This window comes from Hylobates moloch, unplaced genomic scaffold, assembly GCF_009828535.3.
Source record: "Hylobates moloch isolate HMO894 unplaced genomic scaffold, HMol_V3 SCAFFOLD_10, whole genome shotgun sequence".
In the NCBI taxonomy this organism is placed as follows: domain Eukaryota; kingdom Metazoa; phylum Chordata; class Mammalia; order Primates; family Hylobatidae; genus Hylobates; species Hylobates moloch.
In genome coordinates this window covers 101,794,173-101,861,996 of record NW_026652285.1, presented here as the reverse complement: position 1 = coordinate 101,861,996, position 67,824 = coordinate 101,794,173, and the positions used below count along the sequence as shown (strand labels likewise).

Sequence of the window (67,824 nt, the reverse complement as noted above, 5' to 3'; positions counted from 1 at the left end):
AAAATGAAAAGGTAACTTTTTTTATTGCAAAAGTATTATGTTATGGTTGAGATTTTAGAAAGCATCATTAGAATTAAGAGAATAAAAATCACCTGTAACCCATTCCTAAAAGGCCTTAACACACACAGGAGGCATTCAAGACTTTTTCCTTTTTTTTTTTTTTGAGAAGGAGTTTTGCTCTTGTTGCCCGGCTGGAGTGCAATGGTGTAATCTCGGCTCACCACAACCTCTGCCTCCCAGGTTCAAGCGATTCTCCTGCCTCAGCTTCCCGAGTAGCTGAGATTACGGGCATACATCACCATGCCCAGCTAATTTTTGTATTTTTTAGTAGAGATGGGGTTTCTCCTTGCTGGTCAGGTTGGTCTTGAACTCCTGACCTCAGGTGATCCCCCTACCTCGTCTTCCCAAAGTGCTGGGATTACAGACGTGAGCCACCTCTCCCGGCCACTATGGGCTTTCATTAAGTCTCCTAAACTCTTCAGGCTTCAGTTTCCCCGTTTTCTTTTTCCTTTTCTTTTCTTTCTATCTTTTTTTTTGAACAGGGTCTCACTCTGTCTCTGTCATCCAGGCTGGAGTGCAATGGCACAATCTCAGCTCGCTGCAACATCTGCCTCCCGGGTTCAGGTGATTCTCCTGCCCCAGCCTCTCGAGTAGCTGAGATTACAGGCATACACCACCACGCCCAGCTAATTTTTGTACTTTTTAGTAGAGACGGCATTTCTCCATGTTGGTCAGGCTGGTCTGGAACTCCTGACCTCAGGTGATCCGCCCACCTCGGCCTCCCAAAGTGCTGGGATTATAGGCGTGAGCCCCCGCGCCCAGCCGCACAGTTATTTTCTTAAGAATAAATACCTAGAATGGCCGGGCACGGTGGCTCACTCCTATAATCCCAGCACTTTGGGAGGCCGAGGCGGGCAGATCACGAGGTCAGGAGATCAAGACCATCCTGGCTAACACGGTGAAACCCCGTCTCTACTAAAAATACAAAAAAATTAGCCGGGCGTGGTGGCGGGCACCTGTAGTCCCAGCTACTTGGGATGCTGAGCCAGGAGAATGGCGTGAACCTGGGAGGCGGAGTTTGCAGTGAATCGGGATCACGCCACTGCACTCCAGCCTGGGCAACAGAGCGAGACTCCGTCACAAAAAAAAAAAAAAAAAAAAAAGAATAAATACCTAGAATAGGCTGTGGTGGGCAAATAATGACCTTCCAAAGGTGTTTATATCATAATCCCTGGGACCTGTGAATGTGTTAAAGGGGAATTAAGGTAACAGATGGAATTAAGCCTGCCTATCGGCTGACTTTAACACTGGGAGATTGTTCTGGATTATCTGGCTGGGCCCCATGTAGTAATCACAAGTGGAAAAGGGAGGCAGCAGAGTTGGTGTCAGAGTGATGTGATGTGAGAAAGTCTCTATTGGCTGTTGCTGGCTTTGAAGATGGAGGAAGGCAATCAGAAGCCAAGGAATGCAGGTAGCCTCCAGGAGCTGGAAAAAGCAGGAAACAGGATCCTGAAGGAAATGCGGCCCCACCAGCACCTGGATTGTAGCTGGGGACTTCTGACTCCAAGAAAGCTAAGATAATCAATGTGTTTTATTTATTTATTTATTTATTTATTTATTTATTTATTTATTTATTTATCTTTGAGACTGAGCGAGCATTCTGTTGCCCAGGCTGGAGTGCAGTGGCACCATCTCAGCTCACTGTAACCTCCACCTCCTGGGTTCAAGCGATTCTTGTGCCTCAGCCTCCTCAGTAGCTGGGATTACAGGTGTATGCCACCATGCCTGGCTAATTTTTGTATTTTTAGTAGAGACGGGGTTTCACCATGTTGACCAGGCTGGTCTCGAACTCCTGACTTCAAGTGATCCACCCGCCTCAGCCTTCCAAAGTGCTGGGATTACAGGCTTACAAGCTTGAGCTACCACGCCTGGCCCAATTTGTGTTTTTAAAATCATAGGTCTGTGATAAGTTGATTTGTTTTGTTTTGAGACAAAGTCTCATTCCATTGCTCAGGCTGGAGTGCAGTGGTGCGATCATAGCTCACTGCAGCCTTGACTTCCCGGGCTCAGGCCATCCTCCCACCTCAGCCTCCGGAGTAGCTGGGACTAAGTTGCAGGCCACCACACTCGACTAATTTTTTGTAGGGATGGGATTTCACCACATTAACCAGGCTGATCTCAAGCTCCTGGTCTCAAGTAATGCACCCACCTCGGCCTCCCAAAGTGCTGAGATTACAGGTGTGAGCCACCTCACCAGCCTGTGATAAGTTGTAACAACAAATAGAAAACTAACATACTGGACTGGGTGCGGTGGCTCACGCCTGTAATCCCAGAACTTTGTGAGGCTGAGGCGGGTGGATTCCCTGAGCTCAGGAATTCGAGACCAGCCTGGGCAACATGGTGAACCCCTGTCTCTACTAAAAATACAAAAAATTAGCCGGGCATGGCGGCATGTACCTGTAGTCCCAGCTACTCGGGAGGCTGAGGCAGGAGAATTGCTTGAACCTGGGAGGCAGAGGTTGCAGTGGGCCAAGATTGTGCCACTGCACTCCAGCTTGGTGACAGAGCAAGACTCTGTCTCAAAACAACAATGACAACAAAAAACTAACACACTGAGTCAAAGATTCTGCACAGATTGAAGACTTTTGATAATATTACCACTTTGTCTTCAGAAAGGTTGTATCAACTTCTACTCCTGGCAGCTTCTCCGTATCCTTGCTAGCACAAAGTACTATAATTTACTTTAAATTTCAAAAGATATTTCTCCGTTTCAATCTGCATATCTGGAGTTATTGCTAAAGGTGAGTGTTTGAAATTGAATGGCCACTTGCGTTTCTTACTTGTGAAATGTCTGTTTATATTCACTACCCATTTTATTTTATTTTGTTGAGATGGAGTCTCACTCTGTTACCCAGGCTGGAGGGCAGAAGGGAAATCTCAGCTCACTGAAACCTCCACCTCCCAGGTTCAAGCGACTATTGTGCCTCAGCCTCCTGAGTAGCTGGGATTACAGGCACACACCACCACCACGCCTGGCTATTTTTTTATTTTTATTTTTAATAGAGACAGGGTTTCGCCATGTTGGCCAGGCTGGTCTTGAACTCCTGACCTCAAGTGATCCATCTGCCTTGGCCTCCCAAAGTACTGGGATTACAGGTGTGAGACACCGCCCCCGGCCTCACTACTGATTTTCCACTGGAACAGTTCTCTATTTCTTACTGAGTTATATTAGTGTCATTCTTTTTTTTTTTTTTTTTTTTTTTTGAGACGGAGTCTTGCTCTGTCGCCCAGGCTGGAGTGCAGTGGCGCCATCTGGGCTCGCTGCAAGCTCTGCCTCCTGGGTTCACGCCATTCTCCTGCCTCAGCCTCCCAAGTAGCTGGGACTACAGGCGCCCACCACCAAGCCCAGCTAATTTTTTGTATGTTTAGTAGAGATGGGGTTTCACTGTGTTAGCCAGGATGGTCTTGATCTCCTGATCTCGTGATCCACCCACCTCGGCCTCCCAAAGTACTGGGATTACAGGCGTGAGCCACCATGCCCAGCCTAGTGTCATTTTTAAACCATCACAACCTCTGCAAGACACTTGATTGTCAATGACTCAAGATCTAGGTCCGTTTCACAGGTGGGGAAACAGAGACCAAGGACAAGATGGAATCCTGCAGCCCTTCTGGTTCAGGTGATCAGCCCCTGCGGCCACAGACCCAAGAGCCTGTTCTGAAGAGGGCAATTGAGCAGGGAGGGGACACAAAGGCACACGGGCAAAGTCGCGCTTGCTGCTGTATGTCTGGGGAATCGTAAACACCGCAGGCTGATGTGGCTCAGATGTGACTAGGCGTGACTGTGACAGATCACAGCGTTCTGTAAATATTGTGTCAGGCTGAGATTACGGCAGGGCTCCCTGCTCATCCCAGACCCCAGTCTACCCCCTGGGAAGTGGAGGCTGAGCTCAGGGGGGTAGAATATCTGGCTATCTCTCTTGCCCCGCTACCCAACCTTTCCTAGCCTTGGTTTCCTTCCTGAGGATCTCCTGACTGGGATACCCTGCTGAAGTAGGTGACTGGCGCTCAGCTCTTGGTGAGGGTCGAAATCGTACACCCCTTTGAAAAAGGTTCTGACCTACTTGCAAATTCAAAGATAAAGATGTGCTCCACAATAGCAGTCCCACTTAAGCAGTCTTACTGTACGCCAGGCAATGTATTAATACTAAACCATATTGTCTCAAAGCCTCCTTATGACTCTCATGCAAGGAAGGGAAACTGTGGCTCAGAGAGCTTAAGCTCTGTGTCCCGGTAAGTTTGTCAGCCTCTCAGCCATCACGCCAAGTTGTTCCATGAGAATTAAGGGCCAGGAAGTTAATCTTTTTTTCTTGAAGAATTATAGTCTCTCCTTTAAAAAAGGAAAAAAAAAAACAACCAAATAATGAGACCTGGGCAACCTGCTGTATTCCCCTTTTTGCCTTGGCTACCAGGAAACCCAGAGCTAGTGTTACGACGTAATCACAGTAGCTCTATCTGTCCAGGTGGCAAGTCAGTGTATTAGCCCCCCTTTTCTTCTCCTCCCACATGGTTCTTTGTTTTCCTGTTTTGTTTTAAATCTTTTACAGGTGCTGGCCCCGCATTCGACACTCTCCAGCTGCCGGACATTGATTGGGTCACTTCACCTCTCTGGGTTTCAGTTTCCACCCCGTGAAGCCATAGGTAATACTAGCACCTACCTGCTAGGGTTCTGAGAATCAGTTGAAATTATTCAAGTAAATAAAAAGCCATATGTTGAAAATATTCAGTGAACATCACCTATGGATGGGAAGAAAGGCTTCGAGAAAGCCAACATCGAGAGAGAATCTGTCCTAAGTGGGAAGATCTTGCTGGGTTCAAGGCCGGTCCCACTGTGGGCTTGCCGTGTGACTTCAGGCGACTCGCTTCCCTCTCTGAGCCTCAGCTTCCTCACTGTAGCCTGCTTGCTGTGCCCTCTTGACGGTGTAGCTGAGAGTCCAGAGACTTTGTGTGTTCTTTTCACCATGAAGTCCCCAAAGCCTTACACAGGAGAAGCCGCTACAGGAGGCGGGGGCAGCTGGCACATAGCAGGACTCCCTACATGGCGAGATCAAGAGCAAGCATCTGGTTAAATGCTGGTGGTCAGGATCTCCACTGCCCACCTGGCAGGAAATGCCGGGCACTAGGGTGGTGGACTGTGCTTTGGCCAATGCTGTGGGGGCTGTTAGGTGGGTTGGAATCCTGAGGACCCAGCAGAGCAAGGACAGGCCCAGATCTGGGTGTGGAAACAAATGACAAGCTACTTTTGGGCGCCTACTTGGCGCAGGGCTCCAGGAGAGCAGCACTGTAAGCCAGGCAACCCCCTTGCTACCCCTCAGGGGCTGCAGGCTTCACAGGGAGCCCAGTGGGAAACAATCCTGAATGATTAACACCACCGTGATTTATTGAGCACCTACTATACGCTGAGGCATCCCGGGTGTGCACCAGGCTGTGAACCCCAGTGGGCCTCTTGAGGAGATGCTACGGTCCAGCTGCAGCAGCCTGGTTACTGCAGACCGAACTCGGACGGGCTTGACCACTCTTCCAACAAAGACGTCTTCCAAACTGTGGGCTTTGGGTTTCTGGGACAGACACAGCTCCCAGGATGACCCTTGCTGGAGAACTCCCTCCGGTTACAGATGGGGAAACTGAGGCTCGGAGGAGAAAGGACAAATCGCAAATCTGGGACCCAACCCCCACTACTGCTCTCCAAATTATCTCCTGGAAAACTTTCCCCACTCTCGCCTGTCGTTCCTTCCCTGGGAGTCATGGGAAGGATGCCTGAAGCGAGGGGCACAGGGTGAGGCCTGGGGGAGCCCTGAGCCTTCCCAAAGCCTTCCAGAGCCCTCAGGCCCTGCCTTCCTCCCTCCCCCGGCCCTGCAACATCTTGCTGCGATTACCCTGCGGTGCAGTGGAGCTGTGCAAGGCCGTCCGCTGCACGCAGCGTGGGGGGGGCGTGTGACCATGGGGAGCACAGCGGCTGAGGACCAGGCGGGGCTGAGGATTGGGACCAGGCTCTCAGCTCACGGGCTTAATTGGGGATATAATAGTTATTATTATTTATAACTTACTCTTGAACCCACGCCAGGAGGGTGTGTTCACAGCCTGCACGATCCAGGCAGGCGTTAAATAATTAAACCAAGGGCCTAATCGGCGGCGAAACTCCCCGTGGGCTCCCACTTCCTTAGTCCGCTGATTGCTGATATTTTGGGGGTGAAATATGACCATGTTTACGATCAAAGAGATCAGGGTTCCAAAGGAAAGAAACGGAAAAAAGGAGGAGGGGGTGCGGACTCTTCCAGTTTTCTTTTCCTCTGACTTAGTGGTCTGGTAAAGTTTCTTTAGACATGCAAAGATTTACACACCTTTCTGCAGGGAGCCTTAAATTACTCCCCGATCCCTCACACATTTCCCTGAGCAGCGCAGGAACAGTAAGTCATTGAGAAAGGAACAGGCCTCCCCATAATCACTCCGGCAGCCTTTGAGAAAGAGAATGTCTAATGACTTTTTTTGAAGTCGAGGTCAAGGTTTTTTAAATAAAACAATCTGTATTAATGCAATTTCCTTTTTAGCTGTAGCATTGGATTTTTTTTTTTTTTTTTGGAAATAGGAGGCAGGGCGGGGAAGGACATCATTTTTCTCTCACCAGACAATGCGTCCCTAATGAGATACATTTATTTAAAAATCTGTATATCATCGCCCTGTCAGGGCCTCCAAGCGGGACCCTGAGCCTCCCCGTTGGTTTGTTTCAGATTAGCGGGATGTGTGAACGGCCCTGCAGTCTGGCTTGCTCTCCCAGCCACTGGTCTTCCCTCTCCCCCTCCCTCCCGGGGAGTTCGGTGCAGGTAGCTATATTTTATGCCCCACCATACCCTGCCCCATCAAATCACCCAGATCTCAGTACAGCAAGTTTGGCCTCGGATCCTGGCCTCGGGTCCTCCACTCTCCCACCCACACCCCACCTGCCTCCTGCTGCTCAGCCCTGAATCCTCAGATTCCTGGAGGCCTCCCTCCTTTGCCCCAGGAGGAAATAGCGCTCAGTGGTGATGCCAGTGACTCTGCCCCACACAGATCTGAATTCGAGTCCCAGCCCTGCCTCTCACCAACCCACTCACTGAGCCAGCCCCCAGTTTCCTCAAACCTTCGTGTCTTGACAACAAGAGTGGGGTCCACTAAACAGCAGCGGCCACCATCCGGGACGGGGTTGGGGCACTGGGGATAAAGCTGTGATCAGATGGCCCAGAAATGCAGGGAAGTCACTGAGCCAATATTGATAGAGAATGTAGGAGCAAGAAGATCAGGGACCATAAGGGAGGATGAGAGAGGGGTATCAGGGAGGCCTTCCCTGAGGAAGAGGCATTCAGCCCAGTGTTTTTGTTTGTTTGCTTGCTTGTTTGTTTGTTTTTTGAGACAGAGTCTCACTCTGTCACCCAGACTAAAATGCAGTGGCACAATCTTGGCTCACTGCAACCTCCACCTCTCAGGTTCAAGTGATTCTTGTGCTTCAGCCTCTTGAGTAGCTGGGATTACAGACATGCGCCATCATGCCCAACTAATTTTTGTATTTTTAGTAGAGACGGGGTTTCACCATGTTGGCCAGGTTCGTCTCGAACTCCCGACATCAGGCTATCCATCCACCTTGGCCTCCCAAAGTGCTGGAATTACAGGTGTGAGCCACTGCATTCGGCCTGTTTTTTCTTTTCTTTTCTTTTTTTTTGAGACAGGGTCTCACTCAGTTACCCAGACTGGAGTGCAGTGGAGCAATCACAGCTCACTGCAACCTCAATCCCCCGGACTCAAGCGATCCTCCCACCTCAGCCTCGCTAGTGGCTGGGACTACAGACACACACCACCACACCTGGCTAATTTTTTTATTTTTTATTTTTAGTAGAGATGAGGTCTTGCTGTGTTGCTCAGGCTGGTCTCCAACTCCTAAGCTCAAACAATTCTCCCATCTCGGCCTCCCAAAGTGCTGGGATTACAGGCGTGAGCCACCGTGCCCAGCCAAGCCCACTCTTGCAGGTGGAGCCGCATTCAGTAGCTGTAGGAAGGCCAGGTCTAGATGTGGCCAGGCAGGAGACCCAGCATGTGCAAAGGATCCTCAGAGCACCTGGCCTTACCTGCTCCCAGGGGCTGCAACTCACGGTGGCATTTTTGGTATCGCTGTGACTCACTTTCCCCTGCATGCCCAAGAGCTCAAGTTTTATATATATACACAATATATAAATTTTAATTTTCCATAAAAATTATATATATAAATTTTATATAAAAATATATAAGTATATATATTTACATATATATATATTTTTTGAGACAGAATCTAACTCTGTCACCCAGGCTGGAGTACAGTGGCATGATCTTGGCTCACTGCAACCTCCGCCTCCTGGGCTCAAGTGATTCTCCTGCCTCAGCCTCCTGAATAGCTGGGACTACAGGTGCACACCACCATGACCCGCTAATTTTTGTTGTTGTAGTAGAGACAGGGTTTCACCATGTTGGCCAGGCTGGTCTCGAACTCCTGACCTCAGGTGATCTGCCTGCCTCAGCCTCCCAAAGTGCTGGGATTACAGGCATGAGCCACTGCGCCCGGCCTCAAGTTATTTTTTAAACTCTGCACGCACCAAGGTTACGGGACATCCATAGGTGCCTGGCCATCTCTAGACCTGGCCCTCCTACACCTACTGAATGCGGCTCCACCTGCAAGAGTGGATTCAGCAGGTCATGATGGCTCACGCCTGTAATCCCAGTACTTTGGGAGGCCGAAGTGGGAGGATTGCTTGAGCTTAGGAGTTGGAGACCAGCCTGAGCAACACAGAAAGACCTCATCTCTACTAAAAATGTACAAGCTCCTTCCTCTGCTCACCGTGGGCTGGACACGGGACCAGGTGGAGTGGCCTCTGCCCTTGGGGCCACAGCCGAGAGAGGAAGACCGAAGTCAGCCGTTCCACTCACGCAGTGGAGGAGAATGCAGGTGCCACGGCAGAAGCAGGATTGGACATCAGTCATCCCGGCAGGATGGGAGCAGGGAAGGGGCCCCTGGCTGTCCGGGGACGAGGGCTCCTCTTGGGGGAAGTCTCTGCAGGGGCTGAAGCCAGCTTTGAAGCAGGTAGCAAGGGGCTGGGGTTGGGTTTTCGGAGCCGGTGTTGGGGCTTAGAGGGGAGAGTTGCTTGCCTAGGTCAGAGGCCATGTTCTCCACCTGCAGGCCTGGCTGAAAGGCCTTTGGGAGCCTCGTGTGGGCCTGGGCGCTCTGGAACCTGGGAGGAAACAGTAAGCTTGGAGACCAGGGACAGATGGCTCATGTCATATGCTGGAAACTGGCTGAAAGAGGGGACCAGGCCAGTGTCAGATAGCTCGGCCTTGGGGGTCAAGGGGAGAAAACCATCTGCCATTCCCAGGCCATGAACACCCACCCTGGCCCAGCCCGGTGCTGGGGCTTGGGGCCGGGAGGGTTCCTCCTCCAGAGGGGCAGAGAGAGAGGCCCCATTGCCTCTGCCCCCACCTCCTCTCTCAGTTCACTCCTGCCCAGGTGGAGGGCCCACTTCAACCACCGCTGACTGCCCAGGCAAGGCCACCTTGCCCTGGCTCCCGCTAGCACTCGGCACCTAGCACGCCCCACGCTTGCGGGGAGCTTCGGGCCCAACAACCACGCTGCTGCCTCCCTAGAGCCTAGCCCAGTGCCTGGCACCAGCAAGCACGAACTCCACAGCTGCCAAATGACATCATCGCAACCCAAGTGACCCATGCAGCATGTCTAGACAGTACCCAGACAGACTGAGGACCAGATCCCGGCACTGCCACTCCTATACCTTGTCATCTTGGGCTAGTCACATCCCCTGTCATCTGCAAACAGGGATAATGACAGTATCTATGACCTAGGTGTGTCGGGAGGGTTCACCCCACGAGGCATGTATCAAGCAACGTAGGGGCTTGATCAATGCTGGCCACCCAAGGGATTCTTGGCCTGGTATGTTGGTTTCTGCAATTCTCTGGGACTTGACTTCCTTTGTCTGTCTGTAAAATGGGTCTTTAACCCTTGTCATCGCTTACACCTTCATAACCACATCCCAAAGCCCAGCCTGGCCCACCTCCCCCTCCTTGCTGCCTCTGCCTCTCTCGGTCCTTCTTGTCAGTTTTTCTGCCTCTCTCTGTGTCCATCACGATTTCACTGTCTTCATTTTTTGGTTTCTGTCTGCCTCGTCTCTCTCCCTCTCGATCTGCCTGGAATTCTGTCCCAGAGGAGCCAGTACTCCAAGGCTCGACTACATTCCCTTTCCCAGCAGTGAGATGGGAAGAGGGAGAGAGCGAGAGAGAAGGGGGAAAAAAAATCAAAGCCCACATATTGGTTCCAGATGTGGCCCTCTCTCTCAGCCCTCTCCAGCAATTTAATTAAATTCCCCCAGACAGCCAGGAGGGTTTCTTAATGATCAAATTTCCCCAGCTCTCCTCCTCGAACAGCCCTCGTTCGGGCCCACTCCGTCTCCCTGACGGATGGCCGACCGGATTCTTCCTGCCGTCGGCTCTGCCAACAGGGCCAGTGGGGGTGGAGTGGGGGGCTTCCCAGGGAGCACAAAGGACTCTGGCCCCCTGCCTCTGCCACTTCCAAAGGGGTCTGAGAGCTCCTGAACCCACCCTGGGTCAGGCTGCAGTGGCTGGAGGGGCCCCAGCCGCCCCCGCCCCAGAGCTCTGACCTTGGGGCTGGCCTGCCAGCGACTGACGCCAAGTGGGTGCCAGCAGGGGTGAGATGGGGGAATCTTTGGGATCAGGACTCTGGGTCCACTTACCAGCCAGAGCTGGGGCAGGCTCAGACCTACTGGGCACCCTCCCTGGCCTCCCCTGGGCAGAATGAGCAAGGTTTAGAGAAGGCGAGCCCGAGCCAGGATCTACTCGCCGGGCCTGGGAGAAGTGGGGGCAGGCCGACCCGCGTTTAGAAGGTGAGAATCTGCCCCCGGGACAGGCCGAGGTGAAGAAGCCTTTCTCGGAAGGTTCCTCCACGAGAAGAATCACCATGGGCAGAATCCCTGCCTGCTAGGCCCTCAGTACGACCCTTGACTTCTGGGGCGGAAAGAAATTTAGGGGAACCCTGAGCCCACCCCTTCGTGTGCAGATGGGCAGTGAGGCTGAGTGAGGCCCAGGCCAAAGTCCAGGCCCCAGACTCCCTCCAGACACAGGACGAGACCCCCGGGGTGCTCAGCACCTTCCCATCCTGCTCTGGGCTGCTGACTTACGTCACCTGGGGGAGGCGGGGGCCAGGCAGGGCTTTCCATGTGGGCGCGGGGAACAGCAGAGAAAGAGGGGTCCTGCGGCATCCCGTCCCAGGCTCTGGGCTGCCCACCTGGGGGCTTCACTGGGGCCCGGCCCCACCCTTACCTGGCTGTCACAGGCTCCACCCTTGGACCAAGCACCAGGAACCACCGGGCAGTGTCTGTGCCAGGAGTAAGGGGCTCTGGCCGGCAGGGCGGGCTTCCTGGTGGGGGCAGGTAGGGAGGGGAAAGCAAGCTTGGCCATCAGAAGCACAGAGGTCTCTGGGGCTTGTCGCCCTAGGGGTTGGGGCCCCCGAAATGCTCCTTGGTGCTTCTTAGGACAGTAAACAGAGTAAGGGAGGGGACAGAAAAGCCCTTCGCCGGCCCGGCCACTGTCCTGTCACACGGCCCCTGCTCCTGCCTCTGCTACCTCAGTTTCTCCCCTGAGCCGACAGACACGCCTCTGGGAGCCCAGGAATCCAGGCCCTGCCCCTCCAGCCTGAGGACTGTGGCAGGAACAGGCAGACTGGGCCTCCTGCAGGGACACTCTTGGGTCATGAGGGTCGGGGGTCAGGGTGGGGTCAGGGTGTGGGGGGAGGAAAGGAAAGGAGTGGGGAACCAGGCAGGACAAGAAGGGCAGAAGGGAGGGAAGTGGAGGGCGGCACTTCCATGACCAAACTTCAGAAATATGCCCGGCCCTCATCTGTCCCAGTGCCCTGGGGACCTGCCCCGGGGGCTGAAGTTGGAGGCTCTGAAATGGTCCGTGTGGTGATGTCTATGTTTCTAAATATCTCACTTTATGGAAACGCTGCCAATCGAAAAAAAAAGAGAAGAAATAAAAGGCGGGAGTTCCCTAATTCTCCCCCTCCAGGGCCTTCTAAGGGACAGGACTGGCGGCCGACAGCCCCTCCTGGGGAGACAGCAGGCACTGTGGAGGGCGAAGGTGCTGGGATGGGGCCAGACCACTCCTCCCCGGAGCTGCCCAGCCTGGCACGTACGTGTGTGTGTGTGTGTGAGAGGGGTGTGTGTGGTGTGTGTGTGTGAGGGGTGTATGTGTGTGGTTTGTGAGTGGTGTGTGTGAGTAGTGTGTGTTACAGTGGTGTGTGAGTGTCTGTGGGGTACGTTGGTGTGTGTATGGGTGAGTGGTGTGTAAGTGGTATGTGTGAGTGGTGCGTATGAGTGAGTGGTGTGTGTGCTAGTGTGTGTGAGTGATGTGTATGTGTGAGTGATGTGTGTGTGAGTGGTGTGTGTGTAAGTGGTGTGTGTGAGTGATGTGTATGTGTGGTGTGTGTGGTGCGTGTGGTGGTGTGTGTGGTGGTGTGTGTGGTGGTGTGTGTGTGTAGTGTATTGTGGTTTGTGTGTAGTGTGTGTGTGTGTGTCGTGTGTGTGAGTGTATTTGAGTGGTGTGTGTGAGTGCCGTGTGTGTGTATGTCATGCGTGTGAGCGTGTGTGAGTGTATTTGAGTGGTGTGTGTGTGTGCTGTGTGTGTGAGTGGTGTGTGGTGTGTGTGAGCATGTGTGAGTGTATTTGAGTGGTGCGTGTGAGTGATGTGTGTGAGTGGTGTGTGTGGTGCGTGTGAGCATGTGTATTTGAGTGGTGTGTGTGCAAGTGTGAGTGGTATGTGTGTGAGTGGTGTGTGTGGTGCGTGTGAGCGTGTGTGAGTGTATTTGAGTGGTGTGTGTGCAAGTGTGAATATGCCCTTTGCGGGGCTCCAGTAGGGGTTGGAAGCCAGGCCCTGGGTGTGAAGCCCCCTCCCTGGGCCCCTCACTCGCTGACCTTGGCTTGGTCAGCCATCTCTCCTAGACTATGACACCGGAGTCCTGGGGTCACTTCCTGGGGTGTCACGATGAGCTGATGAGACTTGTTGAGCTTCTTACTGAACGCATGGGACTGGGACACACTCGAGCAGAGGCCACAGTTGCTGCCGATTGGCCATTCCTACAGCCAGCCTGGGCGGGCGGGCCAGTGGACTCATGGCCACTCGGGGGGAAAGTGAGCGAAGCGCTAGTCCAGGCTGAGGGGACCTCCAGGGTGAGTGGCCTGCGTGCTGAGGAGGAGGCTGTCACTCCATGGGCTGGGAGAGGGAGAAGGCTTTATGGACAGGCCTGGACCCCCCGCTGGTGTTCAGGGCCTGCCTTCAACCCCAGGAGGGGTATCAGAGCCTGATTCTCTGCCCTGGGCTTACATAATGTTTTATTAATAAGTCTCAGGTAAGACACACTCATTGGAGAAAAAAGAGGAAATATATCCACATACAAAGAAGAGTAAAAATTCCCAGATCCCAACACCCAAAACAACCACCATTAACATCTCAGCATGGGGCCTTCAAGAATGATTCCTGCACACACGCACACACCCTTTTTCCTAAATGGGACCATATGGTACCTGCTATTCTGTAATGGGCTCTGTTGGATTGTTATAGAGAAGGACCCCACGCGTTACCAGCTACCATCATTGTTGGACCGCAGGAGAGGCTGAGCGTCTATCCCTGTTTTTTGACCATTTTTCATCCTTTGTGACTTGCCTGTGCATGTCCTTTGCCCATGTTTCTATTGGTGTTTTTGCCTTCTTGTTGTTGATTTTTAGCAGCTCTTTATATATTAAGGTCATCCCCCTCTGTACATTGGCTTGTCAGAGTGACTCCCAAACTCCCCGAGGAGTAGGAGGCAGGGACAGGGCTGAGCTCTGGGTCCTTGTCCCCAGGACCCCATCCTGCTGAAGATCTCTGGAGGTGGGTGGCAGGAAGGGGCTGGGCTGGCCAGGCAGTGAGTGGCAGTGACAAGGAAAAGAGAGAGAAGTGGAGAGCTGGAACCAGGGGCTCTGAGTGACAGAGCCCTAATGGGAGGCAGATGGAGGAAACAAGTCTGCCCTTGCTGACAGGAGGGAGGTCAGGGGGCACAAAGCCCTCTAAAGTTAGGAGCCTGGGCGGCGGCGGGCAGGCAGCAGGGCCGGCCCCACAGGATGGTGCCTTAGGGCTGTGAGAGGGCGGGGTCAGCTCCCCCTCCTGAATGTCTAGACTTGTGAGCCCAGAGCTGGAGGAGCTGAGGACACTCAAGTCTCGGAGGCCAGAAGCGTGGAAAGATTGCACCAACCAGGGCTGGAGGCCCAACCTCACAGTGCAGCCTGGGACAAGCGCCCAAACCTCTCTGAGCCCGTTTCTTTGTAAAATGGGGTAATAATATCACCTACTTAACAAGATTTAGGGAGATCAGTGCACCAAACATTCAGCATATCTAGTGCCTGCCATGTACAAGGGTCTCCGTAAATACAAGTAGACTCGTGTTATTGTTACTATAATGGCCCCCCTCACTCCTTCTCTGTCGGCGGAGCCCACCAGCCACGTCAAGGAGTTCGTCATTGGCTCCAAGACTGTCAGAGCTGTGAGGGCCCTCAGGTTATAGGTGAGGAAACTGAGGCCCAGAGACCAGAAGGGCCATGCCTAGGGTCACTCGTGACAGTGGGTTTACGTGTGCTCCCCAAAAAGATATGTTCCAGTCCTAGTCCTGGTGCCTGGAACGTGACCTTGTTCAGAAAAAGGGGTTTTGCAGATGTAATCAAATTAAGATGTGGCCATAATGGATTTGGGTGTGCCCTATAAATCCAGTGACCCATGCCCATTTAGAAAGGAGGGGGAAGGCTGGGCACGGTGGCTCACGCCTATAATCCCAGCACTTTGGGAGATGGAGGCGGGCAGATTACAAGGTCAAGAGATCAAGACCATCCTGGCCAACATGGTGAAACCCTGTTTCTACTAAAAATACAAAAAAAAAGTTAGCTGGGCATGGTGGCACACGCCTGTAGTTCCAGCTACTCGAGGGGCTAAGGCAGGAGAATTACTTGAACTCATGAGGCAGAGATTGCAGTGAGCCAAGATCGCACCACTGCACTCCAGCCTGGCGACGGAGCGAGACTCTGTCTCAAAAAACAAAACAAAACAAAACAAAACAAAACAAAACAAAACAAAACAAAACAAAAAGAAAAAGAAGGGAGCGAGGGATTTGGACAGTGGCACAGACACCAGGAAGAAGGCTCTGTGGAGACAGAGGAAGGTGGAGACTGGGGTGCTGCTGTCCCAAGCCGAGGTACCCCTGTGGTCACCAGGTGTGGGAGAGGCAAGAAAGGGACCTTCTCTGGAGTCTTTGGAGGGAGTGTGGCCCTGCCCACACCTTGAATTTGACCTTTCAGAACTGTAAAGGAGTGAATTTCTGTTGTTTTAAGCCATCAGGTTTGTAGCACCTTGTTATAGCGGCCCTAGGGCAAAAGCAGGGCTCAGACGAAGTCAGCCCACCCAGCTCCACTGGGACCCCACGGGACTGCACCTCCCCCAGTTACTCACCATGTGCCCCTGGGTAAGTCAGGCCTCCATCTCCTGAGGGCTGAGGGCCATCACATAGGTGAGGAGACCAAGGCCTGACTCAACACGGGCATGGTGTCATGTGATCAAACGTGTGGTGTGATCAAACGAGAGAGGGGCTGTGAAGACCTGGGTCGTCTGAGAGCGGCTGTACCGTTCAGGGCTTTGTGATCCATTGAGAGGGTGGGGGACCCTTCAAGAAGGGGCAGACGCTTCCAAACCCTCAGAGTCATGCCCAGGCAGGTGCACCCAGGGCAAGCGCCCCATCCAGATGCAAATCGCTGTCTGGTGAGAATTTGGGCCCTTCTGATTTTTACAAGGCAAGTTGGAAAATCTCCATTTCCCTGTGAGCAAAATGTCCCGATTTCCCTCGGGAAGATACTTCTTTCCCTCAGCAAGAATCAAGGCAGACATGTGCCGGGAGCTGTGGACCCTCGTGGTCTGCAGTCGCTTCTGGGAGGCCCAAGATAGTGTTGCCATAAAGGGTCTTGAACCCAGCTGCCCACCCCCACCCCTCCTTCCTGCTCCTTTAGGTACTGGAAGAGGAAGCAAACTGAGGCATTCTGAATGCCTGGCATTGGGGGCGGTTTTCCGAGAGCCTGTCATTGGATCTGACAACAGCTTTAACAACCAGAGCCAGCAGTTACCAGCTGCTGCTGCCGCACCCTCAACCTTGCCGGTCGAGGCTCGTTGCTGGACCAGGACATGCTTTGGGTTTTCTTGTACAGTTTGTTTTGCTCATGATAGAGGGCCTTACTCTGCCCATTTAAAAATGTTTCATCTGGCTGGGCGTGGTGGGCTCACGTCTGTAAGCCCAGTACTTTGGGAGGCTGAGGCGGGTGGATCACCTGAGGTCAGGAGTTCGAGAACAGCCTGGCCAACATGGTGAAACCCCGTGTCTACTAAAAATACAAAAATTAGCCTGGCGTGATGGCGCATGCCTGTAATCCCAGCTACCTGGTAGGATTGAACCCAGGGGTTGGAGGTTGCAGTGAGCTGAGATCCTGCCATTGTGCTCCAGCTTGGGCAACAGAGTGAGACTCCATCTGAAAAATAATAATAATAATAAATAAATAAATATAAAAATGTTTACTCCTAAGACCCATCGGATTGTCTTGAAATGCGCCTTTAAATGTTTTTTTCCTGGGCTGGGCAACTCTCGCTGTCTGGCAGGTTCCAGGGAGAGGGGCCCAACTTGGTGGAGCAAGGCCCGGGAGGCCAACGCTGCGACGTGGACTGCTGGGGCAGGAAATCCCTCTTCGTCGTCAGCTTCCCAGAACCAAGAAGGCATCAAGGCTCCCCCGCAGACTCCAGATGAAAGAGGAGGCTCAAATGCGTGGGCCAAGGGGAGGTGCCTCGACTCCAGAAAAGTGGTTTTTCCAAGGCAAGCTGGAAATGTCCATTTTCGTGTGAGCAGAATTTCCCGATTGCACGCAGGGAGAAATTTCTTTCCTACAGCGAGAACCAAGGCAGAAACGTGCTGGCAGCCGTGGACTCTGCAGCCTGGAGCTGCTTCTAGGAAGCCCAAGCTGGTGTTGCCCTAAAGGGTCTTAAACCCGGCTGCCCACTCCGCCCCTCCTTCCTGAACCAGAGGGTTTTGGTTCCTTCCCACTGAATTCCACTTCCACCAACAATTACAGTGCGCTGGCTCCAGCATCTCAGGTGAGTGTGATTATACTTTTTTTTTTGAGACAGAGTTTCCTTCTTATTGCCCAGGCTGGAGTGCAGTGGTGCGATCTCCACTCACTGCAACCTCCACCTCCCGAGTTCAAGCGATTCTCCTGCCTCAGCCTCCCGAGTAGCTGGGATTACAGGCGCCCGCCACCACACCCGGCTAATTTTTGTATTTTTAGTAGAGACAGGGTTTCATCATATTGGCCAGGCCGGTCTGCAGCTTCAAACTCCTGACCTCAGGTGACTCACCTGCCTTGGCCTCCCAAAGTGCTGGGGATTCTACCCATTTTACAGATGAGGAAATCCAAGTTCAGAGACAGGCAGTAGCACACTCCTGTGTTCCCAGCTTCTCGGGAGGCTGAGGTGGGAGGATCGCCTGAGCCCAGGGGTTCAAAGCTGCAGTGAGTCGTGATCAATACACTCCAGCCTGGGAGACAGAGTGAGACCCTGTCTCTAAAAAATACACAAGAGGCCGGGCGTGGTGGCTCACGCTTGTAATCCCAGCACTTTGGGAGGCCGAGGCGGGCGGATCACGAGGTCAGGAGATCAAGACCATGGTGAAACCCCGTCTCTACTAAAAATACAAAAAATTAGCCGGGCGTGGTGGCGGGCGCCTGTAGTCCCAGTTACTTGGAGAGGCTGAGGCAGGAGAATGGCGTGAACCCGGGAGGCGGAGCTTGCAGTGAGCCGAGATCGCGCCACTGCACTCCAGCCTGGGTGACAGAGCGAGACTCCCCGTCTCAAAAAAAAAAAACAAAACAAAACACAAGACTCGGGCCGGGCACGGTGGCTCATGCATGTAATCCCAGCACTTTGGGAGGCTGAGGTGGGAGGATCACGAGGTCAGGAGTTCGAGACTAGCCTGGCCAAAATGGTGAAACCCCGTCTCTACTAAAAATACAAAAATTAGCTGGGCGTGGTGGCCAGCGCCTGTAGTCCCAGCTACTCGGGAGGCTGAGAGAGGAGAATCGCTTGAACCCGGGAGGCGGAAGTTGCAGTGAGCCGAGATCGTGCCACTGCACTCCAGCCTGGGCGACAGAGCGAGACTACGTCTCAAACAAACAAACAAACAAACAAACAAAAAACAAGATTCATTGAGTCCATCAAGGCAGAGGTGGAGAGGGCTGGCAGCCGTCCTGGCCAGGTGCTCCCTGGGACAGAGAATAAGAAACTGAGGACGGGACGTGCGAGTACCCTGGTCCTCATCATTCCAGTCAGCGGGCCGGGTGGTGACAGAGGTGGCCCGGCCCCTCTTCAGGGAAGGCGAGGGCCAGGCCGAGCCGGAAGGGGCAGTGTCTGATGAGCTTAGCTCTCAGGGGCGCCCAGCGCCAGTGGGGCAGCGGCAGGGCCGGGGAGCAAGACCGGCGGAACTCGGACGGCGCCCAGCGGTCGCGGGCGGGATCGCAGGGCGAAGCCGAGTCGGGCCGGGCCCTGGCAGGAAGGGGCGGGCCCGCTTTAGTCTCGGATCTGGCTTGGTTCGATCCCCGACTCCCCCACTCCGCTGGGGCCGCCCACTGGACATCGCCCGAGTCGGCCGGGCGGTCGTGCCCCGGGACGCGCCGAGGTCCTCCGAGCCCGCAGGGGGCGCTGTCGCCATGTGGACCACCCTGAGTCGGCGCGGGCAGGAAGTACGAGGGCCACTTCCGGCGGGGGCGCGGCTTGGGCTGAGCAGCGGACCCGGCCGGGCGCAGGGGCTGGACTGGTGGAGCAGGTGGGGTCTGCGGCCGCCGGAGCGTTCCGGTCGGCGTCTGGGCATCTCGGCCTCGGCAGAAAGCGCGACCGCCCTGCTGCGCGGGGCCCGCGGCGATGCCGTTCCTGCACGGCTTCCGGAGGATCATCTTCGAGTACCAGCCGCTGGTGGATGCGATTCTGGGCTCCCTGGGGATCCAGGACCCCGAGCGGCAGGAGTCTCTGGACCGGTAACTCACCCCCTCCCGTGAGCTGGCCGAGGCCGCTCCGACCCCGCAGCGTCCCACTTTATCACCACAAGCCGGGCGGGGTGGATGCGTCCCCCTTGACAGAGGAAGGGACGGGCGGAAGCCGGGGTTGCGTGGCTCGGAGTGCGCGCTGCCCCGCGCCGACCCCACTCCGGCCCCTTGCATGGCGGAGACGAAGGGCGGGAAGGGCCCGAGGGCGGAGGCCCGCGGGGTGTCGCAGGGCCTGCGCCTCAGCCCCACCCTGTCGCCTGCCTGTTCTGTGCCAGCCCCCGGCATGGCAGGGGAGCAGTGTGGAAACCGTGAGGCCTCAGATGTTACCCCAGAGCAGTGTGAAGCTGGGCTTTTGTAGCAGAGTTTGCGTTTTTATAGACAAGAGCTGGTCTGTCGTGGACTTGCAGGAAAGGTGTCGGGAGCGAATCCGCATTCACTGCCCATGGTACTAGGCACCTGGGGTCCATCAGTGGCTCAGCAAAATCCCCGCCTTCTTGGCGCGTGTGCTCCAGAGGAGAGACTGACAAGTAATTGTACGGCGGCACGCGAGGTGGAAGGGAGGGGAGAGCAGTGGGAAGGGGCTCAGGTGTTGAGGGGGTTGTCAGTTGGAATTTCCAACACGTGGTAATGATGAGTCTCTCCATCCAGGGAGTCTGGTGGAAACGTAGGCTTTCTTCATCAATATCAGCTAAAGGTCTCAGTGTGAGGGGAGAGAGGAGGCTGTGTTGCTGTCCTGGCTGCAGGGGTTGCTGGGGCTGGGGTCCTGCAGGTTTGAGGATGGAAGGGCTTTCTGAGGAAGAAGCATCAAAGTCGGGCCTGGGCTCTTGGCCTCCAGGCTGGTGGTCCCTTCAGTCCCAGCAGCCCAGGTGTGTGAGGTTTTGTACCCAAGTCTGCGACCAGACTCTGGGCAACGCGGGAGCAGAGTGCAGACAGACCCAGCCCATTCTCCGCAAATCCGAGTCTGCTCCCGCCTTAAGAGATGCAGCGTGGCCCTCTCTCTACTTCAGAGCTTCTCCCAAGCCCCTGTGACCCAGAGAGCCAGGGCCCTGCTTGCTGATGATTATAGCAGGACACTAAAGCCCACGAACCCACAGGCTGCACGGTCACCCGGTCCCACAGCTGTGCCTACCCTCAGCCTCTCTCCTGTCCCAGGCCCAGTTATGTCGCCAGTGAGGAGAGCCGAATCCTCGTTCTCACTGAGCTGCTGGAGAGGAAAGCCCACTCTCCCTTTTACCAGGAAGGCGTGAGCAACGCCCTGCTCAAGATGGCTGAGCTGGGGCTGACGCGGGCGGCCGACGTTCTCTTGCGGCATGGGGCCAATCTCAACTTTGAAGGTCAGCGAGAGCCCCGCGGGTGGGCAGGTGGCTTAAACGTGGCCCGGCGCTGGGTGGGCGCCCATGTCCCCAGCCTTGGCTTCTACCATCCTCTGAGGAGTGACTTCCCCCCCTTTATTTCCTGGGTGGCTGCAACTAAGGAAACTCCCATTGGGTGGCCTCCTACCCCCTGCGGGTTTTCACATGGCTCTTCCCACCTCTGTTCCAAGAGCGAGTGTTGCAGCTTCTACCATGTGATTGATTAGCAAACTTTTCCCAGCTCCCAGATTAATCCCCACTTCCATTAATGCAAAAATGCGGCTGCTGGCACTGTGCCCAGAGCTAAGGGAAGGTAATTTTCTGCCACTTACTCTGAGCCAATTTGTGTTTCTTTTCTCATGCTGTAGGGAGAGGGGAAAACACGCTGCATTAGGCATAAATCACCACAGGACACCCTGGCTCCTGGCTCCTGGCTCCTGAGTGCCAGGGATGGAGATGGAGCCGTGCTCCTTTCTCTGTTTTTCACCCCGGGGAGGGCAGGGTTAGTCAGGAGACAGGCAGGGCTGCCTTGTGAACCTAATAGGGGCCTGAGACAGCCAGGCACATCTCCTTTCCCCATCCAAAGACGGGCTTGGAGGCTGCTGGGCTCCTGGAGGGTCAAGGAGCTGAGACGGGAGGGCAGGTTCTGAAGCCAGTGACTTGGAGACCAGCTTGGAGAACCTGGCTGCTACCACCAGGCCTACAAAGAGGAGCAGCCAGAGCTGCTACATAGTGCGGCCTCCCAGCCATTCTGAGAGTGTGCTGCGTTTTATGGTCCCTGCTTATAGAAGAGGAAACTAAAGCCCCCAACAGCTTCAGTAGCGTGCCCACTAGAACACCCTGAGGGCCCTCTAGTATCTGGTGAGGACAGCTCTGTCCTAACCCTTGATGGTGACAGGAGGCTGGGCCTGTGCTTCTGGACACTTCAGGTGGGAGTTGGGGGCTGGGCTCTGGGTCCGGGGGCCCCATAAGAATGAGGATAGGTAGGACCCACATGAGCGGTGTCTGTGCCTTCAGACCCAGTCACCTACTACACGGCCTTGCACATCGCTGTCCTGCGGAACCAGCCGGACATGGTGGAGCTGCTGGTGCATCATGGGGCCGACATTAATCGGAGGGACCGGGTAAGTGCCAGGTCCAGCTTGCTTTGAAGTGGGGTTGAGCAGCGGCCTGAGCAGCTTCCCAAGCCAACCTGGCTGTGCTTGCTTGGCTCAGATCCACGAGAGTAGCCCCTTGGACCTGGCCAGCGAGGAGCCCGAGCGCCTGCCCTGCCTGCAGCGCCTCCTGGACCTTGGAGCTGACGTTAATGCTGCTGACAAGCATGGTGGGTGCCTCCTGCAGGAAAGCAGGACAGCCGGGCCCCCAGGCACCTTGTGGGGGACACCCAGGGTGCCCCAGGACAACAGCTAGGTGGGCAGGCTGGATGTTGGCCCTGGCTGGTGACACAGCATGGCTGGGCACACAGGGATTCTGCTGACTTGCTGAGCTCAGAGGCTTTAGAGAGGCAGTGCAGTCATTGTCCCCGTGCTGGCCCTCAAGGGCCTTCTGTAGGAAGAAATAGGGCATGTGTGCACTTAGCTTCCAAGAAACAATGGCTTCCCATTGGGAGACGCCCAGCCGACATCTCAGGTAGCATCTCGGGGTCCAGAAAAATCCTACTTTTCCTGGCCTTTCCGCTGCCAGTTCTCTGGGTAGAAAAGGAATGGCCTGGCCGGGCGCGGTGGCTCACGCTTGTAATCCCAGCACTTTGGGAGGCCGAGGCGGGCGGATCACGAGGTCAGGAGATCGAGACCACGGTGAAACCCCGTCTCTGTAGTCCCAGCTACTCGGAGAGGCTGAGGCAGGAGAATGGCGTGAACCCGGGAGGCGGAGCTTGCAGTGAGCCGAGATTGCGCCACTGCACTCCAGCCTGGGTGACAGAGCAAGACTCCGTCTCAAAAAAAAAAAGAAAAGGAATGGCCAGAAGCCCGTCACCCTCAGCCCTCACCTGAGCTGAGAGTTGTCTCTGAAAGTTCATCTTCTGATCCTTTTTGAGTGTCTGGATTTCTGCCACCTCCTCTGGGTTGCTCTGACCTGGGCTTCCTGGCCTCCTGCTCCTCCTCGCTCTCCCTCCCTCCCTAGGAAAAACTGCTCTGCTCCATGCTCTGGCCAGCAGCGACGGGGTGCAGATCCACAATACTGAGAACATCCGGCTCTTACTGGAAGGAGGTGAGGCTGGCGTGCTCCTAGGCCTCGTCCTCTCACCCGCCCCTTCAATGTGTGCTGTTGCTTTGCCAGGGTTGAAGGCCTTCTCCCAGCATCTCTTGTTCTATGGCTCTTCTAGGGGCAGACGTCAAGGCCACCACCAAAGATGGGGACACAGTGTTCACCTGCATCATCTTCCTGCTTGGTGAGACCGTGGGAGGGGACAAAGAGGAAGCCCAGATGATCAACCGCTTCTGCTTCCAAGTCACACGGCTGCTGCTGGCACACGGGGCCGACCCCAGCGAGTGCCCGGCCCACGAGTCCCTCACCCACATCTGCCTCAAGAGCTTTAAACTGCACTTCCCTCTCCTGCGCTTCCTGCTGGAGTCCGGAGCCGCCTACAACTGCTCCCTGCACGGTGCATCCTGCTGGTCTGGCTTTCACATCATCTTTGAGAGGCTCTGTTCCCACCCAGGCTGCACGGAAGACGAGAGCCATGCGGACCTCCTGCGCAAAGCCGAGACTGTCCTGGATCTCATGGTGACCAACTCTCAGAAACTCCAGCTGCCCGAAAACTTCGATATCCACCCTGTGGGCAGCCTGGCGGAAAAGATCCAGGCCCTCCACTTCTCCTTGAGGCAACTGGAGAGCTATCCCCCGCCCCTCAAGCACCTGTGCCGTGTGGCCATCCGGCGCTACCTTCAGCCGTGGCCTGTGGATGTGAAGGTCAAAGCCCTGCCTCTGCCTGACAGGCTGAAGTGGTACCTCCTTAGTGAGCACAGTGGCTCCATGGAAGATGATATCTGACAGGTCTCAGGCTACAGGAATGGGGGACATGGGCAGCTCAGGTCAGCCTGTTGGTAGAGCCTGGGGCAGCCTTAGAGGAGGGTCTTTTTGATCTGGGAGATGAGACGGGATCCTTCATGAGAAAAGGCAGCCAGGTAGAGCCTGAGGCTGTGATCACCCCAGTGGTGAAGGGTGCGGCTCTGGTTCTTCCAGAGAGACTGCCCCCTTCCCTCCAGCGGCACTCCAAGTCCCCCCCATGCTGGAAAGAGGAACAGGGCTTGGATTGATGTTTATACCCTCTGAATTGGAGGGCAGTGCCAGGGCATTTGCAGAAGCTGGGAAGGACCAAGCCTCAGCATCCCCAGGGCTGCGGGGCTCTTGTTGGCTGCACGTGGCAGTGCAGCTGGAGAAGCAGCCTGGGGCATGTCCTATGCGGTGCCACCAAGGCCCCACCCCTGCCCCTTTTCCTTCCAGGTTCTGTTACAGAAGTGTTTCTGGTGAGCTCTGCGGGAGAAGACACTAAGGGCCCCACAGGCTTGTTTCATGGTGTTGAAAGCCAAGCTGGCCTCTGCCTGCTCCTGTAGCTCTGGGGCCAGGTCAGCCGTGGCCCCACCTACCAGAAATGTGCTCTGCTGGCAGCTGTGTTTTTGCCAAATCCAGGGCCTCAGCGACCATGACTTCTGCTAAAAAGCAATCCTGAGCGCGTGGCTGGGGACATACCTCTCTGAAGTGTCTCCTGTTGTGAGGGGCTCACTTTGGAGCCACCGATGAGCCGACTGTGCCACCCACCTGCGAGCCTCAGTCCCTTCCAAGCTGCATTGGTCATTGGGAATTGTGTAAACACCTCTGGGGATAAGCTGAGGTTACTAAATGATTTATTTATATTATAAGATTAAACTTTCTTGGCCTTAACAAGGTCCTTGTATAAAATTTCCGCCCCACCCCTCCACAGTTCAGGATAGAGGCTCCCACAGCAGCCGGTAAGGAAGGGGGTGGGGCAGGTGTGAGGAGATGCTGTGTTTAGGGGGTTGTTTCCAAGTCCCTGCAAAGAAGCACCACTCTAGACTGGCAAGGACCTCCACAGTGTGGAGGTCCCATTTTATTATTATTTTCTTTCGAGACACTCTGTCACCCAGGCTGGAGTGCAATGGTGCAATCTCGGCTCACTGCGACCTCTGCCTCCCAGGTTCAAGCAGTTCTCCTGCCTCGGCCTCCTGAGTAGCTGGCATTATAGGTGCCCACCATCACACCTGGCTGATTTTTGTATTTTAGTAGAGACGGAGTTTCGCCATGTTGGTCAGGCTGGTCTCAAACTCCTGACCTCAAGTGATTCGCCTGCCTCGGACTTTCAAAGTGCTGGGATTACAGGCATGAGCCACTGTGCCCGGCCCCCATTTTATTTTATTTTGAGACAGAGTCTTGCTCTGTCACCTAGGCTGGAGTGCAGTGGCGCAATCTCAGCTCACTGCAAGCTCCACCTCCTGGGCTCACCCCATTCTCCTGCCTCAGCCTCCCGGGTAGCTGGGACTACAGGCGCCCGCCATCACGCCCGGCTAATTTTTTTTTTTTTTTTTTTTGTATTTTAAGTAGAGACGGGTTTTCACATGTTAGCCAGGATGGTCTCGATCTCCTGACCTCGTGATCTGCCCGCCTTGGCCTCCCAAAGTGCTGGGATTACAGGCGTGAGCCACTGCGCCCGGCCCCATTTTATTTTTTACTTTAAATGCCTGCCAAGGAGCAGCCTCAAGCCCAGAGAAGAGTGAGGCTACGGGGCATTTCCCTTGCTGCAGGCTGTTGTAACACTTTAAGGGCCCCAGGTCTCCATTGCCAAGCAGGACTTGGCACGTGAGCACCCCCAACACAGCACCATCAGGTGGCACCCATGGGCTCCACCAGCCCAGCTCTGTCCCTCCCCTAGGTAAAGACCACACTGAAGTCTTCAAGTCCCCAACAACCAAGTTGGAGGTGGTTTCCTTCCTCTTCAGGCAGCCAGGCCCATGGCTGGAAGGCCGGGCTGGAGGCCCAGGGAATCGGCTACTGATGTGACCACCCTATTCCCACATGGGGAGCATCCGGAGCCCTGGAGCCCCTTCCACCCAATCCCATCTCGAAGGAGAGCAGGGCCTGGGCTCCTGCCTCACCGCTGGTTCAACAGCACCCTCCCCACCGGGTCCCACCTTGCCTTTGAAGAAGAGCCCGCATAATGAGTGGACGGCAGACAGCTATATTTAGTGGTGCCTCGACACTCACGAACTGCCAGTGTGGCACCTAGATCTTGCCCAGCTGCCGGCTCCCCCCACCAGGACTGTGGTTCCTCAGTTTCTCCTGCCAGCCCCAGCTCATCTCAGGGCAAAGCTATAGACATGGTATATCTCATCGGGGAGGTTCTCCTGCCTCTCCTCGGCCAGGAGGCTGAGGCCTGCGCTGCAGATGATCCTGTGGACCACGTCAAGGTCCCGGCACACGCTGCTGTCCACGTCGTCCAGAATCACGCCCTCCTGGGCCATGTTGTCTTTGATGACGATGATACCGTTGGGGCGGAGGCTGCCCTTGCAGCGCCGCAGGAACTCGGCCAGGTGCTGATCGGTGAGGTGGCCTGGGGAGGGCAGAGGCAAGGTTACCAGGGCACGATGCAAGCGGATGTCGCCACTGGATGGGATGTATTTCTCAGCCCCGCTGAGCCCCTCATTTGTGCCCAGCATTTTGTGTGCACACATGGCCTCACCGGCTCTCAGCAGTCCCGAGAGATTCACTAAACCCCAATTCATAGAATAGGAAACTGGCTCAGAGGTCATCTACCTAAAGACACACATTAAGCCAGAATTGAACTTGACGGGGTGACTTCCAAGTCCTGCCTGATATCTACACATCATGATGCCCCACCCTGCCAGGCTTGGATCAGAGGAGTGAACCTGGGCTAAGAGTTTGGCATTGCAGGAGCTCCCGGACAGACTGCCTTCCCTACACTAGAAGTCCCCACAAAGGCTTCTGAGACCACACAAATACAAGGCCAGACCTAGAGTGTCCACAGCAGGCCTGTGCTGCCCGCCTCAGGAGGTGGCTGACTGCTGCTAGTGGCCTGCCGCCAGGTCAGCAGCCCAGGGCACAGCGCTCGAGTTGTGCTGTTAGGCTAAGAGGGTGCAGGGCTAGACACAAAGCTTAACTTTTCATCTTATTAAAAATAAAACCCTTGTAAAACTCTCACTTTGAATGCGGTAAGTTATTGGCCATTAAAATTTTTTCAACAAAAAACTGCACCCAAATGGATGGTAGCAGGTATTCAACTGAAACAAAACCTAGAAGGAAGAAATCTGCCTTTTAGGCCGACCCTGTCCCTCGGTCCTGGGAAGTACGGGGTGGGGGTGGGCCTGGGGGGACTGGGGAATCCTCACTGGTCCACTTGCTGCAGGAGTGCAAAGCCCTGGTCCCGACACCTTATGGGGAACCCGAGTGGCAGGAGACGTACAGGGGGGCAGGGAAGGGCAGCGGGACCCTCACCTATCACCCACTGGATCCAGATCACGTCGTAAGAGTCCGGCTCCGGGGTGAAGTCCTGGAGCCCACAACAGAAGTAGTTCCTCACCCTCTTGCCCTCCTCCCCCAGGTAGGTCTTGGCTTGAACCAGGAAGTCCTCTGTTATGTCGACCATATCCACCTCTCTGAACAGCGGCAGGAGCAGCCGCTTGGTGATCCTTCCAATGCCAGCTCCACAGTCCAGGGCATAGGACGTTCCTGTCTTGTTCGGGCCTTCCTGAAAAGCAGAGGCATATAACCTATCAGAGGGACCCTGTCGCCACACGTGGGGCCCTTCCTCACGAGCCCTAGGACTTAGACTCAAGTCAGGATTCCAGGACTCCGCACAAGCTGAGCACTGGTAGGGAGGTCTGTGCTGGCTGCCAGCTTGTACGGAGTCGAGGGGATAAGCGTGGGAGGAAACACTGCTGGGCCACACAGTCCTTCATCTTTGAAAGTTTTTGTAGAGACAGGATCTCATTCTGTTCAGGTTGGAATGCAGTGGTGGGATCACGGCTCACTGTAGCCTCGAACTCCTGGGCTCAAGCCATCCTCCATCTTCCCACCTCGGCCTCCCAAGTAGCTGGGACTACAGGCATACGCCACCATGCCCAACTCTTTTTTTTTTTTTTTGTATTTTTTGTAGAGACGGGGCCTCGTCTGTTGCCCAGGCTGGTCTCAAACTCCTGGGCTCAGGCAATCCTCCCACCTTGGCATCCCAAGGGGCTGGGATTACAGGAGTGAGCCACTGCCCCTGCCCTGGGCCACACATTTCTAAATGAAAGCTAATTTCCACTTAAAGGTGATAACTGGAACAGGTGTACTAATCTCTCCTGAGTCTCCAGGTAAACAACGGCAGAGAAGAACGGGGAGAATGGAAGCGGGGCAACGGGTGAACAAGGGTGCGGAGAGGGAATGCGGAGGGAGGGGAGGCACTGGATGGAGCAGGTGGCCAACAGCAGCCTCCAGTGCCAGCCATGAGACAAGAAGGTGGGGGGTTCCAGGGCTGGCGGTGGAGCAGAGGGTGGAAACCATGGCACGTAACTAGGAGTCTACATCCAGAATAGCCAACACCCTTAGCCCAAACATCCGTAGACATGGCAGGAGAGCAAGGGTTTCATCCCTGGCAAAACCCAACAGTTGAAGAGAAGTTTGCCCAATTCGGGCACCTCAATTCTGCCTAACAGCCAGCTCCTGTCTGGTACCCTTGAGGCTAAGTCCACAATCTAGAAGCTACCCCACTGTGCCCACCCAGCCCAGCTCCTCAAGGCTTTGGGGTAGGTACCAAGAGATAGCCAACGACCCTGCAGTGTTACATGTGTAAAAGGTGGCACCCCACATGGACTCGGCAGTGCCACCAGAGCCACAACCTCTCCTGGAGAGCACGCCAGACCTGCCTACCCTCAAAAACCTCTGCAGAAACTTCCGGGAGCTGTTGATGTCGATGCTGGAGATGTGGCCATACCCCCCAAGCATGCCGTCCACCGTGGGTGGGATTTGTTTCCAGTAGGTCTTGGCCTTGGAATAGAATTGCTTCTCGTCTTCTATCACCTCGCTTGTCATGCTGTCACCAACCACGGCTCTGCTCAAGCACCACGATCAGCAACCGCGACTCTCCTGGGTAAGGAAGGGGGTGTGAGTCAGCGGGCCAGGGACCCGGCAGGAAGGCCCCCAGGGCAGAGGGCCGGCCTCACACCAGGCTTCACACAGGAGTCACACATCCTGCTAAGTGCAGAGAGAAGTCCAGGGTCCCCAAATCTGCTTCTACCCCTTGGATAACAGCATCTTCTGTCTTCTGCACTCAGAGCACCCGCCCCAAGTCCTGGCTTCAAGTTCTTTTACATTTTCATTTTTTCTGGAGTGCAGTGGTGTGATCATAGCTCAATGCAGCCTCCAACTCCAGAGCTCAAGAGACCCTCCCACCTCACCCTCCGGAGCAGCTAGGACTACCGTTGTGTGCCACCATGCCTGGCTGATTATTTTTTGTAGAGATGGCGTCTCACTACGTTACAAAGGTTGGTCTTGAACTCCTGACCTCAAGAGATTCTCCCACCTTGGCCTCCCAAAGTGCTGGGATTACGGGTGTGAGCCAATGTGCCTGGCCTGGCTTCAAGTTCTTGACATGCTCTATATGACACCTGACTCAGTGGCTTCTGGGCACAGAAAACCCTGATCAATAAAAAACGACCACAAAGCAGAGAGCACCAGCAGTCCCTTGAGGGCCAGGGAAGTTTCCACGCCTCCCTTTCTCTGGCTCAGAGCACAGCAACAACTCACGGTGGGGTCCAGTCCTCCGTTAACGAGGAGTGGGGACTCTGTGCCAGGCACTGGGCTGTGAACCAGGCAGACAGCCAGGCAGAAAACAATTCTACAGACACAACCACACCTGCAGGGAGGGCTGCAGAGGAGAAGCGCCAGTGCCAGCAGAGCACGGAGGGAGGAAGTGGACTCGGGTGCGGGGACGAGGGAAGGCATCCCTGAGGAGGGGACGCGTAAGTTGAAACCGATGGATGGGCAAGAATAAGCGCAGTAGGTGGAGGGTGATGGCACTGCTCCTGGAGGGAAGGACAGACAGTCCTCGCGGCTGCCAGTTCCTGGTCTCACAGTCAACTCTAGCAGTTTCGACTGCATCCTACAGAGCAATGAGTGAACCACCCTGAGGCCCAACAGAGAGTGGCCCGGGAAGATTGGCGCTTCTGAAGACTGCTGGCGGCGGTGGAGACGGCAGGGGGATGAGGAGACAGTTGCCATGGTAGAAGGAGAGGGAACTAGAAAGCCTCAGCTGGGTCCTGGCAGCAGAGCCCAGGCCCACCTCGCCCTTCAGGACAGGGATGACAGTTCGGCGGCTCCACGCTCCACGGGCGGCCAGCCTGCCATAAGCTTCCCATAGGCACAGTGCACCAAGGCACACCACACTTAGGGCTGTTCTAGCTACTGTGAGGCTTGCCAAGACCTCAGAGAGCTCTAGTCCAGGAGGACAAACAAAGAACAAAGGGAAAGAAAATACACAGCAGAAAAATAAGGATTCTCACAGAACCATAAAGTGCTGAGGAAACTCAAAGGGCAGAGGAATCCTCTCCCAACAGCAGACAGGGGCAGCGGCCTGGAGGAGGCAGCCCAAGCTGGGCAGCCAAGGACAGGGAGTGCTGGAGGGGGTGGGGCACAGACAGAGGGAGCAGCCGTGGGACAGCGTGGGCCATCAGAGGGCGGAGAGTGGAGCGGGGGAAGACAGTGTGGAAGGTAAGCTGGGAAAGGCAGACGGGGCCTGGATGAGGGCGGCCTCGAGTGCATGCTGGGCACCAACTCTCGGCTGATGTGTTTCCCACACTGCCAAGGCCTAACCTAATGGAGGCAGAGTGAGAATGGCAGTGGCCGTGCTGGTTGTCACAGGACAAACAGCAACAGTAGGAGGTAGGAATCCCAGCAGCAGCAGCTGCTACATCCTGATAAACCCATGGTAAAGGGAAAATACCCTCAGTGGAACAAGCGCAGCTGACTGGAGCTGCAGCTCACTGCCTCGCAGGTGCTGCCTCCACACGAGGAGAGCAGGGGCTTCTAGCAAATGCCTGTCGCCAAAGTTGACAAATTGTAGGTCCAAGACTGTCTGCCTGACCCCTGGAGCTACAGGGTCAACACGGAAGAGTCCACATATGGAACTCGGGTACAGTCCTCAAACACAACTCAAAGCTTAAAACCCTAAGACCCAGGAACATTCTAGGGCTTCAAGAGAAGTGGTCAGGGGGAAATGGGAAAACGCCCTGAGAAGGAGCACGAGGCCTTCGGGAAGCAACTATGAGGAAAGAGAAGGGAAACTCAACACAAGACAAGCTGGAGAATTTTCTTTTCTTCTTTTTTTTTGAGAAAGGGTCTCACTGTCACCAGACTAGAGTATAGCTCAGGTGATCCTCCCATCTCAGCCTCCAGGGTAGCTGGGACCGCAGGCACACACCGCCACACCCGGCTAACTTTTGTATTTTCTGTAGAGATGGAGTTTTGCCATGTTGCCCAGGCTGGTCTCAAACACCTGGCTGCAAGCGATCCACCTGCCTCGGCCTCCCAAGGTGTTGGGACTACAGGCAGAAACCACTGCACCCAGCCAAGATTTTTCATTGGTCAAATTTGTTATTGGCCCCAGAACTATATTCTGCACTACTATATTCTGAACCTGTCCTGAAAGAGAAGGAACTTTCCAGAAGCAGCAGGCCCACCCCGGCCAGCCAGCTCAAGAATACTTCTAACGGATGCAACGGGGTTCTTCTTAGATCCATGATTGGGTCTTTTCACCCTTAGCAGAACCCTTTGGCTGTGCCTAGAGAGAAGCCTGCTTAAACCTCTCTTCAGATTCTTGTTTTTTTGAGATGGGGTCTTACTATGTGGCCCAGGCTGGCCTCAAACTCCTGGGCGCAAGACATCCTCCCTGCTCAGCCTCCCAAGTAGCTGAGATTACAGGCGTACGCCACTGCACCTGGCTTCCCTCTTCAGATTCTTGAATCCGCTCGCAGACTGACCCCTCACTTTACTGTTCACGCACAAGGGTTTGGGCCACAATGAAGAAAGGCAGCAATCACTTCACCAGTCAGGGAGCCCTTTGGGGTAACAGGCTGGGGAGGACCTTAGTTCTAAATATTGCACATAACACCCTCCCCGCAAGCTGACCACAAAGCTCCCACACTGGTGTCCCAGCACTGGGAATAACAGCGCTGGAAGGAGAAAGAAGCCCACGGCTCAGAAACCCCATCTCTATCAAAAATATACGCATTCTAGTAGCTAATAGGGAGACTGAGGTGGGAGGATCACTTGAGCCTGGGAGGTCAAGGCTGCAGTGAGCCATGATCCTACCTCTGCATTCCAGCCTGGGCAACAGAGTGAGACATTGTGTCAAAAAAAGAAGAAGAAGAAGAATGAATTCTTCTTCCCACCAGACCTGCCAATCCTCAAGACTGCTAGATGTGCCAGGGTGGCTGACAGGAAAAAGGGCCACCAATCTGAATGTCGCCATGTAGCTGGGTTTGGTGGCTGCTATGGTCTGATGGAGTAAGGACCAGGTCAGGTGGGCTGTCTGCCCCTCTGCCAGCAGGCACCAGAGCAACCATGTCACAGCCCTCCATCAGTCACTCAGAGAGGATGGCATTCAAAACTACTCTATAACCTATAACCTATAACCTGAGCACTTTGGGAGGCTGAGGTGGGAAGACTGCTTGAGCCCAGGAGTTTGAATCCAGCCTGGACAACAGAGCGAAACCCTGTCTCAAAAAACAAAAAACACTTGGTGGCTGGGAAAATTAAAGACAAAGTTTAAAAAACGAACTACTACTCTTCCACACCATGCTGGCACAACTCCCATTCAGACTGGAGCACGGCGAGAGCAAGCCTGTCTCCCTCTCACCGCCCAACTTGGGAAACTGAAGGTTTTGTATTCAGTTCTATCTCTCGCCTGGCCGGAGAGCTCCTGAGAGCAGTGGCAACATTTGAGATTTATCACCATGCTTCTCTTGCATCCCATGAAACACAAATATTCAACAGAAAGTTCACCTCTGGTCAAATGAACAGAATAAATCTGGGGGCAAACACGTACCAGGCTGGACTCCATCCGTCTCCTCTCCCAGCATGCAGCTTCCTGGGGGTAGAGACATTACCTTGTATACCACTAGCCCAGTGCCTGATACCAGGTGGGCGTTGACTAATTGGTTGCCAAATAATGCAAGAATGGGCTTTGTGCAGCTATAGCCATTTTCCACTCCTAAGAAAATCCTAGACAAAAGTCCAACCATTCAGAACTGGTAAATACTGAAGGCCTGAAGGCTGCTACCGACAATATAATTCTGTGCTTTACCAAAAGCCTTGTAACATGATTCCTTTAAATGTCAGGGTCCCCTGAATAATCTAATTTACAAGAATTCCACTTACACGCAAATTCTGGGAACAAGCCAGGGGAGGCACATCCTGGCCGGGAAATAGCAAGCCTGACTTTGACTTTTGCCCTAACAGCTGATTCATTAATAAACGGGATTCCTGGGGTCCTGGCTACATTCTGCCTCCCAGTGTCCAGATTGGAGTGGGGCAGGAGGAGAGGTCCCTAAGAGCCCGAGGGAACAGCAAGGTCGGTCGGCCAACAGCAGGAGGTCCTGCTACACTCTGCTCCAGAGCACAGATGCCATATGTGGCTGCAGGGCCTGGGCGGGGGGTGGCGGCCAGGAGCACACTGGCTTTGTGTGCACTCTAGGCTAGCTCAGAGAGGAAGAGAAACCCCTCATGCCTGGTAAATGCCTGCTCAGCCAGTAAATGTGATCCTACATCCTTCACGGTCACCTGGCTGCTGCCTCCTCCTCCCCGCCAAGGTGTTCAGACCCAGGCTACTGCATCTCTTCTCCCACAACCCACGGAAGAAAATAGTGCTGAAACTGTCAGCGGCAGACTTTTGCAGTCATCTCATCCTCCTCACGTAAGTCTCTACGGAAAAGCCTGCCTAAAAGTTACCTCCACCCTCTAGCAGCCTAGTGGACAGAGTCCATCCTCCCTGGATCTTTGTGGACAGCAGCAGGCCACATGCAAATGGCAGAGTGCTCTAAGAAAAAGAAGGAAGTGAGAAAGGGAGGGAAGAAGACAAAACAGGGGATACATTTAAAAACTAACAAAGGCTCTGATGGAGTCAGATGAACCAGATCTGAATCTTGGCTCTGCACACCTGCTGTGTAAGCACAGATTAAGACATTAAACCTCACCATTCCTCAGTTCATCTATAAAATGGAACAGTAATAACGACTTTACAGAAAGGCTGTGATTAAAAGTGCATATGAAAAGCTTAAAGTGCTTGGCACAGTGCCAGGCACATACTCTCTCTTGAGCTTAGAAATCTCTGTCAAATGAGATTCTTGTCAACTCTGCCCCCTATGAGGATCAAATGGGAAAACTGCCTTAGAATGCCATAGAAGCTGTACTGTTGGACACACCTAGGGGACTGTTACTGGTATGCTGGGTGGCCAATCCAGCAGACTCAAACAGCTCTGCAAATCAGCCAGAGTGGGGAGTGAGCTTCCTCTGCCTATAAGCACAGAACCCCCACCGAGATCTTTTAGATGCTATCCTTGTGATCCTAGGGCTTCCGGCCTCCACCAAAACACTCCATGCGTACTTCCAACCCCCGCACAGTCCTCAGTTTACATAGAGAAAAACCAGCACACTAAAGGAAGTGATGTGTCTTTAAACATACAAACACGAAGCCGAGAACAGAATTAAGGAGGGAATCCAGGCTCCTTATACCAGCCCTGGTTCCTCCCAACTCATCCCATCTCACTGGGCAATAATTCTACACACCACAACCACCGGTTACACTGTCCCTCCTCGCTGTCAGGGTCTCTGACACCAGCTGTGGCAATCACTTATAGTACAGAGGAGAAACCAAAGTCCAGAGGGAGAGATCACACAGTTGGTGGGCAGCAAAGCCTGGGCTTTTCGATATGGCAGCCTCCCTGCAGACAGGCTGACCTTGGCCGCAAGGGCTCTCGGGCTGTCTTTTTGGAGCTGCACCTGTGTCGGGCTGGCGCTCGCGCGGGACCCAAGGTTAAATACGACAGCAACTTCTGTGCAACGGGCACTTAACTGTGCCAAGCTCTGAACTGGGCATTTTACCAATTCCTCCCATCCATCCTCCGAGTGGGCGCTCTCCATATCCCTGTTTCTCAGAAGGAAACAGGCTCAGAGAAAGAGATTTGCTGCGGTCTGGGGACCGGGGTGGGGGAGTGCCCTGGCTGGGCTTTGAGTGCCTTGACTTTCCTCCTGTACCCCGACCCATGGACTGCTCCGTAGTCCCTGCCCAGGTCCGGCCAGTGGACCTCTTGGGGACGCGCACGTGGGGCCTGTGCCGGCCCGCGCGCACGCGCCGGCTCACGTGACGAGCCGGGGAACCTCAGGGTGCCGAAGCAGTTAGGGGTCGCGGCCTCCCCTCTCCCGGCGGCTGCCTACCCTTCGCACCGCCTCGCGCTACTCACTCCGGGTGGGGGCTCCCGAGACCGAGAGAAGAAGATGGGGAAGAGGAAGGGAGGGCGGCGGCGGCGGCGGCGGAGACTCCACAAGCCAACCGCAGCTCCGCCAGACCACGACCAGACGCGACAGCTCGCTGCGCGCGCTGCCTTTGTCCGCTAACATCACTTCCGGGCGTTTAGGGGCGTGGCCATGACTGGCCCCACCCCCCTAGTTCAGTTCGCCCCCCCCCCCCGCGGGCTCCGGATTTAACTTGACTTCTTTCCAAAAGTAATTTAACTTATTTTATTTATTTTGTTTTTGAGACAGAATCCTGCTCTGTCAAGCAGGCTGGAGTGCAGTGGCGCGATCTCGGCTCACCGCAACCTCCGCCTCCCAGGTTCCAGCGATTCTCCTGCGTCAGCCTCCAGAGTACCTGGGACTACAGGCGTGAGCTACCACACCCAGCTAATTTTTGTATTTTTAGTAGAGACGGGTTTTCACCATGTTGGCCAGGCTGGTCTCGAACTCCTGATTTCAAGTGATCCGCCCGCCTCTGCCTTCCGAAGTGTTGGGATTATAGGCGTGAGCCACCACGTCCGGCCTAATTTGACTTCTTTAAAAAAAAATTAGAGACGGGGTCTCACCCTGTTGCTCAGGCTGATCTTGAGCTCCTGGCCTCCAGTGAGGCTTCCACCTCGGCCTTCCAGACTGCTGGGATTACATGCGTGAGCCACCGCGCCCAACACAGGTTACAGCTCAAAACTTGACTAAATTGACTTTTGGGAATCTAGAAGGACCTCCCGAACTGAAAAGAGCCGCAGCGTCGCCCTCTCCCCGTCCCCAGCACGTACAACAGTTCGTTTGGAGGCTGCAGGCTGGACTTCTAAAAACGAGTGTTGTGCGGGCTTTGAGTAAAAAGGGAAAAAGAAGCCATTGGTCCTCAAATCCACCCATCTCCATTAGCATCTTAAAATAATACCGACCCCCAAAAACAAATAAAATAAAAAGAAATACTCTTTGGCAGTGCCATGGGATTCCCACTGAAATGAGCAAAACAAGCCCATGACGTTTCCATTCCAAAAGCGTGGCCCTTCCCTAGGCTCCTCCTGTGCAAAGAAATTCTGGAGCTATCTCCGAGGCAGCAGTGATGGAAACGCGAGCTTGCAGGTGGGTAGAGCCTGTTAACATCTCCGAGCTTCAGTCTCCTGCCAGAAGAAGAAGTTGAGCAACGTAATAATTACTGAACTTCTGATGCTGTGAGAGGGTTAAACTTGTGGAACATTGCACGTCAGACCTTCAGCTCAGCACCTGCAGTGGGTTCTCAGGAAATAGAAGCTGTTATAATGATAATATTCACCTTAAGTTCATTTTTCCTATACTATTAATAATATCCTTGTGTTGGCAGGGCGCGGTGGTGCACGACTGTAATCCCAGCATTTTGGGAGGCCAAGGCAGGTGGATCACCTGAGGTCAGGAATTTGAGACCAGCCTGGCCAACATGGCAAAACTCTGTCTCTACTAAAAATACAAAATTAGCCAGGCATGGTGGTGCATGCCTGTAGTCCCAGCTACTCGGAGGCTGAGGCAGGAGAACAGCCTGAACCTGGGAGGCAGAGGTTGCAGTGAGCCTAGATCGCGCCATTGCTTTCCAGCCTGGGTGACAAGAGCGAAACTCTGTCTCAAAAATAAATAAATAAAATAATAATAATACTATCCTGGTGTTCCTTCCTCTGGGCGATGCACACAGAAGGTGCTTAAAGTGTGTTTGCTCTAAATGTGCTGAAAGCTACAGGAGAAAGGGGATGCTAAAAAGCCCCTTCTGCATTGAGTCTGCAGGATGTGTGTATGTGCATATTATTTGGCATCCCCTCTAGACTATTCTAGGTCACAACTGCTACCCCTGGTCTGAGCCCCTCTCCCAGGCTTCATTTTGTGTGTCTCTAAGCAAAGGGATTGGTCCTGGGCAATTTCAATCGGTGGGGGTGTCCGGAATCCTCCGCCAGGGGGCAGCTCTGATCCAAGCTCTGCATGCCTAAAAATCCAGCCGTCTTATTTCCTGTCAACAGAAGAGCAAGCCTCTTCCCCACACCCACGCTCCAAGGCCTTCCCAGGACTGGCCAGCTCCCTGACCTCAAAGCCTCTGGCATCTCTGAATTCCCAATCCTAGCGCATAGTAGTTGCTTGATAAATGTTTGCAGAGTGCAAGGGCTGGAGGGCTCCTTAGAAACCATCTAGTTAGGCCAGGCGCAGTGGCTCACGCCTGTAATCTCAGCACTTTGGGAGGCCGAGGCAGGCGGATCACGAGGTCAGGAGATGGAGACCATCCTGGCTAACATGGTGAAACCCTGTCTCTACTAAAAATACAAAAAAATTAGCCGGGCGTGGTGGCGGGCACCTGTAATCCCAGCTACTCGGGAGGCTGAGGCAGGAGAATGGGGTGAACCCGGGATGCAGAGCTTGCAGTGAGCCGAGATCGCGACTCCGTCTCCAAAAAAAAGAAAAAAAAAAGAAAAAAAGAAACCGTCTAGTTAATCTGGTGTTTCTCAGCCATTAAAAAAAGTCACATACCCTTTAAATAAATACAAAAATATCTCCCTCCCCCACTCAATATTGTAGCTCTCCAGGAAAGTATGTCCCTCCATCCCTGGTGAGAAGCATTGACAGAAAATAGAATATATCTTTGGCGACGTGTCCTCTAGTGAGTCACTCTGTTATCTGAATTACAAAGTCGTTTCTTCATTTTCAAATTATGAAACTATGCCACACCAGTGAAATACTCATGTAAATGACCTTTGTCTCCCACCCCAGCTTCACGATACTATGAGCTTCCCCTCGGCCCTCTCCCAGCCAACATTCAGTGACAAGGCCCAGGGAGTCCTAAGAAAGAAGATACTTCTCCAGGATCACACAGCAAAACAGCGGGCCATGGACTTGAAAGTGGGTCTGTTTTTTGCTTTTTTTTTTTTTTTTGAGAGACGGAGTCTCGCTGTCTCCCAGGCTGGAGTGCAGTGGCGCGATCTTGGCTCACTGCAAGCTCTGCCTCGGGGGTTCACGCCATTCTCCTGCCTCAGCCTCCTGAGTAGCTGGGACTACAGGCCCCGCCACCACGCCCAGCTAATTTTTTGTATTTTTGGTAGAGACGGGGTTTCATCGTGTTAGCCAGAATGGTCTTGATCTCCTGGCCTCATGATCCTCCCGCCTTGGCCTCCCAAAGTGCTGGGATTACAGGCGTGAGCCACCGCACCCGGCCTGGGTCTGTTAATTTCTTTCTTTCCTTCCTTCCTTCCTTCCTTCCTTCCTTCCTTCCTTCCTTCCTTCCTTCCTTCCTTCCTTCCCTCCCTCCCTCCTTCCCTCCCTCCTTCCTTCCTTCCTTTCTTGATGGAATCTCGCCCTCTAACCCAGGCTGGAGTGCAGTGTTGCGGTCTCGGCTCACTGCAAGCTCCGCCTCCCGGGTTCACACCATTCTCCTGCCTCAGCCTCCCACGTAGCTGGGACTACAGGCGCCCACCACCACGACCAGCTAATTTTTTGTATTTTTAGTAGAGACGAGGTTTCACCGTGTTAGCCAGGATGGTCTCAATCTCCTGACCTCGTGATCTGCCCGCCTCGACCTCCCAAAGTGCTGGGATTACGGACGTGAGCCACCGTGCCTCTCAGGGTCTGTTCATTTCTAGGTCCATTGTATTCTGACTGCCTGGTCTTGGGGTGGAAGTTCTACTTCCAGAGCCACCCAGCCTGAGCCTCCCAGATCTGGAAGGGGTAGGCCTGGCTGCCCTGGTCAGAGTCCCAGTGCCCCAGGTAGCTGCGGCCAGGGCATCCAGGGCACAATAGCCCCACCCTTAGTCCCCAGGCCTCAGTGCCCACTGCTACTCAGATGCCCGGGGTGAGGGGCGGATCACAATGACCCTGAAGGGGCCCAGAGGCAGCCGGGAGGGGCTGGGAGACGGACCAGGCAGGGAAGATGGGCTCTACAGCCTGCCTGTAGAGAGCTTTAAACTCACAGGACCTTCTCAGGCCCCACCCAGAAGCCCACCGGGGTGAGTGTGACACTGCCCAAGAGCCAGCTCAGAGCTGACAACAATCTGGGAGTGGGGTGTGGTTGGGAGGAAGCAGACTTAGAAACCCCTCAGTGTCAGAGCTGGGAGTAAGACTGGGGCTCTGCCTCCCAAGGGGGGAGTTTGTTAAAAGTCTGTGTCTTGGCCAGAAGTGGGGACTCATGCCTGTGATCCCAGCACTTTGGGAGGCCAAGGCAGGTGGATCACTTGAGCCCAAGAATTCAAGACCAGCCTGCACAACATAAATACAAAAAAATTCTACCCCATTTCTACAAAATATACAAAAATTAGCCAACTGTGGTGGTGTGTGCCTGTAGTCCCAGCTACTCAGGAGGCTGAGGCAGGAGGATCACTTGAGCCCAAGAATTTGAGGCTGCAGTGAGCTATGATGGTGCCATTGCACTCCAGCCTGGGCGACAGCGGGACCCCGTCTTAGGAAGATCCCATCTCTTTAACAACAACAACAAAAAACTGTCTTGGCTCCAGCAGAGACGTACTGAATCAGAATGGGGGCTGGGGGTAAGTCATCCGTATTTTCAACAGGCTCCCCACCCAGGGGTCTCTGAGGCAGCACGAGGGCTGGGAGGCTGCTGGTCAGGTCTCTCTTCCCTCAAGCTGGTTCCAGGTTTCCTAATTCCCAGTAGAGCGCTAATGACGGTAACAGCTTAAACGATTTGAACACTGCAAGGCAGGCTAAGTGCTTTCTCTACCAGCGGTGATGCCATTTCACGGCTGCAAAGAGGCAGGTGCTGCTATTATCCCCATTCTGCAGACCAGAGCCCCCAGGGAAGGCAGAGGGAAGTTAATTGGCTTGGCCAAGGTTACAAAGCTAGTAAGTGGTGGAGCTGGGACTAAATCCTAAATAATAATAACTTTTAAATACTAAGAATGGCAGCTAGTCTATGGGTAAGTTTGGCCAGCGTGACTGGCACTGTTCCGAGCTTGCTGTTCTAAGACTGGCATGTACTTGCTCATTTAAACGTCACAGCAACCGCCAAAGTTGGCTACTCTTGCTGTCACCGTTTTTCAGGTGAGGAAACAGAGGCTCTGGGAGCTCTTTCCTGAAGCCACTCGCTGTCCGCCGGGCCGGTGGCGTTCACCCCGCACCGCGCTGCCCCGCCCGGGGCACTATGGCCTGGGGCTGGACTATGCCTTCCCCACCTCACCCGGCGCCCCCCACCCACGCGCGCTGAGGGTGCGGTGAGCTGAGTGCGGGGCCAAGCATGTTCCGGCGTCGACCTCGCCCAGGGGCCCAGGAGATGGCGCACAAGAGGCTCCCTGGCGACGGCGACTTCCGACGCAGCAGCGACCCGCGGCTGCCCAAGCTGACCCCGCCCGCGCTCCGAGCGGCCCTGGGCGCGCGAGGCTCCGAAAGCTCGAGGATCCCGGAGGGCGGCGCCGCGTGGTGGCCGGAAGGGGACGCCGAGCCCGGGGTGGGCGTCGGACTCCTCCCGCCGCGCCTGCCCGCCCTGCTCACCGAGACCTGGCGGGCCGTGCGGAAGCGGGGGCTGCTCCGGTCCCTGCTGCTGCCTCTCCTGCTGTCGGCCGGCGCGTCCCGGGAATCGGCGCCCAGGCAGCCCGGGCCTGGAGAGCGCGAACGCCCCCGGAGGGGCGTGGCCAGGGAGGACCCCGACTTCTTGGGCGCCTTCCTAGGAGAGCTCCTCCCCAGCAGGTTCCGTGAGTTCCTGCACCAGCTCCAGAAGTGCGCCGAGGAGCCGGAGCCACTGAGTGAGGCCCCGCGGGGCCCGGGGGGCGGGCCCGAGTCATTGCCGGTGGGGGGTGGTCCCCTGTGTCCCGGCACCCACCACCCCCACCACCCAGGCTAGAAGGATGCTAATGTTAGCTGAGTATCTCAGAGCCCTCGCAACCCATCCTTGAGGGCTGGTCTGCCATCACCCCGAGGCCATATGACTAGGAAGGACCGTTCCCCCGCCAAGGCTCACAACTGTTTCCTCCTGGCTCCAGCATCCCCAGCACCGCAACATCAAAGGGGTGTGTTAGAGCACTGCCCAGGGTCTCCGCGGTGTCCCCACTGTTCTTTCCTCCCAGACGTGTGGTAAGCGTCAGTCCGCTTCTTGGTGGGGACGGGGTTGCCATCGATGTTTCCAGGGCGGGACAGCCTGGCCACTCATGCCAGATGTGGCCTGTTTGTCTTTAAGGGGCCAGTCATCGCAACTCCAGGATAGTCTTACGAAGATTTCGCTCCAGCAGACACCTACTCTGGGGCCCCTGAAGGGTGATCACTCACAATTCACCACTGTCAGAAAGGCCAACCAGTGAGTGATGGGCGGGATAAGGGTAGGGTAGTGGAGGAAAGGGGTATTTCTTTCCTCCTTTCTTTCCTCTTTCGCCCATGAATGTATTCATTTATCCACCTATCTACCCATTCATCCATCCTTACATGCGTCTGTCCATGAATCAGATCTTCTAAGAACCCATTCAAGATTCGTTCGCCAGTTCATCAATGAATCAACGCATCCATTAATGAGGTCTTCTACCAACACATAATTCATCCACGAATCCATTCATATATTCATTTTCCCATTCACCCATCCATCCTTGCATCCATCTTATCCATGAACCAGGTCTTCTACAACCTGTTCATGAATCTCCATCTATCCATCCATCCTTCTGTCCACCCATTCATCTATCATGAACCCATGACTCCATCCATCCGTACATTCACTCACCCACCCACCCATGAATCAGGTGTCCAGTGGATCCATTCATCTACCTGGCCAACCAGCTAGCCAGTCATCCATCTAAAACTCCCACACTCGGCCGGGCGCGGTGGCTCACGCTTGTAATCCCAGCACTTTGGGAGGCCGAGGTGGGCGGATCACGAGGTCAGGAGATCGAGACCACAGTGAAACCCCGTCTCTACTAAAAATACAAAAAATTAGCCGGGCGTGGTGGCGGGCGCCTGTAGTCCCAGCTACTCGGAGAGGCTGAGGCAGGAGAATGGCGTGAACCCGGGATGCGGAGCTTGCAGTGAGCCGAGATCGCGCCACTGCACTCCAGCCTGGGCGACAGAGCGAGACTCTGTCTCAAAAAAAAAATAAAAATAAAAAATAAAACTCCCACACTTCGGCAGGGCACGGTGGCTCACGCCTGTAATCCCAGCACTTTGGGAGGCCGAGGCGGGCGGATCACGAGGTTAGGAGATCGAGACCATCCTGGCTAACACGGTGAAACCCCGTCTCTACTAAAAATATACAAAAAAACAAAAAATTAGCCAGGCGTGGTGGCGGGCACCTGTAGTCCCAGCTACTCAGGAGGCTGAGGCGAGAGAATGGCGTGAACCCGGGAGGCGGAGCTTGCAGTGAGCAGAGATTGTGCCATTGCACTCCAGCCTGGGCAACAGAGTGAGACTCCGTCTCAAATAAAAATAAAATAAAATAATAAAAAATAAAACTCCCACACTTCTGTCCATCCCTCCATTGATCCAATGATCAAACATCTACAAATCCTTCCACCCACTTGTAAACCCAGGACACTGTCCATCGCTAATCCAGTCATAAAGCCATCCACAAACCTACATACCCATCTACGTTAATCATCCAGCCACGCATCTGTCCCTCTACCCATACATTCATAGTTCAGTTCTATTCAGACCCTTTCATTAACTCACCCATCAGTCCATCCACCCATCAACCCACCCACCCAGTCTTCCATCTTTTTACCCATCCCACCATCATTTGTCCATTTCTTACTCTAACTTTTATTAGGTTTTACTATATGTTGAATATTGGGAGAAAAATAAGGGATGGAGGTAAGAGAAGAGCCCAGGCGATGGAACCTACCTGGGCCTAGACACCATAGTTTTAACACAGGGGGAAAAGAAGACAGAAACAGTTCCTCCAGGTTAAAATTCCTCCAGGCTTAAGCAGGGTTGAAGGGTGAACAGCACTGCCCATGAGTTTAAAGATCAGGGAGAGTAAATACATCACAAACATATCATTCTTCCTCATCTCATACCCGCAGCAGACATAACTAATGGATCATATTTCCCCACTGAGCCTCAGAACCCTTCGTCACACAGTACTCCAGGCAGATACCCCTGATGGATCAGAGTAGGAACTAGAAATGGAACACATGGCTAAGCATGGTGGCTCATGCCTATAATTCCAGTGCTTTGGGAGGCTGAGGCAGGAGGATCGCTTGAGCCCAGGAGTTTGAGACCAGCCTTGGTAACATGGTGAAACCCTGTCTCTACAAAAATTACAAAAAAATAGCTGGGCGTGGTGGTGCATGCCTGTGGTTCCAGCTACTCCGGAGGCTGAGGCGGAAGGATTGCTTGAGCCTGGGAGGTTGAGGCTGCAGTGAGCCAAGATCGTGCCACTGCACTCCAGCCTGGGTGACAGAGCAAGACCCTGTCTCAAAAAAAAAAGTGAAACACATTTACCAACCTCAGAACTTTCAACCAATCAGGCCAAATATACACATGACTTCTCACAAGACATAATAAATAAAAGTATGGAATTCATTCTCTCAAATGTGAGCAAAAGCAAAGACAAACACCGACTTTCACATTCAAGAGCAAATACTTGAGCACCTTACTGTGTGTGAGATTCCCTGGTAGGCCCCCTGCAGGGGACACTGGGGTGCCTCAGAACAGGCTCCTGTGGCCCTCGAGTGGAGATGCTGAGATTTCAGGCAGGCGGGCAGAGCTGGGTTATGCCTTTGCCTGGCCCTGCAGCCAGCAGACAGCAGGGGTTCCTGAGCAGACAACTGTTGGATGACTAGGTCCCAAGGCATGTACCCAGGCACTGTCCTGACATCTCTCAACTGCTTGGCTCTTTGGGGGCTGATGAAAAGCATTCCCTCCGCATCTACACAGACATACAGATGTGGTCAGATGAACAGATGCAGACATATAAATATGTGCATACTAGCGGTCAGCCATGACCTTCCTCAATAACAGAGCTATAGGTGGGTCAAGCAGGCCTTCCCGCAGCCTTGCCCTTGAGGCTGATTTTTTTTTTTTTTTTTGAGACGGAGTCTCACTCTGTCACTAGGCTGGAGTGCAGTGGTGCGATCTTGGCTCACCGCAATCTCTACCTCCTGGGTTCAAGTGATTCTCAGCCTCTTGAGTAGCTGGAACTACAGGCGCATGCCACCGTGCCCAGCTAATTTTTTTGTATTTTTGGTAGAGACAGGGTTTCACCATGTTGGCCAGGATGGTCTGGATCTCTTGACTTTGTGATCTGCCTGCCTTGGCCTCCCAAAGTGCTGGGATTACAGGCGTGAGCCACCACACCCGGTTGAGGCTGAAATTAATAACAATAAATGGAACAATGTTATCTATGAAATATACACATAACAGATACCCTTGATTAAGGCCAAACCCTGTGCCAGGCCATGTCCTAGATGCCTCATGTAAATCATTTGATACTCACCAAACCCAGGAGGATGGTATTATTGTGCCTATAATTTAAAGGGAAAAAAAAAACTGCCAAATGGAGACTTGGCGACAGTCTGCCAAAGGTCATGTGGCTGGGATGGGGCATGATTGAGATAGAGAGTTACAATAAGAACAGCTCAGGCGGGCGGGCGGTGGCTCACGCCTGTAATCCCAGCACTTAGGAAGGCCAAGGGGGAGTGGATCACTTGAGGTCAGGCATTTGAGACCAGCCTGGCCAATAAGGTGAAACCCTGTTTCTACTAAAAATACAAAAATTAGCCGGACGTGGTGGCGGGCGCCTGTATTCCCAGCTACTCAGGAGGCTGAGGCAGGAGAATGGCGTGAACCTGGGAGGCGGAGCTTGCAGTGAGCCCAGATGGCGCCACTGCACTCCAGCCTGGGCGACAGAGCAAGAATCTGTCTCAAAAGCAAAACAAAAACAAAAACAAAAACAGCTCCCAGTTAGTGATGTTTGCTCTGGGTCCTGCAGACCCTGGGCTGGATGCTTCTACAGCCCATTTCCTTTCTTCACAACCCTGCAGAGTGGGCACAATGATTCCCATTTTACAGCTAAGAAAACTGAGGCTCAAAAGGGTCAGGACTGAAACCCAGGACTGCATGACTCCTGGGCTGGCATTCTTATTCTCTCTGCCAAATTGCTTTACGTGCGAGGGTGCCAGCTCTGGAACCAGGATGCAGGTCTTTCCTCCATGCCTTACAGCTGCATGACCTTGGAATAGTCTCTGTGCCTCTGTTTCCTCAACTATAAAATGAGAATGATAACAGCGTTTCGTGGGGGCTGTGTGCATTTGGTGGGATGGTGTATGTGCGTGCTGGAGCCTGCCTGGCGGGTAGGAAGTGCTCCGTTAAGGCTGGCTGCTGTGATTGGCGTTATCCATTCTTACAGACCAGTGTAGGGCACTCGTCCAGGATCTCACAGCGAGTCTGGGGCTGGTGGGTGTGTGCTGGGGTACAGCGGGGGGCTTCGAGCACAGGCCTCTCTCCCCTCTCTCAGCAGGCCCCACGATGCACAGGTCCCCAAGCTCAAGGCTGCCCTGACCCACAACCCCTTGGCGGAAGGCTCTAGGCCCTGCAGGCGGCGTTGCCCTTTCCGGGTGCGATTCGCTGACGAGACCCTGCAGGACACAACGCTCCGCTACTGGGAGCGCAGACGCTCAGGTAAGCAGACAGGATGGGGAGCCTCGAGACTTCGGAAAGTTCTAGCCAGGAGGGCAGAGAGGCTGTAGCTCTGGGCCCCCAGAGTGAGGGACTGGCTTGCAAAGGCCAAGAGATCAGTGATCCTGCAGAGGATGTGCCTGAACTAGCCTCCCTGGAGGATGTCAGGTTGACCTTCGAAGACCAAGTAGAGGGTCCAGAATCCAGTGGAGGTGTTCCAACGCGGGCGGCACCTTGGACTGCTGGCTGCCAAGGGGTTCCCATACGCCGTATCTGCCCACCTTGAAACCCGTCGCCAGAGCCTCCGGAGCCCACACTTGCTCCCCTCCCCAGTCCCCACAGCCTACAGTGGCTGGAGGAGGTCCAGATGCCATTGGATGCATCTTCCTTCGACATCCATGAAGGCAGACCTTGAAGCCTGCCTGAGGAGGTGCCCAGAAAAGCCGGGAAGAGGAAACTTTATCTCTCCTGGAGACAGTTGGCACTGCCTGGTCCAGCAAGGAAGCTAAGAGCCACCAGACCCTGGATGTAATGGTGTCCGTTTTGCAGTTCCCAGTGAGTTTTCTGAAGTGTGTTTTGAGAAGCAGGCGAGAAGTCCCTGTTCTTACTCTGGTATAACCTTGACCAAGCTCCACCTTTTTCTGTGTGCCCAGCCTCTTCTCAGGATCCAGCAGCCCCCAGGGCCCCCAACAGTCAACGTCCTCTACCTGTTTATTGAGCACCTACTATGTGCAGTTTCAGGAAATGTCTGCCTCAAGGTCGAGCTGTAGGCGATGCCCTGCAAACCTAGGACCTTCGCTGATTTGGGAGGGATCTGATGCAATCCCCTTAGCATCACAGGAAGCTGGAGTTAGAAGCTGTGATTTTTGCCCAACTTCTGTATGTTTGGTGGGGAAACCAAGGCCCCAGAAGCAGAATGGGCTTGTGTGGGTGACACAGAGCCACAAATAGAAGCCAGAGTGCCCCCGGGCCCCTCCTGGGATTCCAAGGCCAGGACAAGCCCAGGAGAAACAATTTCACGTGAATAGCAGTTGGTGCATACAGGAGATGATTCTGTGTCACCCACTGGCCATAAGGAGCTATCATGGTGTCCAGGCCAGCAGGGTGCCAAGGAGACGTGGGGGCCAGCCTGCTGCTTCCCAGCCCTTTCCACCCTGGGGCAGCCATTGGGGAATTCAGGGTCCTTGGACCACCTCGTATGGCTGCTGTTGGACAGGAAGAGCCCCCAGCCCTGAGCCAGCCCTCCCTGAAGCCCTCAGCACTCTCAGTGTGGTTTCTGGGATTTCTATGATGGGGTAAGCGGTCTCCCCACTGCGAGAAAGGGGGCACGCTTCCGGCTGCAGCGTGAGTGGGGGTGCGCAGGGGCACAGCTTGGGTATAACAGAAACAGTCACGCCAGGTGGTTTTAAAACCCAAGCCTTCTCTGGAGGCAGCCAGAAGGCGCTGGGGAGCCTGGGGTTGCCATGGAGACAGGGCTCTGACCAGCCCTGCCTGCCAGAGGGAGGAAAAGAGGGTGGGGGCACCAGTGCCCTCCTCCCGGGCAGAGATCTCACCCTGCCCTCTCTCCTGCAGTCCAACAGAGCGTCATTGTGAACCGGAAGGCCGCCTTGCCAGGGGCGTCAGAGCGGATGTTTGGGAGTGTGGGAAAACGGCTGGAGAGTTTGCCCAAAGCCCTATACCCTGGGGCCAAGGAGGAGACCCTGACCAGCTCCTCGTCCTGGGACTGCACTGGCCTGTGAGGCTCCGGGGAAGGGGATGAGACTCTCGGACATTGCCAGGGCTCCCCACCCCCTTTGCCTACAGACCTCGCCACCCAGCAGCAGGCGGGTTGCCAGTGTGGGTCCTCAAGGGCCCTGCCAGCCATGGGTGGGCCGGGGTCTCAGAGTCCAGGAAGCTCATGGGGTCCTGTCTCCCCAGGTCCAGCCAGAAGCCACAGGGCTACCTTTCTGAGGACACCTCCGTGAACGGCAGCCTGCCCTTCTGTTCATGGAAGAAGGCCGCTGCTCAGAGGCCGCGAAGCGGCCTCCGAGCCTTCTTGGACCCCCACGGCCACCTGGAGCAGGTGGGCAAATGGTCTTGCTCTCAGAGCCAGAAGCTGGTGAGCCCCTGCTGGCAGCTGGCCCCGGGAGCAGCCCTGTTTGGTGGGGTGGCTGGGGCTGGAAGTGGAACCTCCCGGCGAGCCAAGTCACCGTGGGCGCTTGCAGTGGCCACGCCCTGTGTTCCTGCATCTCCCTCAAAGGGCAGCAGTCAAGGGGTGGCTCTAAGCCAGGTGCCTGGGTTCCGATCACAGTTCCTTTCTGCATCTCCCCTCCCCTCCCCTCCCCTCTCTTCTCTTTGCTTTTTTGAGACAGAGTGTTGCTCTGTCGCCCAGGCTGGAGTGCAGCGGTGCGATCTTGGCTCACTGCAACCTCTGCAATGGGGACACCCGCCACCACACCCAGCTAATTTTTGTATTTTTAGTAGAGATGGTGTTTCACGATGCTGGCCAGGCTGGTCTTGAACTCCTGACCTCAGGTGATCTGCCCACCTCGGCCTCCCAAACTGCTGGGATTACAGGCATGAGCCACTGTGCTCAACCTTGCATTTGTTTCCTCATCTTTTAAAATGGGGCTGACAGCACTACCTGCCCAACAGGGCTTCAGCATAGAATCCCGCTGGCAGCCCAGTCCCCTGCCCCGAGGTCCTGGTAGCAGCCAGCTGGTCCTCTGTCTCACTCTAGGAGTCCCTCCCGCCCAACCGGGTGCTGCAGTCGGTCCTGAAGCAAGGCCGCCCTAAGGGGTACCAGCTCCTCCTGGCCTCCGCAACACTGCAGCCAGATCAGAGGTGAACACTCGCGAGACCAAGGCCAGGGGCACACAGGGGCCAGGCAATGAGGAGCGTCCTTCCTTGCCCCACAAATAAAGGCACATCCCAGGTGGCTGGGACCTGCCAGTAGGTCTCACACCACAAGCCTTTCTGGGCACCTGATTGCTGGTCTCGAAGGAAGGGGATGGAGGCACAGCCAGGATGAGGCTGAGGCGTGGGGACAGGGCATCCCTGGGGTTCAGGACTTGTACCAAGTGAACCCCTCTTCTGGAAGGTGGGAGACCCTGCCACATACCTCAAACCTGGGAACATGCTGGGCACGATGGTCCCCGCCGGTAATCCCAGCACTTTGGAAGGCCGAGGTGGGAGGATGGCTTGAGCCCAGGAGTTTGAGACCAGCCTGAGCAACATAGACTCTGTCTCTTAAAAAAAAAAAAAAAAAATAGCTGAGCGTGGTGGTCCACGCCTCTAGCCTCAGGTACTTGGGAGGCTGAGGCAGGCAGATCGCTTGAGCCCAGGAGATTGAGGCTGCAGTGAGCTGTGATCCCGCCACTGCACTCCAGCCTGGGTGAGACTGTGAGAACTTGTCTCAAAAAAAACAAACTTGTCTCAAAAAAAACAAACAACAACAACAACAACAATGAAACCCAAAAAACTTGGGACCAAGCCTCTGTTGACCTAGATCAGCCCACACCCGAAGCAGGCACCTGCTGGAAACTCAGCCTAGGGGTGGAGAAGCCCCACCCCAAGCCTCTGTCCTCCCGCTCCAAGCCTCCATCTGACATCCACTATGGAGTGAGGGCGTCCAGACTCCAGCCGAAGGAAGAGAGCCCTGTGTTAGTCTCATGCGTTTCCCCAGCAGGGTTGGCACCCTCTGGTCCCAGAAGGCAAAGCACCTGTGTGGGACGGGTTGGGGCCCACTGTTTCTCTCCTAGTCTGGGGATGAGGGGGTGGATGTTCAAATCTGCATCAGGAGGTGGTGAAAGACAAGGTGGCAGGCACTGACTGACCCAGCACCCCCAGGCCACCGCCAAGCCCCTGCCCACCAGGTTTGCCCCTGCCACACCTGCGTTCCAGCCCCCTGGACAAAGTTTGAGCCGCCGCGTCTCTCCCTTAAGCTGTCAGTGGCCCCCAGCCCCGCGCCATTGCCCAGGATCCGGGTCTTTCTCGCCACCTCCTGGCCGCTGAGGAAACAGCAGGGAATCCACACCCTGACGCCTTGTTTAATGGCAAAGGAATGGGCTGCAAACGGTGGGATTGGGCTGGGCGGTGGCTGGTGGGGGTCCTTAGGGCCCGGATGGGTTGTGGATGGGGGGGCGTTTTGGGAGAGGCGCCCTGACTCCAGAAGAAGGGCAATAGAGCTAGGCTTAGTTTAGACAAACTCTGCGGGAATGGGAAGAAGACAGCACTGCCACCGCCCCTCCACTGGGTACCTGATTGCTGGACTCGGGGGGTAACTGGAAGGAAGGGGGTGGAGACACATCCAGGACGAGGAGTGGGATTCAGTCCCTGGGACGTCCCCTCCCTTCTGTCTCCCTTTCTGGACTTTCACGCCCCGTCCCCGACCCAGGCTATTTCCTGGAGAGCCTGCGGGTCTCAGCAGGCCTGATTCTACAGCCCCTCCTCCAGGTGGCCTTGCCCAGCCCACCTCGCCCTCTCTGAGCCTCAGTTTCCCCCAAGGGTCGCAGCGGGCCCCGGCCTCTGCGCCGGCTGCAGCGCCGCGCCGCGCCCACGCGGGGGCAGTGTTGGCCTGGCTTTGGCGCCGCCTGGCGCGGCCGAAACTTCTCAGCCTGTCGCTCCAGGGTCAGAAACTTTTCCCCTCGCGCGGCGCTCGCGCCCGCCCGCCTCCGCCTCCGCGCTGCTGGCTCCGCACAGCCCCGCTCCGGCCGCGCGACCTCCTGGCACCTGCTCCGAGCCCGCGGCCGGCCCTGGCGGGTGGGGGGAAACGCGCCGCCCCCGCCCCCCAACTTCCCTCTCTCTCGCTTTTGTTGTTCAGCCCAAAATTGCTAGGCTTGTAGCCGTGCGGCAGCGCCCAGCACTGAAGCCGCAGTCCGCGTGGAGCGCCCGGGGCGGGTCTCGACGCCTCCGCTGCCCCCCCGCGACCCCGGACTCCACGCCCTTGCCCGCGCCGGGGGCACCACGCCGGTGGCGGGGGGGGGGCTGGGCGGGGCCTGCAGGGAGACCTGGCCCCCGCCTCCCGCTGATCCCTCCCCTTCCCCCTTTCCCCTCCTCCTCCCCTTCCCTCCTCCCCGCTTTCCCCTCCACCTCTCCCCTGTGGCTCGGCCCGCAAGGCGCCGGGATCCCGCAGCGCTCCTGTCCGCTCTCAGCGCTGCCCGCTACCTCCCCGCAGACCACAGACGGAGGACGGAAGCCTCAGTCCCGCCGCTTTTGGCACTCACACCCACCACCGAGATACGCACCCCGAGACACACACAGGCACACCACAGGGCCACACCCACACGGTACACAGACAAAACAACGCCCCACAGACACCCCCTTCAGACATACACACCACACACATACACGGACTCCTGCCCTACAAACAGCCGGTGCACACAGGCCTACCTCACACATACACGGCCTCTCACGGGGTCTCCCAGAACCGCAGCCCCCACATTCGGGGTCACCTGCTGCCCTGGAGGCCCAGACGCCTCCCCCTGGCCCTCTGTAGCCACTTGTCTGTGCACCAGCATGTCCCCCACCATGAACTTGGGGTGACCAAGGAGGGGATGAGGAGGAGAGGGAGCGAGGCATTCAGGGGATGGACCCATTCCCAGCTGTTCCCCGGGGGCCCTCCGGGGGCCCATCTCTCACCCTCTTTGGCAGAGACCCCAGACTGGGGGCCTCCCCAGGGGCCCCAACAGGGCCCTTTTCCATGGGGCATTTCCACTCAGGGCTGGCGGGGGTGGGGGAGTTGTGGTGTGGGTGGCTGCCCCTCCTGGGCTTCAGGAAGCAGCATGTCGGGGAGGCCAGGAAAGCTCTGCTCCCCCCAACTCAGACCCATCTGAGCAGCTGGGATCAAGGCAGGCGCACCCCCCACCCCCACCCCTGCCATTGGCCATGGGCAGTCCTGTGACCAGCCAGGGCAGGGGCGAGTGGGAGCCCGGTCTAGTTGGGTGGCGGGGGAGGAATGACTCTGACCCAAGGCAGAAGGCAGAGCTAGGTGAGGCAGGTCACTGCCCCTTTCTAGGTGTCCCCACCTCCCCACGCCTCTGCACCCCTGCAAGCTGCCTCCTTAGCCCGTTTGCTGATAAGGACACTGAAACCCTGAGGGCTCAGGCGGTCTCACCTGGGCGTGCTGGCGGTGCCGACTGGAGCTGGAACTGGTCCTACAGATGTCCTGCGCCAGCAGAGCCCTCGGTGGCACACACAGGAGCTCTCTCCTAAGCCGCTCTCTGTAGAGAGCCTTTGGTTGTTGGGGAAGCCAGGGCCCAGAGAGGCTCAACTCTTTCTCAAGATCACACAGTTACCAGGTGTTGGAGTGGGCATTCGCACTCAGCACCTCTTCACGGGGAAGCCCCGTCTCCCGCTGAACGCAGTCCTGTGGAGGCTGCTTCTTCGTGCCGCACATGGGGCACCTCGGAGCAGGGAGGAACAGGGCAAGGTCAAGGAAGGAGAGGCGTTTATTTGGAGAGGGTGGAACTAGGCAGGTGCACAGGGTCCGGAAGGAGCTGGAAGCCTCAAGGCTGGTGGGCAGGACCCACGACTGGAGTGGGGAAGAGGGCGCTGGCTCCAGGCAGGAGCCTGGTGGGAGGGAGAGGGGGGAGCCAGGAGCCAGGAGCCAGGGAGCGCTGTAGATGCAGGCCCAAGGGAAGCCAGCCCCAAGTGGGGCTCCAGGGATGGGAGCTGCCCCACGGGCCGATTGCCATTCTGCAGGCGGCTCATTCAGCTCTGTTATGGACTGAACGTGTCCCCCCAAAATTAATATGCTGGAACCCCAGGTCTGATGTGATGGTTTGAGGAGGTGGGGCCGTTGAGGGGTGATCAGGTCATGAGGGTGGACCGTCACATGTGGAATTCCTGCCTTTATAAAAGAGGCCGGAGGCAGGGCGCTGTGACTCACGCCTGTAATCCCAGCACTTTAGGAGGCCGAGGTGGGTGGATCACCTGAGGTCAGGAGTTCGAGACCAGCCTGGCCAACATACTAAAAACCCATCTCTACTAAAAATACAAAACATAGCCAGGCATGGTGGTGGGCACCTGTAATCCTAGCTACTGGGGAGGCTGAAGCAGGAGAATCACTTGAACCCAAGATGCGGAGGTTGCAGTGAGTGAGCCGAGATCATGCCACTGCACTCCAGCCTGGGCAACAGAGCAAGATTTTGTCTAAAAAAAAAAAAAAAAGAAAGAAAAGAAAAAGAGGCCCCAGAAAGGCCTTGCCCCTTCCTCCTTGTGCGGATGCCGCAAGAGGCCAGCAGTGTGCAACCCGGAGGAGGGCCCTCACCGGAACCTGACCACGCCAGCGCCCTGATCTCGGACTGCCAGCCTGCAGCCTGGGAGGAATACACTCTGTTGCTTCGGAGCCGTCTAGGCTCTGGTCATCTGTTAAGCAGCCCAAAGAGACTCAGCCAAGTACCACACCCGTGCTGGGCCCTGAGTGGGTACCTGCCTGGGCAGCCCCGCCCCTGGGAGCCTAGCGTCATGGGGAACGTCGCTCAAATTGGGCAGTTCCAGGATGCAGTGACAAGTGCTGGGATGGGAGGCCTTGGGAGCAGAGAGCAGGACCTCAATCCTCTGTGCAGGGCATGGGGTGGACACCTGGGCTTTCTGACAGCAGCCAGGTGGGGGCGTGGTCAGAACACAGAGGAACACAGGGAAAGGCAAGTGACTGCTACTGCCTTTCGGGTCCCACAGGAAGGCTGGTGATGCAATTCTCAGCATGCACCAGGGGAGGAAACAGACATGGAAGGGCTGTTGAGCAGGCAGAGGGAAGGGCTGGTGTTCCCCTAGCCAAGATAGACACACACACACACACACACACACACACACACCCCCCACACACCACACCACACACACACACACACCACACCACACACACACACACACACACACACCACACCACACACACACACACTACACCACACACCCTGCCTCCCAGCCGTGTGGGGCTGCCCAGCGCTCATTCCAGCTGCTCTGCCTTTATCGGGGCCATTTGTTCGACCCCACCCCCACCACCTGCCCACCCTCTCCCATCATTTCTGCCTCTCTGGGTCCTTCTGTCTTCCCTCCCAAATACACCCTAAGTGACAGATGGTCTGCCCCTTCCTGTTGGAGGCAGTGAAACCCTTCCATGGGGACATGTGACACCACCTCTGGGCAGCCCCACAAGCCTCAACATTCCCCTATGAACAGCACCAAGAAGGGGGATGCTCACTGCTGTTTCGACCCATCGGAGCCAGCTTTGGATGCTGGATGGTGTCTGGGAGGGATTGGACTCACCAGGCTGGGCCAGGTGTCTCTAGGGCTCTGGATCCTCCCAGTCAGACTCAGACCCCAAGCAAGGCAGCCGGGAGCAGCTCCTCTGTCTCTGCCATCATGGAGCCCGGGCACCCTTAAAGACTCACCCACCAATGTTGCCCTGGCTTATTTACTGCACCTGGCAGCTGAGGGGGCTTCAGTGATGCCCCCAAACTCCCAGGGAGCCCCCCTGCCTGGCTCTGGGAAGACTTCTCTCATGGCTGAAGAGCGCAGCAAACCCCAAAAGAATCTTCCAATAGGAACGTCCTGGCCCATACACTTTCCAGCCATCTCAGTGACCTGAAGCATGTTCTCTAGGGGACGTCACCTCCCCAGGCCGGCCACAAGTAACTAGTAACTTCTAACACAGCCCACAGCTGTTCTGGTCATGTTGGTTATCTGGCCACGTTAATCAGGGCAACCAGGAATCCGTGAGAGCAAGATGAACCCGGGCCCTGACCTCACGGAGCTCAGAGTCCAGCAGGAAATCGCAGAGGAATTAGGACGAACGCTATCGAGCAAGTGCTATTTGCAGATCCTGCTCGAAACACTTCCGTGCTTAAAGCTTACCTCCCCTGGAAGGAGGGCACGTCTCTGGGGAGTAGGCCCAATCCCGCAGATCAAGAAACCAGCCCACAGAGAGGTTAAGTAACTTGACCAGGGTCACACAGCTGAGCTCCAGATAAGAAATCATATAAGAAAGGGAGGTCCAGGCAGCTGTGCAGGGGAGCACAGAGCAGCTGCCTCCTCTGAGGCTGAGGTTTCTTCCTCCGGGAAGCTGGCCTAGATTTCCACTAGCACAGCAAGGCCATGGACGGCAGGGCCATAGCCAGTGCGTCCAGGCTGGCTATCCTGGCAAACTCTGTCCCGGGGAGCCCGTATCTGGATTGGGGAGACATAGATGGGGCCGGCTGCACAGGTGTGTGACTCCTGCAGGCGCACAGGGCCCCAGGCTTAGAAGGGCCCTGCACAGGCTTCATGCTGTGCGGTTGCCATCTTGAAATTTGCAATACATCAGGCACGAGGGGTCCTGCTTTTCATTTTACCCTGGGCCCCACAGACTGTAGCTACCCCATACACAGACACTAAATTATGGCAATGTTGAGCTACAGCTGGGCAGAGGGCTTGTGAGAGGGTCGCAGAGGGTCTCCTGGAAGAATCGGCCAGGCAGAGAGGCCGAGGGGCTGGAGCAAGGCTGGTCAGGTGGGCAGCTCCCTGGAGATGACAGTCAGGAGTAACCTTTGTCCTGCCTGACCCCAAAACCCTGCCGTGGATCCCCAGGACCCCTCAGGGCAGCTCCCTGGGAGCTGGGCGAGCCTCAGGCAGGTCAGGAGCAGCAAAGCTCTGAGAGGACTTTTATTTTTATTTTTGAGACAGAGTCTCACACTGTTGCCCAGGCTAGAGTGCAGTGGTGCCATCTCGGCTCACTGCATCTTCTGCCTTCCGGGTTCAAGCGATTCTCCTGTCTCAGCCTCCCAAGTAGCTGGGGTTACAGGCGTGTGCCACCATGTCTGGAAATTTTTGTATTTTTAGTAGAGACAGGGTTTCACCATGTTGGCCAGGCTGGTCTTGAACTCCTGGCTTCAAGTGATCCACCTGCCTCAGCCTCCCAAAGTGCTGGGATTACAGGCGTGAGCCACTGCGCCCAACCAGAGAGGCCTTTAAAAATACCCCTACACTGCCAGGCACGGTGGCTCACGCCTGTAATCCCAGCACTTTGGGAGGCCGAGACAGGCAGATCACGAGGTCAGGAGATCGAGACCATCCTGGCTAACACAGTGAAACCCCCGTCTCTACTAAAAATACAAAAAGTTAGCTGGGCGTGGTGGCGGGTGCCTGTAGTCCCAGCTACTCAGGAGGCTGAGGCAGGAGAATGGGGTGAACCCGGGAGGCAGAGGTTACAGTGAGCCGACATTGCATCACTGCACTCCAGCCTGGGCAACAGAGCGAGACTCCACCTCAAAAAAACAAAACAAAACAAAAAAAACACCTGTGTATTGACTAGATAGCATGCTCGGGCACAGCATTTGGAAGGCACAAACAAGAAACCAGTGGGAAGAAAGCCCCTCCCGCGGCCTCTCACCTAGCCCTGGTCCCTCCCACTGGGTAACCCAGTTTCCTGTGTACTTCCCAGAGGTATTCTGTGCATATACAAGGAGGCGTGCGCCTGCGTGGTTTTCAAATTTTCGTGTGGATTTCACAGGCATTCTGTATTGTACACACTCATCTGCACTTAGCTTCTCACTTCACAATCCAAGCAGGAAATCATAAAAGGCTCTCTCAAGGCCACTGAATTGTATAGATGGAGAAACCAGAGCCCAGAGAGTCCCACAGCAAGTGTGGGTGTTCTGGTGGTCCAGGCGCAGAGCCTGGCCTTGGCACAGTGGAATCCATGTCCTTCTGCGTGCTCACCAAAACCCCTCGGCCTCCCCACAGCTTCTCTCCTGCCCTAATTGCAAGGGCTGCCAAGGAGGGAGCCAAGGAGGTACTGTGATGATCCCCATTTCTACATGAGGCTCAGAAAGGTGCAGCCACTGTCCTGAGGCCACACAGCAGAACCAGGATTGGAACTCACCAAGCTGCAGCGGCCCCCCAGGAGCAGGCTCATGTTCCCCAGGCGGGCACTGCCCCTCACCACAGATTTACAATCTCCCTGATACCAGATGGGGAAGCCCCCAGCTTCAGCAGGTGAGGTTCGGGCAATGGACCCTCTCAGCCTGACAGAGCCACAGGATGGAGCTGGTGGGAGTCCCAGCTAGGCCTGGAGGGTGGGGTGGGGCCAGGTGGCTCGCTGAGAGGGCCGGGCTGATGTGGGTGCCTGGTCTCCTAGGCTCCAGCTGTACCACTGAGGCTCCTGGAATGCCCCCTGGGCCTGTCTGGTCGCCAGGGAGGACGGGCATCAGCTGGCTGAACATGCCTGGGGTTGCTGCTCAGTTCAGCATTTGGGTTCGAAGCATTATTTTTATTGTGTTTGTTTATCCAAAGCTCGCCTTTGAAATCTGGTTTTGTGCCTCCCCATCCTGGAGAAGGGCGCTGGTTTAGTTACAAAGCGCGTTGCTGTCTCAGCCTTTAAAGAATTCCCAAGTGAAGGGGCTCACTTTACCTGAGCACGTGTGGCCCCATGTATGGGGTCTGCAGGACAACTTGGGTCGTGTCTTGACTAGCCGGGGGCAGGTGACAACAGCCCCTCAAAAGCTGTGTGTGGCTCACACCTGTAACCCCGGCACTTCGGGAGGCTAAGGCAGGAAGATCGCTTGAAGCCAGGAATTTGAGACCAGACCGATCAACAAAGTGAGACCCCCCCACAACCATCTCTTTAAAAAATAAACTAATTAATTAAAATAATCAATAAAAAGTTGTGTGGGATAAAACCTCCAAAGTACTGGAGGTGCCACCACCCTGGTGCAAGGGACACAACCTGAGGGGTCATGAGAACAGTGTAAGCTGAGGACCTGCTTTGTCCAGAAAAACACCCCACCCAACCACAAAAACTTTACAACCAGTTCTAGGCCCTTCTAGGACCTTGTGAGACCCATCCACAAACCCTTTCCTCCAGTTTAGAGCCCGTTCCTAAAGAAATCTCATGGTCAGCCTTTTTGGAATAATAATCATAGTAGATAAAGTTGAACACTAACTGTATTTCAGGCACTGTGCTGTGGGATTTCTCTGATTAACTCATTTACTCCTCACACTTGAGGCACAGAGAGGTTGGGTCACTCACCCAAGGTCACACAGCCAGAAAGTGGCAAAGCCAGGATCCAAGCCCAGCCAGTCCTGCCCAGGTCTGCACTCCTAACCACACACATGTGCGCACGCACACACACAGAGCACATGCATGAATGCATGGACACGCACAGCACCTGGCTCCTGAGTCAACCCGTGGGTTAGGCCCAGGGAGGGCCTGGGGTGGAAGACCTCAGGCGAACTGCCCAGGCTTGGGGCCTGGTGAGCTGGGTGACTGAGGTCCAGTCCTTTTGTGAGGATTAGGTGGGCACCACCTGGAGATCCCTGGCCCAAGGCCAGCAGCGGGGAGGAGCTGATACCATTATGAGGGAAGTGACAGACAGTGGGGACACCCCTTCCCAGTGACTGCCACTCGGCACAGCCTCCTCCCCCTTCCCTCTTCCTCTCCCCTCTCCTCTCCTCCCCTCCCTCCTTCTCCCCCTCCTCTTCTCTCCTTTCCGCTCTCCTCCCTCTTCCTCCCTCATTTCTCCCCTCCCTCCACATTCTTGCCCCCTTCCTTCTACCCCCTAATTTTCTCCTTCTTCCCTTCTTACTCCTCCTTCCTCCCTCCCTTCTCTCTCCTTTGCTTTCTCCACTTGTTCCCTCCCTCCCCCTTAACTCCCTCATGTCTCCCTCCCTCCTTCCTCCCTGTTTTCCCTTCCCCCTTCCTCTCTTCTCCCTTCTCTCCCTCCCTTCTGCCTGCCTCCTCTCTCCTCCTCTTGTCTCTGGTTTTCCCTCTCTCTGTCCTCTTCCTTCCCGCTTCCTTCTCTTCTGATTCCCTCCTCCTCCCTGTCCTTCCTCTCCCTCCACTCTCTTTCCCTCCTTCCCCAGACAAGGAATAAGAGTTGCTCACCCCTGGCCAGCTCAGTGGCTCACCCCTGTAATCCCAGCACTTTGGGAGACTGAGGCGGGCAGATCACTGGAGCTCAGGAGTTCGAGACCAGCCTGGCCAATATGGTGAAACCCCATCTCTACTAAAAATATATCTTTAAAATTAGCCAAGCGTGGTGGCGCGTGCCTGTAATCCCAGCTACTCGGGAGGCTGAGGTGACGGGATCGCTTGCACCCGGGAGGCGGAGGTTGCAATGAACTGAGATTGCGCCATTGCACTCCAGCCTGGGCAACTGAGCAAGACTCCCTCTCAAAAAAAAAAAAAAAAAGATGTTCACCCCCGTCCTCCAAGCAGCTGTCCATCCTACCAGAGGAACAGCCCCATCCCTGTAAACGGTGCATTTCTGAGAAGGACCAGACCACACCTGGTGATACCCCTGGATCTACCTGGGGGCCTGCCCAAGAAGGATGGGGAGGGGCCCACTGGCTGAACAGACCCGGCCAGACCTTCTCACCCAGAGCCTCTTGGCTCCCCTCCCCCATCCCCAATGCTGGGGGGACAGGGAATGGCCTCCATGGGCCTTCCAGGCTGAAATTTCTAGCATCTGTGGAGTTAAGACCCTAATATTATGGGCCGGGCAGGGTGGCTCATGCCTGTGATCCCAGCACTTTGGGAGGCCAAGGCAGGTGGATCACCTGAGGTCAGGAGTTTGAGACCAGTGTGGTCAACATGGTGAAACCCCATCTCTACTAAAAATACAAAAAGTAGCCGGGCGTGGTGGCACACGCCTGTAATTCCAGCTACTTGGGAGGCTGAGGCAGGAGAATTGCTTGAACCCGGGAGGCGGAGGCTGCAGTGAGCCGAGATCATGCCACTGCACTCCAGCCTGGGTGACAGAGCAAGACTCCGTCTCAAAAAGAAAAAAAGACCTTAATATTATTTTCTGACCGTTTTTGGTGGTTTAATAGAATTGAGGGTAAATCTAACTTGCAAATTTTCTTTTTGATCTCCTTTTTCTTTTAGGAGAGAACAGAGCAGGCTTTAGAGCAAGACTGGAGACTGCTCCCTCTGCTCTCCTGTTCCCAGTCAGGACTCTCCTGGGGTTTGCAGTCCTGGGGTGTCCCTGAGCACGTCCGTCCAGCAGGATTCCTGGTTGCCAGCCTTGACTCCCCCTGCTTGTCCCTCCCCCCGGCACCCCAGCACTGAAGTCCTGGGGACTCCTCTGAGCCCCAGGGCCCCAGCCCCTCTGCCTCCTCCCTCCTCTCTCCTTCTTCCCCCTCCATGCTTCCCCTCACACTCTACAGTAAGCCTCTGGCTTCTCCTTTAGCTCCTGAACCAAACTCCTTCACACCCCAGGGCCTTTGCACATGCCCTCCTCTCTACCCAGAATGCTCTTCTACCAGCTTCACGGGTTCCCACTTAACATCAGGTCTCAGATGTCACCTCCTCAGGGAAGCCCTCCCAAATGAAGCCAGCTCTCCACAGTTCTCCTTGTGTGGCACTTACCACAATCATGACAGAACAGTGGTGGCATTGCTGGCACACACGGACCATACTCAGTAGCCCCCGAGCTCCAAGAATGCAGAGACTGGACAGTTCCCTAACACAGAGCTGCCACAGAGAAGGCCCTGAATGAACGCTGCTCAAAGGGATGGGGATCCTATCTGTGAACATCTCCCTGCCACATACCGTGCCTCAGTTTCCCTGCCTATACGGCAAGGGGGAGGGTCCCATGCCTGCACTTGCAATGCAACTTTTCTCAGATGTTCCCTCTGGCCTTCTGGCAAGGATCACATTCATTTCACGGTATTTGACTTCTTTGATTATCTGATTTTCCAGGGAGGAATTTTAACTCTCTGGGCTGGGGTGGCATCTGCTAGATACCTGGGCACTTGTCCCAGCCCACCAGCCTGGGTACATTCAGCATCGTGCTGGAGGCCCATTAAAACTGCCCCCTCTTGACAGATTAGGCCCCACGCAGAGACACCCCTCCAGGGCTCTGGAACCATGCAATGTTTGGTGCGAGTGGGTAGGCAGTACAGCTCTCTTTGGGCAAAGCTCTAAATCAAGTGCAGGGGCATAGGAGCCAGACAGACTGGGTTCCAATTCTGACTCAGTCACTTCTCATGAGACTGGGGCCCACCATTTACTTTTTATTTGAGATGGAGTCTCGCTCTGTCGCCAGGCTGGAGTGCAGTGGTGTGATCTCAGCTCACTGCAACCACCACCTCCCTGGTTCAAGTGATTCTCCTGCCTCAGCCTTCAGATTAGCTGGGATTACAGGGGCGTGCCACCATGCCCAGCTAATTTGTTTGTTTGTTTGTTTTAAGATGGAGTCTTGCTCTGTCGCCCAGGCTGGAGTGCAGTGGCACGATCTCGGCTCACAGCAACCACCACCTCCCCGGTTCAAGTGATTCTCTTGCCTCAGCCTCCAGAGTAGCTGGGATTACAGGTGCCTGCCACCATGACCGGCTGATTTTTGTATTTTCATTAGAGACAGGGTTTCACCATGTTGGCCAGGCTGGTCTTGAACTCCTGACCTCAGGTGATTCACCTGCTTTGGCCTCCCAAAGTGCTGGGATTACAGGCGTGAACCACCGCACCTGGCCTAATTTTTGTATTTTTAGTAGAGATGGGGTTTCACCATGTTGCCCAGGCTGGTCTCGAACCGCTGACTTCAGGCGATCCACCCGCCTCGGCCTCCCAAAGTGCTGGGATTACTGGCATGAGCCACTGTGCCTGGCCTCACCATTCACTTCTCTGTGTCTCAGTCCCAGGCCTGTGCAATGGTCATATCACTGTCAGAGGTGTCTGAACCAGGGCAGTTCCATCTTGAATGGGGCTGGGTAAAATGAGGCCGAGACCTACTGGGCTGCTGCATTCTCAGACGGTTAAGGCATTCTAAGTCACAGGATGGGATAGGAGGTCGGCACAAAATACAGGCCATAAAGACCTTGCTGATAAAACAGGTTGCAGTTAAGAAGCTGGCCAAAACCCACCAAAACCAAGATGGCAACCTCATTGCTAGACTCCCACCAGCGCCATGACAGTTTACAAATGCCATGGCAATGACAGGAAGTTACCCTATATAGTCTAAAAAGGGGAGACATGAATAATCCACCCCTTGTTTAGCATATCATCAAGAAATAACCATAAAAATGGGCAACCGGCAGCCCTCAGCGCTGCTCTGTGGTGTAGTCATTCTTTTGAGACAAAGTCTTGCTCTGTTGCCCAGGCTGGAGTGCAGTGGTGCGATCTCAGCTCACTGCAACCTCCACCTCCTGGGTTCAAGCAATTCTCCTGCCTCAGCCTCCTGAGTAGCTGGGATTACAGGCACATGCAACCATGCCTGGCTAGTTTTTGTATTTTTAGTAGAGATGGGCTTTCTCTATGTTGGCCAGGCTGATCTCAAACTCCCGACCTCAGGTGATCTGCCCACCTCAGCCTCCCAAAGTGCTGGGATTACAGGGGTGAGCCACCGTGCCTGGCCTATTCCTTTACTTTCTTTTTTTTTTTTTTTTTTTCTTCTTTGAGACGGAGTCTCACTCTGTTGCTAGGCTGGAGTGCAGTGGTGTGATCTTGGCTCACCGCAACCTCCGCCTCCCAGGTTCAAGCTATTCTCCAGCCTCAGCCTCCTGAGTAGCTGGGACTACAGGCGTGCACCACTACGCCCAGCTAATTTTTTTATTTTTTAGTAGAGATGGGGTTTCACCATGTTGGCCAGAATGATCTCGATCTCTTGACCCCGTGATCCGCACACCTTGGCCTCCTAAAGTGCTGGGATTATAGGCGTGAGTCACCATGCTCGGCCTATTCCTTTACTTTCTTAATAAACTTGCTTTTACTTTATGGACTCACCCTGAATTCTTTCTTGCGAGAGATCCAAGAACTCTCTCTTGGGGTCTGGATCTGGACCCCTTTCCTACAAAACCACCTCCCAGCTGGGGTTCTTGTGTTGATCAAGATGCTTGCCAGCCTGGACCTGACACAGAGTTAAGTGCCCTGCCCCTCTCAGCCCAGAGGCAGTGGCTAAACCTCAAGTCTCTGGGGCCCCAAAAATCTGGGTCAATACCCAGCTCTGCCCCTTGGCTGGCCTCGCAACCTCTCGGTGTCCGTTTCTGGGTCTGTAAAGCGGGGCTGATACTACTCCTGTGCCTGAACCCCACGTTATGTCAGTGTCTGCTTTCCAAATTCCCAGCCTGGACTCACCTCACCTATGACTGTTTTGCAATCAGTGGGGACCATCGGCAGGAAGGTGGAGGAAAGCCCAAGGCACTTTGTGTCAGGTCCCAGTTTCCCTGCCAGCTGAGACCTGGGGCAAGCGACACCCCCTCTGCCTCAGGCTGTTCGCCTAAAAAAAGGATGTCCTTAATCTACGCATAGGGCTCTGTGGGGCTTGGATGGGGCAGGCGGACCGCTACAGAATGTCAGGCAGCCACTTCCTTATGGTTACACCAGAAAGGGAGAGCCATTTCCCTCCACCCTTACTTTAGGGACTGGGAAACAGGACGTCAAGAAGGGATGCGCTACACCTCGACCCGGAGGGAGGGCATTCAGCCGCCACCCCCTCAGCATTCTAGGAAGCTGAGGCCCAGAGAAGGCCAGGCTGGACCACGGGTTACACTGCGGGCAGGGCTTGGCTGATGCAGGAAGCGGTTCCTCTCCGGTGGGATGGGTGGGGTCGGACAGGTACCCCAAGGAGAGCCCGGGCTCCCAGCTTAGCTTCCTGTTCCTATCTCAGCTGTCCAAGGGCCACTGAATGTTCCCGAATGCCCCTCCCCAGACAGGTCCCGTGCCGAGGAGTCCTGGGCAGAGAGTAGGGCATTTAGAAAAGCTGAGGCCCAGCGGCAGGTAGGCGCTGGCCTGAGGTCCCACAGGCGGGTCCGAAGCCCCCAGTCTGGGCTCAGGCCTCCCCCGCCCTGCGGCGCGGCCTCGTGGCGTCCCCAGCCCTCCGTTCCCGGTCGCTGCCCTGCAGGGACTTGCCCAGCGGGGACGCGCCGGGCCTCCCCGAGGTCTGCGCCTGGCTGCAGCCGCGGGATGAAAGGGGAATCCGCCGAAACCCGCCTTCCTCCCCAGCTCGCCCGCCCCTCCCGCAACCGGATCTGGCTGGGGGCGACGGGCTTTGAAGTCCGCGCCAGCGGCCCCCGTGCTCGGACGGCTCCGGAGACTCCGGGAGGCCGACTTGAAAGGGCAAGCCGCGGGCCGGTCCAGCCTTCCCGGGACAGGGCCGGGGAGAGCGGGGAGGAGGAGGGGAGGGGCGGGAGGGGGAGAAGGGGGAGAGTGACGGGGAGGGGGCGGAGGGAGGGACAAAGGGTCCCGCCTGACGCCCTCCCCAGGGGCCCAAGGGCGGCCCAGACCCGCGCTAGGAGCGAGAAATGAGTTGTCCCGGCATTCAAGGCCCTGCCATGGGTGCCCTGCGGGCCACCCGTTCCTTCCTCCCTCCCGGCCCCTTGGCCAGACAGAACTGGTTCTCAGCTACTGCCTTAGCACACGCTGTTCCTTCTGCCAGGAGCGCCTTTACCATCTTCCCCTCCCAGGCTCCAGCCTCAGCTCCTCCCTGCGGGGGATGGGAGGGAAGGGCGTCCTCTCTTCCTGTGGGGCCTCCCATAAACCGCCTGCCCTACCCTCCTCCCAGGTGCCCTCCTCCCCGGCCCCCTGCCTCAGCGTCCCCCAAGGCTGCTCAGACTCTGGTAATCCCTGGCCCAGAACCCCAGCTGTGGACACCTGGAGGGCATCCTCGCATCCCCCAGTCTGGACAGCTGTGGGTGGGCGCAGAAGCAGGGAGAGGGGGTCCTTCGATAATAGCGATCACAATACTAATAAGCCTTGGGGACTGGTCAGTGTGTGGGCGGCTGCTGAGAGAATTCCAGGGTCCTAGAGCCCATCGGCCCTGCGCACTGGAGCCTTATAGCTTCCAATGCACCCATGCAGGCGCACCACAGCCTCTTTCTTCTCCCTGCCCATCAGATTGCAAAGCTGGGTGACCCCTCTCCCCACCTCCAGCCGGGACCTCCTCCTCACTGCAGAGGGCCCCCAGCTGCTGCCTCGGCCCTTGAACTCAACCACTGGCAGCCCCTAGAAAGCTCCAGCCCCACCCCCAGGGTTCTCTGTTCTCAGAGTCCCAGGAGGCTTTGCAGCTGTCTCCTGGAACCCTCTCCTCTGCCCACCTGGTAGGCTGATTGCCTGGTTTCTCCCAGCTCCCCAGGGCTGCTGGCTGAGGACAGAGTTTTTGTTCCAAGTTGCAGATGAGGACACCGAGGCCCACAGAGAAGTCGAGGTCTCGAAGCTGGTGGGATTGAGGTGGCCGTGCTGGCCCCTGAGGAGCCAAGAGAGAGGGGCCCCCAACAGGCTATGTCTAATAGGACAAGAGTGCCGCCATCTGCACAAGTCTCCACCATCTTAAAAGTATCAAGTTTCCATGTCTCAAAACTGTCCTGCCCATAGCTTCAACAGAGCATAAGGCTGTAACTGCAACAGAGCCTCACAAAGTCCCCAACAGTCACAACCAGCCAGCACTTCCCCAACTCCTCCACATAGAATCTTTCCTCAAAGCACACTTCCGGGCCGGGCGTGGTGGCTCAGGCCTGTAATCTCAGCACTTTGGGGGGCTGTGGTGGGCAGATAACCTGAGGTCAGGAGTTCAAGACCAGCCTGGCCAACATGGTGAAACCAGGTCTCTACTAAAAATACAAAAAATTAGCTGGGTGTGGTGGCAGGCCCCTGTAATCCCAGCTACTCAGGAGGCTGAGGCAGGAGAATTGCTTGAACCTGGGAGGCAGAGGTTGCGGTGAGCTGAGATCCCACCATTGCATTCCAGCCTGGGCGACAGGAGTGAAACTCTGTCTCAAAAAAAAAAAAGCACACTTCTCCCACCAGGCCCTTTAAAAAGCCTCAGGCTATATGAGAAGCTTGCTCCTGAGCCTGCTGGCCAGAAGCCCTTCTCAGGTTTACTCTTAATAAATCCATCTCTACTGTAGAGCTGCCTTCTTGCCTCTTCTTTCCTTCATCTTTCTATTCCAATACTTGCTGCCAAAACCCGGGATGAGTGTTGGGGCAGAGAACTCTCTTGCAACCCAGGAAGCAGTGGGCCCCGACAGCTCATCCCTGGCTAATTCCTGGATACTGAGGGTTCTCTGGCTTCCTGCCTAGTCCCTCAACTCTTCCTCTTTTTTAAAAGTGATTTGCATGAGGTAATTGACTGACAGGAGAGGACTTCGAGGCTGTGGCCAGGGCTACCCCTGGATGGGTTCTCAAAACTCCCAGACCCATAATTTTGCCTCCAACTGCTCGATCTGGGCAATTTACTTTCTGTTTCTCCCCCGCGGCTCCAGTTTGAGAGGTCCTTTGCTGGTTCCTTCTAAAACATCCAACACCAGACACTAATTGGTAAGGTTTGCCCCCACCTGTCTCTCCTGTGCTACCCAGGAGACTCAGGTCCCCAATCCCGGTCTCCTGGGGACCATCAGGACCATCAGGGACCTTGGGAGGGTGATGTTCAGGGATGCCTGACCTTTCCCCTCAGTCTGCCTCCTCTTGAGAGGATCTCCAGTCTCTGCCCTTTTTCTGGGGATGCCTAGTCTAACGGCAGACACCCCTGGCCTTTCCTTGCCAAATCTCAATGGGCTCCAATCAATCTCGAATTCCTCCTTCCTCCCCTCTAGGTTTCCTGATTTGTAACCTTTCTAAACTTGGTATAAAGGGGGACTAAAGTAAAGTGCCTTATATTCTTTTGCAATACTGCCTGGCCTCAGTACAAATTGGACAAGGGCAACCGTTGGCCTGAAAATGGCACATTCTACCACCAAATTTTAAGGGATTTAGATAAATTCATTTATCGAAATGGCAAATGGCAAGAAGTTCCTTCATTTACCTTTGCTCATGTCCTTCCCTCTGCCAAGATTGTTCGCCACACCTCTAATTTGCTCCTTAATCTCTGTTGTTGGCATAAAGGGCATTCAGAAAACTCCCCTCCAAACACTCCCCTTATATTGTTCCTTTCGGGACGTCACCCTCATACATTCCTTCCTGTTAATCCCACATTGCCCCATGCCTCTTCTAAGTAGAGACCTGCTGCACAAATTGCGTGGCTTCCTCCACCTTTGGGCTATTGGCCAAAGCCATCCCTACTTACTTTTATGCCAAGAACCCAAATTCTCCCTACCTGAAGTTAAGGAGCCAACACCTGACCTTAGCATTATAACTCAAACAAATCCTATTGTTTGGAACACAAATTCTCCAGTCGTGGCGGCCCACCACTCCCCATTAAAATTTCATTAAAGGATCCTTCTCATTAGATCACAGTCCAACAGTATTCTCTCAGCCCTGAGAGGCTTCGGGGACTCAAGCCCATCATCTCCCAACTGTTAGCTGCCAACATCCTCATTCCAACCCATTCTACTCATAACACCCCTATTCTCCCTGTCCGGAAGCTGGATGGGTCCTACCGGCTTGTCTAGGACCTTTGTCAAATCAGTTCTGCTGTCATCCCTACACACCCAGTCATTCCTAATCCCTATACACTCCTCTCCAGAATCCCCCCTCATACCAGCCAGTTTTCAGTACTAGACCTCAAAGATGCCTTTTTCAGGCCGGGCACAGTGGCTCACGCCTGTAATCCCAGCACTTTGGGAGGCTGAGGTGGGCGGATCACGAGGTTGGGAGATCGAGACCACCCTGGTTAACACGGTGCACCCCGTCTTTACAAAAAAGGCAAAAAATTAGCTGGGCATGGTGGTGGGCGCCTGTAGTCCCAGCTACTCAGGAGGCTGAGGCAGGAGAACCGCGTGAACCCGGGAGGCGGAGCTTGCAGTGAGCCAAGATTGCACCATTGCACTCCAGCCTGGGCGACAAAGCAAGACTCTGTCTCAAAAAAAAAAAAAAGATGCCTTTTTCACTATACCTCTATACCCTTCTTCCCAAAACCTGTTTGCTTTTACCCGGATGGATCCAGATACCAAAATTTCCCAACAGCTCACATGGACTGTCCTCCCCCAGGGTTTCAGACACAGCCCCCCAACTTTTTTGGACAAGCCCTTCAAGCAGACCTCTCTAAACTTTGCCTAACACCTCACATCCTCCTTCGCTATGTGGATGATCTGCTGCTCTGTTCCCCTTCAGAGGAACTCTCCATTCAGCATACTGTTACCCTTTTAAACTCCCTTACCCAGTACAGCTATCAGGTGTCCAGAAAAAAAAAAAAAGGCCCAATTAGCCTCCTCCAAGGTTTCATATCTGGGCCTCATGATTACCCTACCACCTGGGAAATTCTCTCAACACACAGCAGATGGTCCAGAGCATCCCATTCCCTCATACCAAAGAGACTGTCTCTCTTTCTTGGGACTCATGG

At 55.2% G+C, this 67,824-nt stretch overlaps 3 protein-coding genes and 1 long non-coding RNA gene across 20 annotated transcripts; 2 read left to right on the top strand and 2 right to left on the bottom strand.

The window, feature by feature from the left end:
- Window positions 1-16,701: 16,701 nt before the first annotated feature.
- LOC131384362 (uncharacterized) lies at window positions 16,702-18,893 on the bottom strand. The gene is made up of 2 exons (XR_009215145.1): window positions 18,496-18,893; window positions 16,702-17,079 (listed from the first exon to the last, which is right to left on the bottom strand). It is a non-coding gene; the product is annotated as an uncharacterized LOC131384362 (long non-coding RNA).
- A 71-nt stretch (window positions 18,894-18,964) lies between these two features.
- ASB6 (ankyrin repeat and SOCS box containing 6) lies at window positions 18,965-26,755 on the top strand. Of its 3 annotated transcripts, XM_058445541.1 has the most exons (7): window positions 18,965-19,220; window positions 20,382-20,563; window positions 21,599-21,705; window positions 21,797-21,905; window positions 22,703-22,789; window positions 22,905-23,613; window positions 24,026-26,755. In XM_058445541.1, exons 1-6 carry the CDS (start codon window positions 19,108-19,110, stop codon window positions 23,570-23,572), a joined length of 1,266 nt encoding a protein of 421 aa, XP_058301524.1. In that variant the 5' UTR covers window positions 18,965-19,107; the 3' UTR covers window positions 23,573-23,613; window positions 24,026-26,755. The 3 variants fall into 3 exon arrangements, with proteins under 3 accessions (XP_058301524.1, XP_032021266.1, XP_032021267.1); XM_032165375.2 differs by lacking the exon at window positions 20,382-20,563 and having other exon boundaries at window positions 22,905-26,755; XM_032165376.2 differs by lacking the exons at window positions 21,797-21,905; window positions 24,026-26,755 and having other exon boundaries at window positions 22,905-23,009.
- Window positions 25,755-40,667, bottom strand: NTMT1 (N-terminal Xaa-Pro-Lys N-methyltransferase 1). 12 transcript variants are annotated; one of them, XM_058445542.1, is made up of 4 exons: window positions 40,559-40,667; window positions 28,466-28,681; window positions 27,050-27,302; window positions 25,755-26,147 (listed from the first exon to the last, which is right to left on the bottom strand). In XM_058445542.1, exons 2-4 carry the CDS (start codon window positions 28,625-28,627, stop codon window positions 25,891-25,893), a joined length of 672 nt encoding a protein of 223 aa, XP_058301525.1. In that variant the 5' UTR covers window positions 28,628-28,681; window positions 40,559-40,667; the 3' UTR covers window positions 25,755-25,890. The 12 variants fall into 12 exon arrangements, with proteins under 12 accessions (XP_058301525.1, XP_058301530.1, XP_058301526.1 ...); XM_058445547.1 differs by lacking the exon at window positions 40,559-40,667 and adding an exon at window positions 40,262-40,278; XM_058445543.1 differs by lacking the exon at window positions 40,559-40,667 and adding an exon at window positions 38,616-38,788.
- Window positions 38,961-48,612, top strand: CUNH9orf50 (chromosome unknown C9orf50 homolog). 4 transcript variants are annotated; one of them, XM_032165372.2, is made up of 8 exons: window positions 38,961-39,063; window positions 40,112-40,809; window positions 41,047-41,137; window positions 41,241-41,357; window positions 45,501-45,664; window positions 47,234-47,396; window positions 47,579-47,723; window positions 48,381-48,612. In XM_032165372.2, exons 2-8 carry the CDS (start codon window positions 40,305-40,307, stop codon window positions 48,486-48,488), a joined length of 1,293 nt encoding a protein of 430 aa, XP_032021263.1. In that variant the 5' UTR covers window positions 38,961-39,063; window positions 40,112-40,304; the 3' UTR covers window positions 48,489-48,612. The 4 variants fall into 4 exon arrangements, with proteins under 4 accessions (XP_032021263.1, XP_032021264.1, XP_058301523.1 ...); XM_032165373.2 differs by lacking the exon at window positions 38,961-39,063 and having other exon boundaries at window positions 40,163-40,809; window positions 45,504-45,664; XM_058445540.1 differs by lacking the exons at window positions 38,961-39,063; window positions 47,579-47,723; window positions 48,381-48,612 and adding an exon at window positions 45,995-46,216 and having other exon boundaries at window positions 40,163-40,809; window positions 47,234-47,288.
- The last annotated feature ends 19,212 nt before the right edge of the window (window positions 48,613-67,824 follow it).

Excerpts from the sequence above, each read along its gene's own strand:
- NTMT1 (XM_058445542.1), bottom strand. The coding sequence starts at position 28,627 with ATGACAAGCGAGGTGATAGAAGACGAGAAGCAATTCTATTCCAAGGCC. Across the intron at positions 27,303-28,465 it reads TTCTGCAGAGGTTTTTGAGG|GAAGGCCCGAACAAGACAGG; the intron begins GTAGGCAGGTCT and ends TCTGCTTTTCAG. Across the intron at positions 26,148-27,049 it reads CTGGATCCAGTGGGTGATAG|GCCACCTCACCGATCAGCAC; the intron begins GTGAGGGTCCCG and ends TGCCCTCCCCAG.
- ASB6 (XM_058445541.1), top strand. The coding sequence starts at position 19,108 with ATGCCGTTCCTGCACGGCTTCCGGAGGATCATCTTCGAGTACCAGCCG. Across the intron at positions 21,706-21,796 it reads ACATTAATCGGAGGGACCGG|ATCCACGAGAGTAGCCCCTT; the intron begins GTAAGTGCCAGG and ends TGCTTGGCTCAG. Across the intron at positions 22,790-22,904 it reads CCGGCTCTTACTGGAAGGAG|GGGCAGACGTCAAGGCCACC; the intron begins GTGAGGCTGGCG and ends TGGCTCTTCTAG.
- CUNH9orf50 (XM_032165372.2), top strand. The coding sequence starts at position 40,305 with ATGTTCCGGCGTCGACCTCGCCCAGGGGCCCAGGAGATGGCGCACAAG. Across the intron at positions 40,810-41,046 it reads CGAGGAGCCGGAGCCACTGA|CATCCCCAGCACCGCAACAT; the intron begins GTGAGGCCCCGC and ends TCCTGGCTCCAG. Across the intron at positions 41,138-41,240 it reads TCTTTCCTCCCAGACGTGTG|GGGCCAGTCATCGCAACTCC; the intron begins GTAAGCGTCAGT and ends TTTGTCTTTAAG.